Raw genomic sequence first — 64,707 nt, forward strand, 5'->3', positions numbered from 1 at the left:
CTTCTTGTTCTTGTTGTTTTTGTTGATCTTGTTGTTCTTGTTGTTCTTGTTGTTGTTCTTGTTGTTGTTGTTGTTCTTGCTGTTCTTGTTGTCGTTGTTGTTGTTGTTGTTGTTCTTGCTGTTCTTGTTGTAGTTGTTGTTCTTGTCCTTGTTGTTCTTGTTGTTCTTGTTGTTCTTGTTGTTCTTGTTGTTGTCGTTGTTGTTGTCCTTGTTGTTCTTGTTGTTCTTGTTGTTCTTGTTGTTCTGGTTGTTCTTGTTGCTCTTGTTGTTCCTGTTGTTCTTGTTGTTCTAGTTGTTCTTGTTGTTCTTGTTGTTCCGGTTGTTCTTGTTGTTCTCGTTGTTCTCGTTGTTCTCGTTGTTCTCGTTGTTCTCGTTGTTCTCGTTGTTCTCGTTGTTCTTGTTGTTCTCGTTGTTCTTGTTGTTCTTGTTGTTCTTGGTGTTCTTGGTGTTCTTGTTGTTCTTCTTGTTCTAGTTGTTGTTGTTGTTGTTCTTGTTGTTGTTCTTGTTGTTCTTCTTGTTGTTCTTCTTGTTCTTGTTGTTCTTCTTGTTGTTCTTGTTGTTCTTGTTGTTCTTGTTGTTCTTCTTGTTGTTCTTGTTGTTCTTGTTGTTCTTGTTGTACTTGTTGTTCATGTTGTTCTTGTTGTTCTTGTTGTTCTTGTTGTTCTTGTTGTTCTTGTTGTCCTTGTTGTTCTTGTTGTTCTTGTTGTTCTTGTTGTTCTTGTTGTTCTTGTTGTTCTTGTTGTTCTTGTTGTTCTTGTTGTTCTTGTTGCTCTTGCTGTTCTTGTTGTAGTAGTTGTTGTTGTAGTTCTTGTTGTTCTTGTTGTTCTTGTTGTTCTTGTTGTTCTTGTTGTCCTTGTTGTTCTTGTTGTTCTTGTTGTTCTTCTTGTTGTTCTTGTTGTTCTTGTTGTTCTTGTTGTTCTTGTTGTTCTTGTGGTTTTTGTTGATCTTGTTGTTCTTGTTGTTCTTGTTGTTCTTGTTGTTCTTGTTGTTCTTGTTGTTCTTGTTGTTCTTGTTGTTCTTGTTGTTCTTGTTGTTCTTGTTGTTCTTGTTGTTCTTGTTGTTCTTGTTGTTCTTGTTGTTCTTGTTGTTCTTGTTGTTCTTGTTGTTCTTGTTGTTCTTGTTGTTCTTGTTGTACTTCTTGTTCTTGTTGTTTTTGTTGATCTTGTTGTTCTTGTTGTTCTTGTTGTTGTTCTTGTTGTTGTTGTTGTTCTTGCTGTTCTTGTTGTCGTTGTTGTTGTTGTTGATGTTCTTGCTGTTCTTGTTGTAGTTGTTGTTCTTGTCCTTGTTGTTCTTGTTGTTCTTGTTGTTCTTGTTGTTCTTGTTGTTGTCGTTGTTGTTGTCCTTGTTGTTCTTGTTGTTCTTGTTGTTCTTGTTGTTCTGGTTGTTCTTGTTGCTCTTGTTGTTCCTGTTGTTCTTGTTGTTCTAGTTGTTCTTGTTGTTCTTGTTGTTCCGGTTGTTCTTGTTGTTCTCGTTGTTCTCGTTGTTCTCGTTGTTCTCGTTGTTCTCGTTGTTCTTGTTGTAATTGTTGTTCTTGTTGTTCTTGTTGTTGTTGTTGTTGTTCTTGCTGCTCTTGTTGTAGTTGTTGTTGTTGTCCTTGTTGTTGTTGTAGTTCTTGTTGTTCTTGTTGTTCTTGTTGTTCTTGTTGTTCTTGTTGTTCTTGTTGTTCTTGTTGCTCTTGTTGTTCTTGTTGTTCTTGTTGTTCTTGTTGTTCTAGTTGTCCTTGTTGTTCTTGTTGCTCTTGTTGATCTTGTTGTTTTTGTTGATCTTGTTGTTCTTGTTGTTCTTGTTGATCTTGTTGATCTTGTTGTTCTTGGTGTTCTTGTTGTTCTTCTTGTTCTTGGTGTTCTTGTTGTTCTTCTTGTTCTAGTTGTTGTTGTTGTTGTTCTTGTTGTTGTTCTTCTTGTTCTTCTTGTTGTTCTTCTTGTTCTTGTTGTTCTTCTTGTTGTTCTTGTTGTTCTTGTTGTTCTTGTTGTTCTTGTTGTTCTTGGGTTCTTGTTGTTCTTGTTGTTCTTGTTGTTCTTGTTGTTCTTGTTGTTCTTGTTGCTCTTGTTGTTCTTGTTGTTCTTGTTGTTCTTGTTGTTCTTGTTGTTCTTGTTGTTCTTGTTGTTCTTGTTGTTCTTGTTGTTCTTGTTGTTCTTGCTGTTCTTGTTGTAGTTGTTGTTGTTGTAGTTCTTGTTGTTCTTGTTGTTCTTGTTGTTCTTGTTGTTCTTGTTGTCCTTGTTGTTCTTGTTGTTCTTGTTGTTCTTGTGGTTTTTGTTGATCTTGTTGTTCTTGTTGTTCTTGTTGTTGTTGTTGTTCTTGCTGTTCTTGTTGTAGTTGTTGTTGTTGTCCTTGTTGTTGTTGTAGTTGTTGTTGTTGTCCTTGTTGTTGTTGTAGTTCTTGTTGTTCTTGCTGTTCTTGTTGTTCTTGTTGTTCTTGTTGTTCTTCTTGTTGTTCTTGTTGTTCTTGTTGTTCTTGTTGTACTTGTTGTTCATGTTGTTCTTGTTGTTCTTGTCGTTCTTGTCGTTCTTGTCGTTCTTGTGGTTCTTGTTGTTCTTGTTGTTCTTGTTGTTCTTGTTGTTCTTGTTGTTCTTGTTGTTCTTGTTGTTCTTGTTGTTCTTGTTGTTCTTGTTGTTCTTGTTGTTCTTGTTGTTCTTGTTGTTCTTGTTGTTCTTGTTGTTCTTGTTGATCTTGTTGTTCTTGTTGTTCTTGTTGTTCTTGTTGTTCTTGTTGATCTTGTTGTTCTTGTTGTTCTTGTTGTTGTTGTTGTTCTTGCTGTTCTTGTTGTAGTTGTTGTTGTTGTCCTTGTTGTTGTTGTAGTTCTTGTTGTTCTTGCTGTTCTTGTTGTTCTTGTTGTTCTGGTTGTTCTCGTTGTTCTCGTTGTTCTCGTTGTTCTCGTTGTTCTTGTTGTTCTTGTTGTTCTTGTTGTTCTTGGTGTTCTTGGTGTTCTTGTTGTTCTAGTTGTTGTTGTTGTTGTTCTTGTTGTTGTTCTTGTTGTTCTTCTTGTTGTTCTTCTTGTTCTTGTTGTTCTTCTTGTTGTTCTTGTTGTTCTTCTTGTTGTTCTTGTTGTTCTTGTTGTTCTTGTTGTACTTGTTGTTCATGTTGTTCTTGTTGTTCTTGTCGTTCTTGTTGTTCTTGTTGTTCTTGTTGTTCTTGTTGTTCTTGTCGTTCTTGTCGTTCTTGTTGTTCTTGTTGTTCTTGTTGTTCTTGTTGTTCTTGTTGTTCTTGTTGTTCTTGTTGTTCTTGTTGTTCTTGTTGTTCTTGTTGTTCTTGTTGTTCGTGCTGTTCTTGTTGTAGTTGTTGTTGTTGTAGTTCTTGTTGTTCTTGTTGTTCTTGTTGTTCTTGTTGTTCTTGTTGTCCTTGTTGTTCTTGTTGTTCTTGTTGTTCTTGTGGTTTTTGTTGATCTTGTTGTTCTTGTTGTTCTTGTAGTTGTTGTTGTTCTTGCTGTTCGTGTTGTAGTTGTTGTTGTTGTCCTTGTTGTTGTTGTAGTTCTTGTTGTTCTTGCTGTTCTTGTTGTTCTTGTTGTTCTGGTTGTTCTCGTTGTCCTCGTTGTTCTCGTTGTTCTCGTTGTTCTCGTTGTTCCCGTTGTTCTCGTTGTTCTCGTTGTTCTCGTTGTTCTCGTTGTTCTCGTTGTTCTCGTTGTTCTCGTTGTTCTCGTTGTTCTCGTTGTTCTCGTTGTTCTCGTTGTTCTTGTTGTAATTGTTGTTCTTGTTGTTCTTGTTGTTGTTGTTGTTGTTCTTGCTGTACTTGTTGTAGTTGTTGTTGTTGTCCTTGTTGTTGTTGTAGTTCTTGTTGTTCTTGTTGTTCTTGTTGTTCTTGTTGTTCTTGTTGTCCTTGTTGTTCTTGTTGCTCTTGTTGATCTTGTTGTTTTTGTTGATCTTGTTGTTCTTGTTGTTCTAGTTGTTGTTGTTGTTGTTCTTGTTGTTGTTCTTGTTGTTCTTCTTGTTGTTCTTCTTGTTCTTGTTGTTCTTCTTGTTGTTCTTGTTGTTCTTGTTGTTCTTGTTGTTCTTGTTGTTCTTGTTGTTCTTGTTGTTCTTGTTGTTCTTGTTGTTCTTGTTGTTCTTGTTGTTCTTGTTGTTCTTGTTGTTCTTGTTGTTCTTGTTGTTCTTGTTGTTCTTGTTGTTCTTGTTGTTCATGTTGTTCTTGTTGTTCTTGTTGTTCTTGTTGTTCTTGTTGTTCTTGTTGTTCTTGTTGCTCTTGTTGTTCTTGCTGTTCTTGTTGTAGTTGTTGTTGTTGTAGTTCTTGTTGTTCTTGTTGTTCTTGTTGTTCTTGTTGTTCTTGTTGTTCATGTTGTCCTTGTTGTTCTTGTTGATCTTGTTGTTCTTGTGGTTTTTGTTGATCTTGTTGTTCTTGTTGTTCTTGTTGTTGTTGTTGTTCTTGCTGTTCTTGTTGTAGTTGTTGTTGTTGTCCTTGTTGTTGTTGTAGTTCTTGTTGTTCTTGCTGTTCTTGTTGTTCTTGTTGTTCTGGTTGTTCTCGTTGTTCTCGTTGTTCTCGTTGTTCTCGTTGTTCTCGTTGTTCTTGTTATTCTTGTTGTTCTTGGTGTTCTTGGTGTTCTTGTTGTTCTTCTTGTTCTAGTTGTTGTTGTTGTTGTGCTTGTTGTTGTTCTTGTTGTTCTTCTTGTTGTTCTTCTTGCTCTTGTTGTTCTTCTTGTTGTTCTTGTTGTTCTTGTTGTTCTTCTTGTTGTTCTTGTTGTTCTTCTTGTTGTTCTTGTTGTTCTTGTTGTTCTTGTTGTACTTGTTGTTCATGTTGTTCTTGTTGTTCTTGTCGTGCTTGTTGTTCTTGTTGTTCTTGTTGTTCTTGTTGTTCTTGTTGTTCTTGTTGTTCTTGTTGTTCTTTTTGTTGTTGTTCTTGTTGTTCTTGTTGTTCTTGTTGTTCTTGTTGTTCTTGTTGTTCTTGTTGTTCTTGTTGTTCTTGTTGTTCTTGTTGTTCTTGTTGTTCTTGTTGTTCTTGTTGTTCTTGTTGTTCTTGTTGTTCTTGTTGTTCTTGTTGTTCTTCTTGTTCTTGTTGTTATTGTTGATCTTGTTGTTCTTGTTGTTCTTGTTGTTGTTCTTGTTGTTGTTGTTGTTCTTGCTGTTCTTGTTGTCGTTGTTGTTGTTGTTGTTGTTCTTGCTGTTCTTGTTGTAGTTGTTGTTCTTGTCCTTGTTGTTCTTGTTGTTCTTGTTGTTCTTGTTGTTCTTGTTGTTCTTGTTGTTCTTGCTGGTCATGTTGATCTTGTTGTTCTTGTTGTTGTTGTTGTTGTCGTTGTTGTTGTCCTTGTTGATCATGTTGTTCTTGTTGTTCTTGATGTTCTGGTTGTTCTTGTTGCTCTTGTTGTTTCTGTTGTTCTTGTTGTTCTAGTTGTTCTTGTTGTTCTTGTTGTTCCGGTTGTTCTTGTTGTTCTTGTTGTTCTTGTTGTTCTTGTTGTTCTTGTTGTTCTTGTTGTTCTTGTTGTTCTTGTTGTTCTTGTTGTTCTTGTTGTTCTTGTTGTTCTTATTGTTCTCGTTGTTCTCGTTGTTGTTCTTGTTGTTCTCGTTGTTCTCGTTGTTCTCGTTGTTCTCGTTGTTCTCGTTGTTCCCGTTGTTCTCGTTGTTCTCGTTGTTCTCGTTGTTCTCGTTGTTCTCGTTGTTCTCGTTGTTCTCGTTGTTCTCGTTGTTCTCGTTGTTCTCGTTGTTCTCGTTGTTCTTGTTGTAATTGTTGTTCTTGTTGTTCTTGTTGTTGTTGTTGTTGTTCTTGCTGCTCTTGTTGTAGTTGTTGTTGTTGTCCTTGTTGTTGTTGTAGTTCTTGTTGTTCTTGTTGTTCTTGTTGTTCTTGTTGTTCTTGTTGTTCTTGTTGTTCTTGTTGTTCTTGTTGTTCTTGTTGTTCTTGTTGTCCTTGTTGTTCTTGTTGCTCTTGTTGATCTTGTTGTTTTTGTTGATCTTGTTGTTCTTGTTGTTCTTGTTGATCTTGTTGATCTTGGTGTACTTGTTGCTCCTGTTGTTCTTGTTGTTCTTGGTGTTCTTGTTGTTCTTCTTGTTCTAGTTGTTGTTGTTGTTGTTCTTGTTGTTCTTCTTGTTGTTCTTCTTGTTCTTGTTGTTCTTCTTGTTGTTCTTGTTGTTCTTGTTGTTCTTGTTGTAGTTGTTGTTGTTGTAGTTCTTGTTGTTCTTGTTGTTCTTGTTGTTCTTGTTGTTCTTGTTGTCCTTGTTGTTCTTGTTGATCTTGTTGTTCTTGTGGTTTTTGTTGATCTTGTTGTTCTTGGTGTTCTTGTTGTTGTTGTTGTTCTTGCTGTCCTTGTTGTAGTTGTTGTTGTTGTCCTTGTTGTTGTTGTAGTTCTTGTTGTTCTTGCTGTTCTTGTTGTTCTTGTTGTTCTTGTTGTTCTGGTTGTTCTCGTTGTTCTCGTTGTTCTCGTTGTTCTCGTTGTTCTCGTTGTTCTCGCTGTTCTTGTTGTTCTTGTTGTTCTTGGTGTTCTTGGTGTTCTTGTTGTTCTTCTTGTTCTAGTTGTTGTTGTTGTTGTTCATGTTGTTGTTCTTGTTGTTCTTCTTGTTCTTGTTGTTCTTCTTGTTGTTCTTGTTGTTCATCTTGTTGTTCTTGTTGTTCTTGTTGTTCTTCTTGTTGTTCTTGTTGTTCTTGTTGTACTTGTTGTTCATGTTGTTCTTGTTGTTCTTGTCGTTCTTGTTGTTCTTGTTGTTCTTGTTGTTCTTGTTGTTCTTGTTGTTCTTGTTGTTCTTGTTGTTCTTGTTGTTCTTGTTGTTCTTGTTGTACTTTTTGTTGTTGTTCATGTTGTTCTTGTTGTTCTTGTTGTTCTTGTTGTTCTTGTTGTTCTTGTTGTTCTTGTTGTTCTTGTTGTTCTTGTTGTTCTTGTTGTTCTTGTTGTTCTTGTTGTTCTTGTTGTTCTTGTTGTTCTTGCTGTTCTTGTTGTAGTTGTTGTTGTTGTAGTTCTTGTTGTTCTTGTTGTTCTTGTTGTTCTTGTTGTTCTTGCTGTTCTTGTTGTAGTTGTTGTTGTTGTAGTTCTTGTTGTTCTTGTTGTTCTTGTTGTTCTTGTTGTTCTTGTTGTTCTTGTTAACCTTGTTGTTCTTGTTGTTCTTGTTGTTCTTGTGGTTTTTGTTGATCTTGTTGTTCTTGTTGTTCTTGTTGTTGTTGTTGTTCTTGCTGTTCGTGTTGTAGTTGTTGTTGTTGTCCTTGTTGTTGTTTGTAGTTCTTGTTGTTCTTGCTGTTCTTGTTGTTCTTGTTGTTCTGGTTGATCTCGTTGTCCTCGTTGTTCTCGTTGTTCTCGTTGTTCTCGTTGTTCCCGTTGTTCTCGTTGTTCTCGTTGTTCTCGTTGTTCTCGTTGTTCTCGTTGTTCTCGTTGTTCTCGTTGTTCTCGTTGTTCTTGTTGTAATTGTTGTTCTTGTTGTTCTTGTTGTTGTTGTTGTTCTTGCTGTACTTGTTGTAGTTGTTGTTGTTGTCCTTGTTGTTGTTGTAGTTCTTGTTGTTCTTGTTGTTCTTGTTGTTCTTGTTGTTCTTGTTGTTCTTGTTGTTCTTGTTGTTCTTGTTGTTCTTGTTGTTCTTGTTGTCCTTGTTGTTCTTGTTGCTCTTGTTGATCTTGTTGTTTTTGTTGATCTTGTTGTTCTTGTTGTTCTTGTTGATCTTGTTGATCTTGGTGTACTTGTTGTTCCTGTTGTTCTTGTTGTTCTTGGTGTTCTTGTTGTTCTTCTTGTTCTAGTTGTTGTTGTTGTTGTTCTTGTTGTTCTTCTTGTTGTTCTTCTTGTTCTTGTTGTTCTTCTTGTTGTTCTTGTTGTTCTTGTTGTTCTTGTTGTTCTTGTTGTTCTTGTTGTTCTTGTTGTTCTTGTTGTTCTTGTTGTTCTTGTTGTTCTTGTTGTTCTTGTTGTTCTTGTTGTTCTTGTTGTTCTTGTTGTTCTTGTTGTTCTTGTTGTTCTTGTTGCTCTTGTTGTTCTTGCTGTTCTTGTTGTAGTTGTTGTTGTTGTAGTTCTTGTTGTTCTTGTTGTTCTTGTTGTTCTTGTTGTCCTTGTTGTTCTTGTTGATCTTGTTGTTCTTGTGGTTTTTGTTGATCTTGTTGTTCTTGTTGTTCTTGTTGTTGTTGTTGTTCTTGCTGTTCTTGTTGTAGTTGTTGTTGTTGTCCTTGTTGTTGTTGTAGTTCTTGTTGTTCTTGCTGTTCTTGTTGTTCTTGTTGTTCTTGCTGTTCTTGTTGTTCTTGTTGTTCTGGTTGTTCTCGTTGTTCTCGTTGTTCTCGTTGTTCTCGTTGCTCTCGTTGTTCTCGTTGTTCTCGTTGTTCTTGTTGTTCTTGTTGTTCTTGGTGTTCTTGGTGTTCTTGTTGTTCTTCTTGTTCTAGTTGTTGTTGTTGTTGTTCATGTTGTTGTTCTTGTTGTTCTTCTTGTTGTTCTTCTTGCTCTTGTTGTTCTTCTTGTTGTTCTTGTTGTTCTTCTTGTTGTTCTTGTTGTTCTTGTTGTTCTTCTTGTTGTTCTTGTTGTTCTTGTTGTTCTTGTTGTACTTGTTGTTCATGTTGTTCTTGTTGTTCTTGTCGTTCTTGTTGTTCTTGTTGTTCTTGTTGTTCTTGTTGTTCTTGTTGTTCTTGTTGTTCTTGTTGTTCTTGTTGTTCTTGTTGTTCTTGTTGTTCTTTTTGTTGTTGTTCTTGTTGTTCTTGTTGTTCTTGTTGTTCTTGTTGTTCTTGTTGTTCTTGTTGTTCTTGTTGTTCTTGTTGTTCTTGTTGTTCTTGTTGCTCTTGTTGTTCTTGTTGTTCTTGTTGTTCTTGCTGTTCTTGTTGTAGTTGTTGTTGTTGTAGTTCTTGTTGTTCTTGTTGTTCTTGTTGTTCTTGCTGTTCTTGTTGTAGTTGTTGTTGTTGTAGTTCTTGTTGTTCTTGTTGTTCTTGTTGTTCTTGTTGTTCTTGTTATCCTTGTTGTTCTTGTGGTTTTTGTTGATCTTGTTGTTCTTGTTGTTCTTGTTGTTGTTGTTGTTGTTCTTGCTGTTCGTGTTGTAGTTGTTGTTGTTGTCCTTGTTGTTGTTTGTAGCTCTTGTTGTTCTTGCTGTTCTTGTTGTTCTTCTTGTTCTGGTTGTTCTCGTTGTCCTCGTTGTTCTCGTTGTTCTCGTTGTTCTCGTTGTTCCCGTTGTTCTCGTTGTTCTCGTTGTTCTCGTTGTTCTCGTTGTTCTCGTTGTTCTCGTTGTTCTCGTTGTTCTCGTTGTTCTTGTTGTAATTGTTGTTCTTGTTGTTCTTGTTGTTGTTGTTGTCCTTGCTGTACTTGTTGTAGTTGTTGTTGTTGTCCTTGTTGTTGTTGTAGTTCTTGTTGTTCTTGTTGTTCTTGTTGTTCTTGTTGTTCTTGTTGTTCTTGTTGTTCTTGTTGTTCTTGTTGTTCTTGTTGTCCTTGTTGTTCTTGTTGCTCTTGTTGATCTTGTTTTTGTTGATCTTGTTGTTCTTGTTGTTCTTGTTGATCTTGTTGATCTTGGTGTACTTGTTGTTCCTGTTGTTCTTGTTGTTCTTGGTGTTCTTGTTGTTCTTCTTGTTCTAGTTGTTGTTGTTGTTGTTCTTGTTGTTGTTCTTGTTGTTCTTCTTGTTGTTCTTCTTGTTCTTGTTGTTCTTCTTGTTGTTCTTGTTGTTCTTGTTGTTCTTGTTGTTCTTGTTGTTCTTGTTGTTCTTGTTGTTCTTGGTGTTCTTGTTGTTCTTCTTGTTCTAGTTGTTGTTGTTGTTGTTCTTGTTGTTGTTCTTGTTGTTCTTCTTGTTGTTCTTCTTGTTCTTGTTGTTCTTCTTGTTGTTCTTGTTGTTCTTGTTGTTCTTGTTGTTCTTCTTGTTGTTCTTGTTGTTCTTGTTGTTCTTGTTGTACTTGTTGTTCATGTTGTTCTTGTTGTTCTTGTCGTTCTTGTTGTTCTTGTTGTTCTTGTTGTTCTTGTTGTTCTTGTTGTTCTTGTTGTTCTTGTTGTTCTTGTTGTTCTTGTTGTTCTTGTTGTTCTTGTTGTTCTTGTTGTTCTTATTGTTGTTGTTCTTGTTGTTCTTGTTGTTCTTGTTGTTCTTGTTGTTCTTGTTGTTCTTGTTGTTCTTGTTGTTCTTGTTGTTCTTGTTGTTCTTGTTGTTCTTGTTGTTCTTGTTGTTTTTGTTGTTCTTGTTGTTCTTGTTGTTCTTGCTGTTCTTGTTGTAGTTGTTGTTGTTGTAGTTCTTGTTGTTCTTGTTGTTCTTGTTGTTCTTGTTGTTCTTGTTGTCCTTGTTGTTCTTGTTGTTCTTGTTGTTCTTGTGGTTTTTGTTGATCTTGTTGTTCTTGTTGTTCTTGTTGTTGTTGTTGTTCTTGCTGTTCTTGTTGTTCTCGTTGTTCTCGTTGTTCTCGTTGTTGTTGTCCTTGTTGTTCTTGTTGTTCTTGTTGTTCTTGTTGTTCTTGTTGTTCTGGTAGTTCTTGTTGCTCTTGTTGTTCTTGTTGTTCTTGTTGTTCTTGTTGTTCTTGTTGTTCTTGTTGTTCTTGTTGTTCTTGTTGTTCTTGTTGTTCTTGTTGTTCTTGTTGTTCTTGTTGTTCTTGTTGTTCTTGTTGTTCTCGTTATTCTCGTTGTTCTCGTTGTTCTTGTTGTTCTTGTTGTTCTTGGTGTTCTTGGTGTTCTTGTTGTTCTAGTTGTTGTTGTTGTTGTTCTTGTTGTTGTTCTTGTTGTTGTTCTTGCTGTTCTTGTTGTAGTTGTTGTTCTTGTCCTTGTTGTTGTTGTAGTTCTTGTTGTTCTTGTTGTTCTTGTTGTTCTTCTTGTTCTTGTTGTTCTTGTTGTTCTTGTTGTTTTTGTTGATCTTGTTGTTCTTGTTGTTCTTGTTGTTCTTGTTGTTCTTGTTGTTCTTGTTGTACTTGTTGTTCTTGTTGTTCTTGTTGTTCTTGTTGTTCTTGTTGTTCTTGTTGTTCTTGTTGTTCTTGTTGTTCTTGTTGTTCTTGTTGTTCTTGTTGTTTTTGTTGTTCTTGTTGTTCTTGTTGTTCTTGCTGTTCTTGTTGTAGTTGTTGTTGTTGTAGTTCTTGTGGTTCTTGTTGTTCTTGTTGTTCTTGTTGTTCTTGTTGTCCTTGTTGTTCTTGTTGTTCTTGTTGTTCTTGTGGTTTTTGTTGATCTTGTTGTTCTTGTTGTTCTTGTTGTTCTTGTTGTTGTTGTTGTTCTTGCTGTTCTTGTTGTTCTCGTTGTTCTCGTTGTTCTCGTTGTTGTTGTCCTTGTTGTTCTTGTTGTTCTTGTTGTTCTGGTAGTTCTTGTTGCTCTTGTTATTCTTGTTGTTCTTGTTGTTCTTGTTGTTCTTGTTGTTCTTGTTGTTCTTGTTGTCCTTGTTGTTCTTGTTGTTCTTGTTGTTCTTGTTGTTCTTGTTGTTCTTGTTGTTCTTGTTGTTCTTGTTGTTCTCGTTGTTCTCGTTGTTGTTCTTGTTGTTCTCGTTGTTCTCGTTGTTCTCGTTGTTCTCGTTGTTCTCGTTGTTCCCGTTGTTCTCGTTGTTCTCGTTGTTCTCGTTGTTCTCGTTGTTCTCGTTGTTCTCGTTGTTCTCGTTGTTCTTGTTGTAATTGTTGTTCTTGTTGTTCTTGTTGTTGTTGTTGTTGTTCTTGCTGCTCTTGTTGTAGTTGTTGTTGTTGTCCTTGTTGTTGTTGTAGTTCTTGTTGTTCTTGTTGTTCTTGTTGTTCTTGTTGTTCTTGTTGTTCTTGTTGTTCTTGTTGTTCTTGTTGTTCTTGTTGTTCTTGTTGTCCTTGTTGTTCTTGTTGCTCTTGTTGATCTTGTTGTTTTTGTTGATCTTGTTGTTCTTGTTGTTCTTGTTGATCTTGTTGATCTTGGTGTACTTGTTGCTCCCGTTGTTCTTGTTGTTCTTGGTGTTCTTGTTGTTCTTCTTGTTCTAGTTGTTGTTGTTGTTGTTCTTGTTGTTCTACTTGTTGTTCTTCTTGTTCTTGTTGTTCTTCTTGTTGTTCTTGTTGTTCTTGTTGTCCTTGTTGTTCTTGTTGTTCTTGTTGTTCTTGTGGTTATTGTTGATCTTGTTGTTCTTGTTGTTCTTGTTGTTGTTGTTGTTCTTGCTGTTCTTGTTGTAGTTGTTGTTGTTGTCCTTGTTGTTGTTGTAGTTGTTGTTGTTGTCCTTGTTGTTGTTGTAGTTCTTGTTGTTCTTGCTGTTCTTGTTGTTCTTGTTGTTCTGGTTGTTCTCGTTGTTCTCGTTGTTCTCGTTGATCTCGTTGTTCTCGTTGTTCTCGTTGTTCTCGTTGTTCTCGTTGTTCTTGTTGTCCTTGTTGTTCTTGGTGTTCTTGGTGTTCTTGTTGTTCTTCTTGTTCTAGTTGTTGTTGTTGTTGTTCTTGTTGTTCTTCTTGTTGTTCTTCTTGTTCTTGTTGTTCTTCTTGTTGTTCTTGTTGTTCTTCTTGTTGTTCATGTTGTTCTTCTTGTTGTTCTTGTTGTTCTTGTTGTTCTTGTTGTACTTGTTGTTCATGTTGTTCTTGTTGTTCTTGTCGTTCTTGTTGTTCTTGTTGTTGTTGTTGTTCTTGCTGATCTTGTTGTTCTTGTTGTTCTTGTTGTTCTTGTTGTTCTTGTTGTTCTTGTTGTTCTTGTTGTTCTTGTTGTTCTTGTTGTTCTTCTTGTTCTTGTTGTTATTGTTGTTATTGTTGATCTTGTTGTTCTTGTTGTTGTTCTTGCTGTTCTTGTTGTCGTTGTTGTTGTTGTTGTTGTTCTTGCTGTTCTTGTTGTAGTTGTTGTTCTTGTCCTTGTTGTTCTTGTTGTTCTTGTTGTTCTTGTTGTTCTTGTTGTTCTTGTTGTTCTTGCTGGTCATGTTGATCTTGTTGTTCTTGTTGTTGTTGTTGTTGTCGTTGTTGTTGTCCTTGTTGTTCATGTTGTTCTTGTTGTTCTTGATGTTCTGGTTGTGATTGTTGCTCTTGTTGTTCCTGTTGTTCTTGTTGTTCTAGTTGTTCTTGTTGTTCTTGTTGTTCCGGTTGTTCTTGTTGTTCTTGTTGTTCTTGTTGTTCTTGTTGTTCTTGTTGTTCTTGTTGTTCTTGTTGTTCTTGTTGTTCTCGTTGTTCTCGTTGTTGTTCTTGTTGTTCTCGTTGTTCTCGTTGTTCTCGTTGTTCTCGTTGTTCTCGTTGTTCCCGTTGTTCTCGTTGTTCTCGTTGTTCTCGTTGTTCTCGTTGTTCTCGTTGTTCTCGTTGTTCTCGTTGTTCTCGTTGTTCTCGTTGCTCTCGTTGTTCTCGTTGTTCTTGTTGTAATTGTTGTTCTTGTTGTTCTTGTTGTTGTTGTTGTTGTTCTTGCTGCTCTTGTTGTAGTTGTTGTTGTTGTCCTTGTTGTTGTTGTTGTTCTTGTTGTTCTTCTTGTTGTTCTTTTTGTTCTTGTTGTTCTTGTTGTTCTTGTTGTTCTTGTTGTTCTTGTTGTTCTTGTTGTTCTTGTTGTTCTTGTTGTCCTTGTTGTTCTTGTTGCTCTTGTTGATCTTGTTGTTTTTGTTGATCTTGTTGTTCTTGTTGTTCTTGTTGATCTTGTTGATCTTGGTGTACTTGTTGCTCCTGTCGTTCTTGTTGTTCTTGTTGTTCTTGCTGTTCTTGTTGTTCTTGTTGTTCTTGGTGTTCTTGGTGTTCTTGTTGTTCTTCTTGTTCTAGTTGTTGTTGTTGTTGTTCTTGTTGTTCTTCTTGTTGTTCTTCTTGTTCTTGTTGTTCTTCTTGTTGTTCTTGTTGTTCTTCTTGTTGTTCTTGTTGTTCTTGTTGTTCTTCTTGTTGTTCTTGTTGTTCTTGTTGTTCTTGTTGTACTTGTTGTTCATGTTGTTCTTGTTGTTCTTGTCGTTCTTGTTGTTCTTGTTGTTCTTGTTGTTCTCGTTGTTCTCGTTGTTCTCGTTGTTCTCGTTGTTCTCGTTGTTCTGGTTGTTCTTCTTGTTCTTGTTGTTCTTCTTGTTGTTCTTGTTGTTCTTGTTGTCCTTGTTGTTCTTGTTGTTCTTGTTGTTCTTGTGGTTATTGTTGATCTTGTTGTTCTTGTTGTTCTTGTTGTTGTTGTTGTTCTTGCTGTTCTTGTTGTAGTTGTTGTTGTTGTCCTTGTTGTTGTTGTAGTTGTTGTTGTTGTCCTTGTTGTTGTTGTAGTTCTTGTTGTTCTTGCTGTTCTTGTTGTTCTTGTTGTTCTGGTTGTTCTCGTTGTTCTCGTTGTTCTCGTTGATCTCGTTGTTCTCGTTGTTCTCGTTGTTCTCGTTGTTCTCGTTGTTCTTGTTGTTCTTGTTGTTCTTGGTGTTCTTGGTGTTCTTGTTGTTCTTCTTGTTCTAGTTGTTGTTGTTGTTGTTCTTGTTGTTCTTCTTGTTGTTCTTCTTGTTCTTGTTGTTCTTCTTGTTGTTCTTGTTGTTCTTCTTGTTGTTCATGTTGTTCTTCTTGTTGTTCTTGTTGTTCTTGTTGTTCTTGTTGTACTTGTTGTTCATGTTGTTCTTGTTGTTCTTGTCGTTCTTGTTGTTCTTGTTGTTGTTGTTGTTCTTGCTGTTCTTGTTGTTCTTGTTGTTCTTGTTGTTCTTGTTGTTCTTGTTGTTCTTGTTGTTCTTGTTGTTCTTGTTGTTCTTGTTGTTCTTCTTGTTCTTGTTGTTATTGTTGATCTTGTTGTTCTTGTTGTTCTTGTTGTTGTTCTTGTTGTTGTTGTTGTTCTTGCTGTTCTTGTTGTCGTTGTTGTTGTTGTTGTTGTTCTTGCTGTTCTTGTTGTAGTTGTTGTTCTTGTCCTTGTTGTTCTTGTTGTTCTTGTTGTTCTTGTTGTTCTTGTTGTTCTTGTTGTTCTTGCTGGTCATGTTGATCTTGTTGTTCTTGTTGTTGTTGTTGTTGTCGTTGTTGTTGTCCTTGTTGTTCATGTTGTTCTTGTTGTTCTTGATGTTCTGGTTGTTCTTGTTGCTCTTGTTGTTCCTGTTGTTCTTGTTGTTCTAGTTGTTCTTGTTGTTCTTGTTGTTCCGGTTGTTCTTGTTGTTCTTGTTGTTCTTGTTGTTCTTGTTGTTCTTGTTGTTCTTGTTGTTCTTGTTGTTCTTGTTGTTCTCGTTGTTCTCGTTGTTGTTCTTGTTGTTCTCGTTGTTCTCGTTGTTCTCGTTGTTCTCGTTGTTCTCGTTGTTCCCGTTGTTCTCGTTGTTCTCGTTGTTCTCGTTGTTCTCGTTGTTCTCGTTGTTCTCGTTGTTCTCGTTGTTCTCGTTGTTCTCGTTGTTCTCGTTGTTCTCGTTGTTCTTGTTGTAATTGTTGTTCTTGTTGTTCTTGTTGTTGTTGTTGTTGTTCTTGCTGCTCTTGTTGTAGTTGTTGTTGTCCTTGTTGTTGTTGTTGTTCTTGTTGTTCTTCTTGTTGTTCTTTTTGTTCTTGTTGTTCTTGTTGTTCTTGTTGTTCTTGTTGTTCTTGTTGTTCTTGTTGTTCTTGTTGTTCTTGTTGTTCTTGTTGTCCTTGTTGTTCTTGTTGCTCTTGTTGATCTTGTTGTTTTTGTTGATCTTGTTGTTCTTGTTGTTCTTGTTGATCTTGTTGATCTTGGTGTACTTGTTGCTCCTGTCGTTCTTGTTGTTCTTGTTGTTCTTGCTGTTCTTGTTGTTCTTGTTGTTCTTGGTGTTCTTGGTGTTCTTGTTGTTCTTCTTGTTCTAGTTGTTGTTGTTGTTGTTCTTGTTGTTCTTCTTGTTGTTCTTCTTGTTCTTGTTGTTCTTCTTGTTGTTCTTGTTGTTCTTCTTGTTGTTCTTGTTGTTCTTGTTGTTCTTCTTGTTGTTCTTGTTGTTCTTGTTGTTCTTGTTGTACTTGTTGTTCATGTTGTTCTTGTTGTTCTTGTCGTTCTTGTTGTTCTTGTTGTTCTTGTTGTTCTCGTTGTTCTCGTTGTTCTCGTTGTTCTCGTTGTTCTGGTTGTTCTTGTTGTTCTTGTTGTTCTTGTTGTTCTTGTTGTTCTTGTTGTTCTTGTTGTTCTTGTTGTTCTTGTTGTTCTTGTTGTTCTTGTTGTTCTCGTTGTTCTCGTTGCTCTCGTTGTTCTCGTTGTTCTCGTTGTTCTCGTTGTTCTCGTTGTTCTCGTTGTTCTCGTTGTTCTCGTTGTTCTGGTTGTTCTTGTTGTTCTTGTTGTTCTTGTTGTTGTTGTTGTTGTTGTTGTTCTCGTTGTTCTTGTTCTTGTTGTTCTTGTTGTTCTTCTTGTTGTTCTTGTTGTTCTTCTTGTTGTTCCTGTTGTTCTTGTCGTTCTTGTTGCTCTTGTTGCTCTTGTTGTTCTTGTTGTTCTTGTTGTGCTTGTTGTTCTTGTTGTTCTTGTTGCTCTTGTTGCTCTTGTTGCTCTTGTTGCTCTGGTTGTTGATGTTGCTCTGGTTGTTGATGTTCTTGTTGTTAATGTTGTTGTTGTTCTTGTTGTTCTTGTTGCTCTTGTTGCTCTTGTTGCTCTTGTTGTTCTTGTTGTTCTTCTTGTTGTTGTTCTTGCTGTTCTTGTTCTTGTTGTCCTTGTTGTTCTTTCTGTTCTTGTTCTTGTTCTTGTTCTTGTTGTTCTTGTTGCTCTTGTTGCTCTTGTTGCTCTTGTTGTTCTTGTTTTTCTTGCTGTTCATGTTGTCTTGTTGTCCTTGTTGTTCTAGTTGTTCTTGTTGTTCTTGTTGTTCTTGTTGTTCTTGTTGTTATTGTTGTTCTTGTTGTTCTTGTTGTTTTTGTTGATCTTGTTGTTCTTGTTGTTCTTGTTGTTCTTGTTGTTCTTGTCGTTCTTCTTGCTGTTCTGGTTGTTCTTGTTGTTCTTGTTATTCTTGTTGTTCTCTTTGATCTCGTTGTCCTCGTTGTTTCTCGTTGTTCTCGTTGTTCTCGTTGTTCTCGTTGTTCTCGTTGTTCTCGTTGTTCTCGTTGTTCTCGTTGTTCTCGTTGTTCTCGTTGTTCTCGTTGTTCTGGTTGTTCTTGTTGTTCTTGTTGTTCTTGTTGTTGTTGTTCTTCTTGTTCTTCTTGTTGTTCTTGTTGTTCTTGTTGTTCTTCTTGTTGTTCTTGTTGTTCTTCTTGTTGTTCTTGTTGTTCTTGTTGTTCTCGTTGTTCTTGTTGTTCTTGTTGTTCTTGTTCTTCTTGTTGTTCTTCTTGTTGTTCTTGTTGTTCTTCTTGTTGTTCTTGTGGTTCTTCTTGTTGTTCTTGTTGTTATTGTTGTTCTTGTTGTTCTTGTTGTTCTTGTTGTTCTTGTTGTTTTTGTTGATCTTGTTGTTCTTGTTGTTCTTGTTGTTCTTGTTGTTCTTGTTGTTCTTCTTGCTGTTCTGGTTGTTCTTGTTATTCTTGTTGTTCTCTTTGATCTCGTTGTCCTCGTTGTTTCTCGTTGTTCTCGTTGTTCTCGTTGTTCTCGTTGTTCTCGTTGTTCTCGTTGTTCTCGTTGTTCTCGTTGTTCTCGTTGTTCTCGTTGTTCTGGTTGTTCTTGTTGTTCATGTTGTTCTTGTTGTTCTTGTTGTTCTTGTTGTTCTTGTTGTTCTTGTTGTTCTTGTTGTTCTTGTTGTTCTTGTTGTTCTTGTTGTTCATGTTGTTCTTGTTGTTCTTCTTGTTGTTGTTCTAGTTGTTCTTGTTGTTGTTGTTCTGGTTGTTCTTGTTGTTCCGGTTGTTCTTGTTGTTCTTGTTCTTGTTGTTCTTGTTTTTCTTGCTGTTCATGTTGTCTTGTTGTCCTTGTTGTTCTAGTTGTTCTTGTTGTTCTTGTTGTTCTTGTTGTTCTTGTTGTTATTGTTGTTCTTGTTGTTCTAGTTGTTCTTGTTGTTCTTGTTGTTCTTGTTGTTCTTGTTGTTATTGTTGTTCTTGTTGTTCTTGTTGTTTTTGTTGATCTTGTTGTTCTTGTTGTTCTTGTTGTTCTTGTTGTTCTTGTCGTTCTTCTTGCTGTTCTGGTTGTTCTTGTTGTTCTTGTTATTCTTGTTGTTCTCTTTGATCTCGTTGTCCTCGTTGTTTCTCGTTGTTCTCGTTGTTCTCGTTGTTCTCGTTGTTCTCGTTGTTCTCGTTGTTCTCGTTGTTCTCGTTGTTCTTGTTGTTCTTGTTGTTCTTGTTGTTCTTGTTGTTCTTGTTGTTCTTGTTGTTCTTGTTGTTCTTGTTGTTCTTGTTGTTCTTGTTGTTCTTCTTGTTGTTGTTGTTCTGGTTGTTCTCGTTGTTCTCGTTGTTCTCGTTGTTCTTGTTGTTCTTGTTGTTCTTGTTGTTCTTGTTGTTCTTGTTGTTCTTGTTGTTCTTGTTGTTCTTGTTGTTCTTGTTGTTCTTGTTGTTCTTGTTGTTCTTGTTGTTCTTGTTGTTCTTGTTGTTCTAGTTGTTCTAGTTGTTCTTGTTGTTGTTGTTGTGGTTGTTCTTGTTGTTCTTGTTGTTCTTGTTGTTCTTGTTGTTGTTGTTGTTGTTCTTATTTTTGTTGTTGTTGTTGTTGTTATTGTTGTTGTTGTCCTTGTTGTTCTTGTTGTTCTTGTTGTTCTTGTTGTTCTTGTTGTTCTAGTTGTTCTTGTTGTTCTTCTTGTTCTTGTTCTAGTTGTTCTTGTTGTTGTTGTTCTGGTTTTTCTTGTCGTTCTCGTTGTTCTTGTTGTTCTAGTTGTTCTTGTTGTTCTTCTTGTTCTTGTTCTAGTTGTTCTTGTTGTTGTTGTTCTGGTTTTTCTTGTCGTTCTTGTTGTTCCGGTTGTTCTTGTTGTTCTTGTTGTTCTTGTTGTTCTTGTTGTTCTTGTTGTTCTTGTTGTTCTTGTTGTTCTTGTTGTTCTTGTTGTTCTTGTTGTTCTTGTTGTTCTTGTTGCTCTTGTTGTTCTTGTTGTTCTTGTTGTTCTTGTTGCTCTAGTTGTTCTTGTTGTTCTTGTTGTTCTTGTTGTTCTTGTTGTTCTTGTTGTTCTTGTTGTTCTTGTTGTTCTTGTTGTTCTTGTTGTTCTTGTTGTTCTAGTTGTTCTAGTTGTTCTTGTTGTTGTTGTTGTGGTTGTTCTTGTTGTTCTTGTTGTTCTTGTTGTTCTTGTTGTTGTTGTTGTTGTTCTTATTTTTGTTGTTGTTGTTGTTGTTATTGTTGTTGTTGTCCTTGTTGTTCTTGTTGTTCTTGTTGTTCTTGTTGTTCTTGTTGTTCTAGTTGTTCTTGTTGTTCTTCTTGTTCTTGTTCTAGTTGTTCTTGTTGTTGTTGTTCTGGTTTTTCTTGTCGTTCTTGTTGTTCTTGTTGTTCTAGTTGTTCTTGTTGTTCTTCTTGTTCTTGTTCTAGTTGTTCTTGTTGTTGTTGTTCTTGTTGTTCTTGTTGCTCTTGTTGTTCTTGTTGTTCTTGTTGTTCTTGTTGTTCTTGTTGTTCTTGTTGTTCTTGTTGTTCTTGTTGTTCTTGTTGTTCTTGTTGCTCTTGTTGTTCTTGTTGTTCTTGTTGTTCTTGTTGCTCTAGTTGTTCTTGTTGTTCTTACTGTTCATGTTGTTCTTGTTGTTATTGCTCTTGTTGTGCTTGTTGTTCTTGTAGATCTTGTTGTTCTTGTTGCTCTTGTTGCTCTTGTTGTTCTTGTTGTTCTTGTTGCTCTTGTTGTTCTTGTTGTTCTTGTTGCTATTGTTGCTTTTGTTGCTCTTGTTGCTCTTGTTGCTCTTGTTGCTGTTGTTGTTCTTGTTTTTCTGGTTGTTGATGTTCTTGTTGTTCATGTTGTTGTTGTTGTTGTTGTTGTCCTTGTCCTTGTTGTTCATGTTGTTGTTGTTGTTGTTGTTGTCCTTGTCCTTGTTGTTCTTGTTGTGCTTGTTGATCTTGTTGTTCTTGTTGTTCTTGTTGTTCTTGTTGCTCTTCTTGCTCTTGTTGCTCTTGTTGTTCTTGTTGTTCTTCTTGTTGTTGTTCTTGCTGTTCTTGTTCTTGTTGTCCTTGTTGTTCTTTCTGTTCTAGTTGTTCTTGTTCTTGTCCTTGTTGTTCTTGTTGCTCTTGTTGCTCTTGTTGCTCTTGTTGTTCTTGTTGTTCTTGTTGTTCTTGTTGTTCTTGTTGTTCTTGTTGTTGTTGTTCTTGCTGTTCTTGTTCTTGTTGTCCTTGTTGTTCTTTCTGTTCTTGTTGTTCTTGTTGTTGTTCTTGTTGTTCTTGTTGTTCTTGTTGTTCTTGTTGTTGTTCTTGTTGTTCTTGTTGTTCTTGTTGTTCTCGTTGTTCTTGTTGTCCTCGTTGTTCTCGTTGTTCTCGTTGTTCTCGTTGATCTCGTTGATCTCGTTGTTCTCGTTGTTCTCGTTGTTCTCGTTGTTCTCGTTGTTCTCGTTGTTCTCGTTGTTCTCGTTGTTCTCGTTGTTCTCGTTGCTCTCGTTGTTCTCGTTGTTCTCGTTGTTCTCGTTGTTCTCGTTGTTCTCGTTGTTCTGGTTGTTCTTGTTGTTGTTGTTGTTGTTGTTGTTGTTGTTGTTCTCGTTGTTCTTGTTGTTGTTGTTCCTGTTGTTCTTGTTGTTGTTGTTCATGTTGTTCTTGCTGTTCTTGTTCTTGTTGTTCTTGTTGTTCTTGTTGTTCTCGTTGTTCTTGTTGTTCTCGTTGTTCTTGTTGTTCTTGTTGATCTTGCTGATCTTGTTGTTCTTGTTGTTCTTGTTGATTCTTGGTGTTCTTGTTGTTCTTCTTGTTCTTCTTGTTCTAGTTGTTGTTGTTGTTGTTCTTGTTGTTGTTCTTCTTGTTCTTCTTGATGTTCTTGTTGTTCTTGTTGTTCTTCTTGTTGTTCTTGTTGTTCTTCTTGTTGTTCTTGTTGTTCTTCTTGTTCTTGTAGTTCTTGTTGTTCTTGTTGTTCTTGTTGTTCTTGTTGTTCTTGTTGTTCTTGTTGCTCTTGTTGCTCTAGTTGTTCTTGTTGTTTTTGTTGTTCTTGTTGTTGTTGTTGTTCTTGTTGTTGTTCTAGTTGTTCTTGTTGTTGTTGTTCTGGTTGTTCTTGTTGTTCTTGTTGTTCCGGTTGGTCTTGTTGTTCTTGTTGTTCTTGTTGCTCTTGTTGTTCTTGTTGTTCTTGTTGTTCTTGTTGTTCTTGTTCTTCTTGCTGCTCTTGTTGTTCTTGTTGTTTTTGTTGTTGTTGTTGTTGTTGTTGTTGTTCTTGTTATTGTTCTAGTTGTTCTTGTTGTTGTTGTTCTGGTTGTTCTTGTTGTTCTCGTTGTTCTTGTTGTTCTCGTTGTTCTCGTTGTTCTCGTTGTTCTCGTTGTCCTCGTTGTTCTCGTTGTTCTCGTTGTTCTCGTTGTTCTCGTTGTTCTCGTTGTTCTCGTTGTTCTCGTTGTTCTCGTTGTTCTCGTTGTTCTTGTTGTTCTTGTTGTTCTTGTTGTTCTTGTTGTTGTTGTTGTTCTGGTTGTTGTTGTTGTTGTTTTTCCTGTTGTTCTAGTCGTTCTTGTTGCTCTTGTTGCTCTTGTTGTTCTTGTTGTGCTTTTTCTTCTTGTTGTTCTTGTTGCTCTTGTTGCTCTTGTTGCTCTTGTTGCTCTTTTTGCTCTGGTTGTTGATGTTCTTGTTGTTAATGTTGTTGTTGTTCCTGTTGTTCTTGTTGCTCTTGTTGCTCTTGTTGTTCTTGTTGTTCTTGTTGTTCTTGTTGTTGTTGTTCTTGCTGTTCTTGTTCTTGTTGTCCTTGTTGTTCTTTCTGTTCTTGTTGTTCTTGTTGTTGTTCTTGTTGTTCTTGTTGTTCTTGTTGTTGTTCTTGTTGTTCTTGTTGTTCTTGTTGTTCTCGTTGTTCTTGTTGTTTCTCGTTGTTCTTGTTGTTCTCGTTGTCCTCGTTGTTTCTCGTTGTTCTCGTTGTTCTCGTTGTTCTCGTTGTTCTCGTTGTTCTCGTTGTTCTCGTTGTTCTCGTTGTTCTGGTTGTTCTTGTTGTTCTTGTTGTTCTTGTTGTTCTTGTTGTTCTTGTTGTTCTTGTTGTTCTTGTTGTTCTTGTTGTTCTTGTTGTTCTTGTTGTTCTTGTTGTTCTAGTTGTTCTTGTTGTTGTTGTTGTGGTTGTTCTTGTTGTTCTTGTTGTTCTTGTTGTTCTTGTTGTTGTTGTTGTTGTTCTTATTTTTGTTGTTGTTGTTTTTGTTATTGTTGTTGTTGTCCTTGTTGTTCTTGTTGTTCTTGTTGTTCTTGTTGTTCTTGTTGTTCTAGTTGTTCTTGTTGTTCTTCTTGTTCTTGTTCTAGTTGTTCTTGTTGTTGTTGTTCTGGTTTTTCTTGTCGTTCTTGTTGTTCTTGCTGTTCTAGTTGTTCTTGTTGTTCTTCTTGTTCTTGTTCTAGTTGTTCTTGTTGTTGTTGTTCTGGTTTTTCTTGTCGTTCTTGTTGTTCCGGTTGTTCTTGTTGTTCTTGTTGCTCTTGTTGTTGTTGTTGTTCATGTTGTTGTTGTTGTTGTTGTTGTCCTTGTCCTTGTTGTTCATGTTGTTGTTGTTGTTGTTGTCCTTGTCCTTGTTGTTCTTGTTGTGCTTGTTGATCTTGTTGTTCTTGTTGTTCTTGTTGTTCTTGTTGCTCTTGTTGCTCTTGTTGCTCTTGTTGTTCTTGTTGTTCTTCTTGTTGTTGTTCTTGCTGTTCTTGTTCTTGTTGTCCTTGTTGTTCTTTCTGTTCTAGTTGTTCTTGTTCTTGTCCTTGTTGTTCTTGTTGCTCTTGTTGCTCTTGTTGCTCTTGTTGTTCTTGTTGTTCTTGTTGTTGTTGTTCTTGCTGTTCTTGTTCTTGTTGTCCTTGTTGTTCTTTCTGTTCTTGTTGTTCTTGTTGTTGTTCTTGTTGTTCTTGTTGTTGTTCTTGTTGTTCTTGTTGTTCTTGTTGTTCTCGTTGTTCTTGTTGTCCTCGTTGTTCTCGTTGTTCTCGTTGTTCTTGTTGTTCTCGTTGATCTCGTTGATCTCGTTGTTCTCGTTGTTCTCGTTGTTCTCGTTGTTCTCGTTGTTCTCGTTGTTCTCGTTGTTCTCGTTGTTCTCGTTGTTCTCGTTGTTCTCGTTGTTCTCGTTGTTCTCGTTGTTCTCGTTGTTCTCGTTGTTCTCGTTGCTCTCGTTGTTCTCGTTGTTCTCGTTGTTCTCGTTGTTCTCGTTGTTCTCGTTGTTCTGGTTGTTCTTGTTGTTGTTGTTGTTGTTGTTGTTGTTCTCGTTGTTCTTGTTGTTGTTGTTCCTGTTGTTCTTGTTGTTGTTGTTCATGTTGTTCTTGCTGTTCTTGTTCTTGTTGTTCTTGTTGTTCTTGTTGTTCTCGTTGTTCTTGTTGTTCTCGTTGTTCTTGTTGTTCTTGTTGATCTTGCTGATCTTGTTGTTCTTGTTGTTCTTGTTGTTCTTGGTGTTCTTGTTGTTCTTCTTGTTCTTCTTGTCCTAGTTGTTGTTGTTGTTGTTCTTGTTGTTGTTCTTCTTGTTCTTCTTGATGTTCTTGTTGTTCTTGTTGTTCTTCTTGTTGTTCTTGTTGTTCTTCTTGTTGTTCTTGTTGTTCTTCTTGTTCTTGTAGTTCTTGTTGTTCTTGTTGTTCTTGTTGTTCTTGTTGTTCTTGTTGCTCTTGTTGCTCTTGTTGTTCTTGTTGTTGTTGTTCTGGTTGTTCTTGTTGTTCTTGTTGTTCCGGTTGGTCTTGTTGTTCTTGTTGTTCTTGTTGCTCTTGTTGTTCTTGTTGTTCTTGTTGTTCTTGTTGTTCTTGTTGTTCTTGTTCTTCTTGCTGCTCTTGTTGTTCTTGTTGTTTTTGTTGTTGTTGTTGTTGTTGTTGTTGTTCTTGTTATTGTTCTAGTTGTTCTTGTTGTTGTTGTTCTGGTTGTTCTTGTTGTTCTCGTTGTTCTTGTTGTTCTCGTTGTTCTCGTTGTTCTCGTTGTTCTCGTTGTTCTCGTTGTCCTCGTTGTTCTCGTTGTTCTCGTTGTTCTCGTTGTTCTCGTTGTTCTCGTTGTTCTCGTTGTTCTCGTTGTTCTCGTTGTTCTTGTTGTTCTTGTTGTTCTTGTTGTTCTTGTTGTTCTTGTTGTTGTTGTTGTTCTGGTTGTTGTTGTTGTTGTTTTTCCTGTTGTTCTTGTCGTTCTTGTTGCTCTTGTTGCTCTTGTTGCTCTGGTTGTTGATGTTCTTGTTGTTAATGTTGTTGTTGTTCTTGTTGTTCTTGTTGCTCTTGTTGCTCTTGTTGCTCTGGTTGTTGATGTTCTTGTTGTTAATGTTGTTGTTGTTCTTGTTGTTCTTGTTGCTCTTGTTGCTCTTGTTGCTCTTGTTGCTCTTGTTGCTCTTGTTGCTCTGGTTGTTGATGTTCTTGTTGTTAATGTTGTTGTTGTTCTTGTTGTTCTTGTTGCTCTTGTTGCTCTTGTTGCTCTTGTTGTTCTTGTTGTTCTTCTTGTTGTTGTTCTTGCTGTTCTTGTTCTTGTTGTCCTTGTTGTTCTTTCTGTTCTTGTTGTTCTTGTTCTTGTTCTTGTTGTTCTTGTTGCTCTTGTTGCTCTTGTTGTTCTTGTTGCTCTTGTTGTTCTTGTTCTTGTTGTTCTTGCTGTTCTTGTTGTTCTCGTTGTTCTTGTTGTTCTCGTTGTTCTTGTTGTTCTCGTGGTTCTCGTTGTTCTCGTTGATCTCGTTGATCTCGTTGTTCTCGTTGTTCTCGTTGTTCTCGTTGTTCTCGTTGTTCTCGTTGTTCTCGTTGCTCTCGTTGTTCTCGTTGTTCTCGTTGTTCTCGTTGTTCTCGTTATTCTTGTTGTTCTTGTTGTTCTTGTTGTTGTTGTTCTTCTTGTTCTTCTTGTTGTTCTTGTTGTTCTTGTTGTTCTTGTTGTTCTTCTTGTTGTTCTTGTTGTTCTTCTTGTTGTTCTTGTTGTTCTTGTTGTTCTTGTTGTTCTTGTTGTTCTTGTTGTTCTTGTTGTTCTTGTTGTTCTTGTTCTTCTTGTTGTTCTTGTTGTTCTTCTTGTTGTTCTTGTTGTTCTTGTTGTTCTTGTTGTTCTTCTTGTTGTTCTTGTTGTTCTTGTTGTTCTTGTTGTTCTTGTTGTTCTTGTTGTTCTTGTTGTTATTGTTGTTCTTGTTGTTCTTGTTGTTCTTGTTGTTTTTGTTGATCTTGTTGTTCTTGTTGTTCTTGTTGTTCTTGTTGTTCTTGTTGTTCTTGTTGTTCTTCTTGCTGTTCTGGTTGTTCTTGTTGTTCTTGTTGTTCTCGTTGTTCTCGTTGTTCTCGTTGTTCTTGTTGTTCTTGTTGTTCTTGTTGTTCTTGTTGTTCTTGTTGTTCTTGTTGTTCTTGTTGTTCTTGTTGTTCTTGTTGTTCTTGTTGTTCTTGTTGTTCTTGTTGTTCTTGTTGTTCTTGTTGTTTTTGTTGTTCTTGTTGTTCTTGTTGATCTTGTTGTTCTTGTTGTTCTTCTTGTTGTTGTTCTAGTTGTTCTTCTTGTTGTTGTTCTAGTTGTCCTTGTTGTTGTTGTTCTGGTTGTTCTTGTTGTTCATGTTGTTCTTGTTGTCCTTGTTGTTCTTGTTGTTCTTGTTGTTCTAGTTGTCCTTGTTGTTGTTGTTCTGGTTGTTCTTGTTGTTCTTGTTGTTGTTGTTGTTCTTATTTTTGTTGTTGTTGTTGTTGTTATTGTTGTTGTTGTCCTTGTTGTTCTTGTTGTTCTTGTTGTTCTTGTTGTTCTAGTTGGTCTTGTTGTTCTTGTTGTTCTTGTTGTTCTTGTTGTTCTTGTTGTTCTTGTTGCTCTTATTGCTTTTGTTGCTCTTGTTGCTCTTGTTGCTCTTGTTGCTCTTTTTGCTCTTGTTGGGCTTGTTGTTCTTGTTTTTCTTGTTTTTCTTGTTGTTCTTGTTGTTCTTGTTGTTCTTGTTGTTCTTGTTGTTCTTGTTGTTCTTGTTGTTGTTGTTCTTGCTGTTCTTGTTGTTTTTGTTGTTCTTGTTGTTCATGTTGTTCTTGTTGTTCTTGTTGTTCATGTTGTTCTTGTTGTTCTTGTTGTTGTTGTTCTAGTTGTCCTTGTTGTTGTTGTTCTGGTTGTTCTTGTTGTTCTTGTTGTTCCGGTTGTTCTTGTTGTTCTTGTTCTTGTTGTTCTTGTTGTTCTTGTTGTTCTTGTTGTTCATGTTGTCTTGTTGTCCTTGTTGTTCTAGTTGTTCTTGTTGTTCTTGTTGTTGTTGTTCTAGTTGTTCTTGTTGTTGTTGTTCTAGTTGTTCTTGTTGTTGTTGTTCTGGTTGTTCTTGTTCTTCTTGTTGTTCCGATTGTTCATGTTGTTGATATTGTTGTTGTTGTTGTTCTTATTTTTGTTGTTGTTGTTGTTGTTTTTCTTGCAGTTCTTGTTCTTGTTGTTCTTGTTGTTCTTGTTACTCTTGTTGTTCTTGTAGTTCTTGTTGTTCTTGTTGTTCTTGTTGTTCTTGTTGCTCTCGTTGTTCTTGTTGTTTTTGTTGTTCTTGTTGTTGTTGTTGTTCTTGTTGTTGTTCTAGTTGTTCTTGTTGTTGTTGTTCTGGTTGTTCTTGTTGTTCTTGTTGTTCCGGTTGGTCTTGTTGTTCTTGTTGTTCTTGTTGCTCTTGTTGTTCTTGTTGTCCTTGTTGTTCTTGTTGTTCTTGTTGTTGTTGTTGTTGTTGTTGTTGTTCTTGTTATTGTTCTAGTTGTTCTTGTTGTTGTTGTTCTGGTTGTACTTGTTGTTCTCGTTGTTCTCGTTGTTCTCGTTGTTCTCGTTGTTCTCGTTGTTCTCGTTGTTCTCGTTGTTCTCGTTGTTCTCGTTGCTCTCGTTGTTCTCGTTGTTCTCGTTGTTCTCGTTGTTCTCGTTGTTCTCGTTATTCTTGTTGTTCTTGTTGTTGTTGTTCTTCTTGTTCTTCTTGTTGTTCTTGTTGTTCTTGTTGTTCTTGTTGTTCTTCTTGTTGTTCTTGTTGTTCTTCTTGTTGTTCTTGTTGTTCTTGTTGTTCTTGTTGTTCTTGTTGTTCTTGTTGTTCTTGTTCTTCTTGTTCTTCTTGTTGTTCTTGTTGTTCTTCTTGTTGTTCTTGTTGTTCTTGTTGTTCTTATTGTTCTTGTTGTTCTTCTTGTTGTTCTTGTTGTTCTTGTTGTTCTTGTTGTTCTTGTTGTTATTGTTGTTCTTGTTGTTCTTGTTGTTCTTGTTGTTCTTGTTGTTTTTGTTGATCTTGTTGTTCTTGTTTTTCTTGTTGTTCTTGTTGTTCTTGTTGTTCTTGTTGTTCTTCTTGCTGTTCTGGTTGTTCTTGTTGTTCTTGTTGTTCTCGTTGTTCTCGTTGTTCTCGTTGTTCTTGTTGTTCTTGTTGTTCTTGTTGTTCTTGTTGTTCTTGTTGTTCTTGTTGTTCTTGTTGTTCTTGTTGTTTTTGTTGTTCTTGTTGTTCTTGTTGATCTTGTTGTTCTTGTTGTTCTTCTTGTTGTTGTTCCAGTTGTTCTTCTTGTTGTTGTTCTAGTTGTCCTTGTTGTTGTTGTTCTGGTTGTTCTTGTTGTTCATGTTGTTCTTGTTGTTCTTGTTGTTCTTGTTGTTCTTGTTGTTCTTGTTGTTCTTGTTGTTCATGTTGTTCTTGTTGTTCATGTTGTTCTTGTTGTTCTTGTTGTTCTTGTTGTTCTTGTTGTTCTTGTTGTTCTTGTTGTTCTTGTTGTTCATGTTGTTCTTGTTGTTCTTGTTGTTCTTATTTTTGTTGTCGTTGTTGTTGTTATTGTTGTTGTTGTCCTTGTTGTTCTTGTTGTTCTTGTTGTTCTTGTTGTTCTTGTTGTTCTTGTTGTTCTAGTTGTTCTTGTTGTTCTTGTTGTTCTTGTTGTTTTTGTTGCTCTTGTTGCTCTTATTGCTTTTGTTGCTCTTGTTGCTCTTGTTGCTCTTGTTGCTCTTTTTGCTCTTGTTGGGCTTGTTGTTCTTGTTTTTCTTGTTTTTCTTGTTGTTCTTGTTGTTCTTGTTGTTCTTGTTGTTCTTGTTGTTCTTGTTGTTCTTGTTGTTCTTGTTGTTGTTCTTGCTGTTCTTGTTGTTTTTGTTGTTCTTGTTGTTCATGTTGTTCTTGTTGTTCTTGTTGTTCATGTTGTTCTTGTTGTTCTTGTTGTTGTTGTTCTGGTTGTTCTTGTTGTTCTTGTTGTTCCGGTTGTTCTTGTTGTTCTTGTTCTTGTTGTTCTTGTTGTTCTTGTTGTTCTTGCTGTTCATGTTGTCTTGTTGTCCTTGTTGTTCTAGTTGTTCTTGTTGTTCTTGTTGTTGTTGTTCTAGTTGTTCTTGTTGTTGTTGTTCTAGTTGTTCTTGTTGTTGTTGTTCTGGTTGTTCTTGTTCTTCTTGTTGTTCCGATTGTTCATGTTGTTGTTCTTGTTGTTGTTGTTGTTCTTATTTTTGTTGTTGTTGTTGTTGTTTTTCTTGCAGTTCTTGTTCTTGTTGTTCTTGTTGTTCTTGTTACTCTTGTTGTTCTTGTAGTTCTTGTTGTTCTTGTTGTTCTTGTTGTTCTTGTTGCTCTCGTTGTTCTTGTTGTTTTTGTTGTTCTTGTTGTTGTTGTTGTTCTTGTTGTTGTTCTAGTTGTTCTTGTTGTTGTTGTTCTGGTTGTTCTTGTTGTTCTTGTTGTTCCGGTTGGTCTTGTTGTTCTTGTTGTTCTTGTTGCTCTTGTTGTTCTTGTTGTTCTTGTTGTTCTTGTTGTTCTTGTTCTTCTTGTTGCTCTTGTTGTTCTTGTTGTTGTTGTTGTTGTTGTTGTTGTTCTTGTTATTGTTCTAGTTGTTCTTGTTGTTGTTGTTCTGGTTGTTCTTGTTGTTCTCGTTGTTCTCGTTGTTCTCGTTGTTCTCGTTGTTCTCGTTGTTCTCGTTGCTCTCGTTGTTCTCGTTGTTCTCGTTGTTCTCGTTGTTCTCGTTGTTCTCGTTGTTCTCGTTGTTCTGGTTGTTCTTGTTGTTGTTGTTGTTGTTGTTGTTGTTCTCGTTGTTCTTGTTGTTGTTGTTCCTGTTGTTCTTGTTGTTGTTGTTCATGTTGTTCTTGCTGTTCTTGTTCTTGTTGTTCTTGTTGTTCTTGTTGTTCTCGTTGTTCTTGTTGTTCTCGTTGTTCTTGTTGTTCTTGTTGTTCTTGTTGATCTTGCTGATCTTGTTGTTCTTGTTGTTCTTGTTGTTCTTGGTGTTCTTGTTGTTCTTCTTGTTCTTCTTGTCCTAGTTGTTGTTGTTGTTGTTCTTGTTGTTGTTCTTCTTGTTCTTCTTGATGTTCTTGTTGTTCTTGTTGTTCTTGTTGTTCTTCTTGTTGTTCTTGTTGTTCTTCTTGTTGTTCTTGTTGTTCTTCTTGTTCTTGTAGTTCTTGTTGTTCTTGTTGTTCTTGTTGTTCTTGTTGTTCTTGTTGTTCTTGTTGCTCTTGTTGCTCTTGTTGTTCTTGTTGTTTTTGTTGTTCTTGTTGTTGTTGTTGTTCTTGTTGTTGTTCTAGTTGTTCTTGTTGTTGTTGTTCTGGTTGTTCTTGTTGTTCTTGTTGTTCCGGTTGGTCTTGTTGTTCTTGTTGTTCTTGTTGCTCTTGTTGTTCTTGTTGTTCTTGTTGTTCTTGTTGTTCTTGTTCTTCTTGCTGCTCTTGTTGTTCTTGTTGTTTTTGTTGTTGTTGTTGTTGTTGTTGTTGTTGTTGTTCTTGTTATTGTTCTAGTTGTTCTTGTTGTTGTTGTTCTGGTTGTTCTGGTTGTTCTCGTTGTTCTTGTTGTTCTCGTTGTTCTCGTTGTTCTCGTTGTTCTCGTTGCTCTCGTTGTCCTCGTTGTTCTCGTTGTTCTCGTTGTTCTCGTTGTTCTCGTTGTTCTCGTTGTTCTCGTTGTTCTCGTTGTTCTCGTTGTTCTCGTTGTTCTTGTTGTTCTTGTTGTTCTTGTTGTTCTTGTTGTTCTTTTTGTTGTTGTTGTTCTGGTTGTTGTTGTTGTTGTTTTTCCTGTTGTTCTTGTCGTTCTTGATGCTCTTGTTGCTCTTGTTGCTCTGGTTGTTGATGTTCTTGTTGTTAATGTTGTTGTTGTTCTTGTTGTTCTTGTTGCTCTTGTTGCTCTTGTTGCTCTTGTTGCTCTTGTTGCTCTTGTTGCTCTGGTTGTTGATGTTCTTGTTGTTAATGTTGTTGTTGTTCTTGTTGTTCTTGTTGCTCTTGTTGCTCTTGTTGCTCTTGTTGTTCTTGTTGTTCTTCTTGTTGTTGTTCTTGCTGTTCTTGTTCTTGTTGTCCTTGTTGTTCTTTCTGTTCTTGTTGTTCTTGTTCTTGTTCTTGTTGTTCTTGTTGCTCTTGTTGCTCTTGTTGTTCTTGTTGCTCTTGTTGTTCTTGTTCTTGTTGTTCTTGCTGTTCTTGTTGTTCTCGTTGTTCTTGTTGTTCTCGTTGTTCTTGTTGTTCTCGTGGTTCTCGTTGTTCTCGTTGATCTCGTTGATCTCGTTGTTCTCGTTGTTCTCGTTGTTCTCGTTGTTCTCGTTGTTCTCGTTGTTCTCGTTGCTCTCGTTGTTCTCGTTGTTCTCGTTGTTCTCGTTGTTCTCGTTATTCTTGTTGTTCTTGTTGTTCTTGTTGTTGTTGTTCTTCTTGTTCTTCTTGTTGTTCTTGTTGTTCTTGTTGTTCTTGTTGTTCTTCTTGTTGTTCTTGTTGTTCTTCTTGTTGTTCTTGTTGTTCTTGTTGTTCTTGTTGTTCTTCTTGTTCTTCTTGTTGTTCTTGTTGTTCTTCTTGTTGTTCTTGTTGTTCTTGTTGTTCTTGTTGTTCTTGTTGTTCTTGTTGTTATTGTTGTTCTTGTTGTTCTTGTTGTTCTTGTTGTGTTTTGTTGATCTTGTTGTTCTTGTTGTTCTTGTTGTTCTTGTTGTTCTTGTTGTTCTTGTTGTTCTTCTTGCTGTTCTGGTTGTTCTTGTTGTTCTTGTTGTTCTCGTTGTTCTCGTTGTTCTCGTTGTTCTTGTTGTTCTTGTTGTTCTTGTTGTTCTTGTTGTTCTTGTTGTTCTTGTTGTTCTTGTTGTTCTTGTTGTTCTTGTTGTTCTTGTTGTTTTTGTTGTTCTTGTTGTTCTTGTTGTTCTTGTTGATCTTGTTGTTCTTGTTGTTCTTCTTGTTGTTGTTCTAGTTGTTCTTCTTGTTGTTGTTCTAGTTGTCCTTGTTGTTGTTGTTCTGGTTGTTCTTGTTGTTCATGTTGTTCTTGTTGTTCTTGTTGTTCTTGTTGTTCTTGTTGTTCTTGTTGTTCTTGTTGTTCTTGTTGTTCTTGTTGTCCTTGTTGTTCTTGTTGTTCTTGTTGTTCTTGTTGTTCTAGTTGTCCTTGTTGTTCTTGTTGTTCTTGTTGTTCTTGTTGTTCTTGTTGCTCTTATTGCTTTTGTTGCTCTTGTTGCTCTTGTTGCTCTTGTTGCTCTTTTTGCTCTTGTTGGGCTTGTTGTTCTTGTTTTTCTTGTTTTTCTTGTTGTTCTTGTTGTTCTTGTTGTTCTTGTTGTTCTTGTTGTTCTTGTTGTTCTTGTTGTTCTTGTTGTTCTTGTTGTTCTTGTTGTTCTTGTTGTTGTTCTTGCTGTTCTTGTTGTTTTTGTTGTTCTTGTTGTTCATGTTGTTCTTGTTGTTCTTGTTGTTCATGTTGTTCTTGTTGTTCTTGTTGTTGTTGTTCTAGTTGTCCTTGTTGTTGTTGTTCTGGTTGTTCTTGTTGTTCTTGTTGTTCCGGTTGTTCTTGTTGTTCTTGTTCTTGTTGTTCTTGTTGTTGTTGTTGTTCTTGTTGTTGTTGTTGTTGTTGTTCCTGTTGTTATTGTCGTTCTTGTTGCTCTTGTTGCTCTTGTTGTTCTTGTTGTTCTTGTTGCGCTTGTTGTTCTTGTTGTTCTTGTTGCTCTTGTTGCTCTTGTTGCTCTTGTTGCTCTTGTTGCTCTTGTTGCTCTGGTTGTTGATGTTCTTGTTGTTAATGTTGTTGTTGTTCTTGTTGTTCTTGTTGCTCTTGTTGCTCTTGTTGTTCTTGTTGTTCTTCTTGTTGTTGTTCTTGCTGTTCTTGTTCTTGTTGTCCTTGTTGTTCTTTCTGTTCTTGTTGTTCTTGTTCTTGTTCTTGTTGTTCTTGTTGCTCTTGTTGCTCTTGTTGTTCTTGTTGTTCTTGTTGTTCTTGTTGTTCTTGTTGTTCTTCTTGTTGTTGTTCTTGCTGTTCTTGTTCTTGTTGTCCTTGTTGTTCTTGTTGTTCTTGTTGTTGTTCTTGTTGTTCTTGTTGTTCTTGTTGTTGTTCTTGTTGTTCTTGTTTTTCTTGTTGTTCTCGTTGTTCTTGTTGTTCTCGTTGTTCTCGTTGTTCTCGTTGTTCTCGTTGTTCTCGTTGTTCTTGTTGTTCTCGTTGTTCTTGTTGTTCCGGTTGTTCTTGTTGTTCTTGTTCTTGTTCTTGTTGTTCTTGTTTTTCTTGCTGTTCATGTTGTCTTGTTGTCCTTGTTGTTCTAGTTGTTCTTGTTGTTCTTGTTGTTCTTGTTGTTCTTGTTGTTCTTGTTGTTCTTCTTGTTGTTGTTCTTGCTGTTCTTGTTCTTGTTGTCCTTGTTGTTCTTGTTGTTCTTGTTGTTGTTCTTGTTGTTCTTGTTGTTCTTGTTGTTGTTCTTGTTGTTCTTGTTTTTCTTGTTGTTCTCGTTGTTCTTGTTGTTCTCGTTGTTCTCGTTGTTCTCGTTGTTCTCGTTGTTCTCGTTGTTCTTGTTGTTCTCGTTGTTCTTGTTGTTCCGGTTGTTCTTGTTGTTCTTGTTCTTGTTCTTGTTGTTCTTGTTTTTCTTGCTGTTCATGTTGTCTTGTTGTCCTTGTTGTTCTAGTTGTTCTTGTTGTTCTTGTTGTTCTTGTTGTTGTTGTTCTAGTTGTCCTTGTTGTTGTTGTTCTGGTTGTTCTTGTTGTTCCGGTTGTTCATGTTGTTGTTCTTGTTGTTGTTGTTGTTCTTATTTTTGTTGTTGTTGTTGTTGTTTTTCTTGCTGTTCTTGTTCTTGTTGTTCTTGTTGTTCTTGCTGGTAATGTTGTTCTTGTTGTTCTTGTTGTTGTTGTTGTCGTTGTCCTTGTTGTTCTTGTTGTTCTTGTTGTTCTTGTTGTTCTTGTTGTTGTTCTTGTTGTTCTTGTTGTTCTTGTTGTTGTTCTTGTTGTTCTTGTTGTTCTTGTTGTTCTCGATGTTCTCGTTGTCCTCGTTGTTCTCGTTGTTCTCGTTGTTCTCGTTGTTCTCGTTGGTCTCGTTGTTCTCGTTGTTCTCGTTGTTCTCGTTGTTCTCGTTGCTCTCGTTGTTCTTGTTGTTCTTGTTGTTCTTGTTGTTCTTGTTGTTCTTGTTGTTCTTGTTGTTCTTGTTGTTCTTGTTGTTCTTGTTGTTCTTGTTGTTCTTGTTGTTCTCGTTGTTCTTGTTGTTCATGTTGATCTTGCTGATCTTGTTGTTCTTGTTGTTCTTGTTGTTCTTGTTGTTCTTGGTGTTCTTGTTGTTCTTCTTGTTCTTCTGGTTCTAGTTGTTGTTGTTGTTGTTCTTGTTGTTGTTCTTCTTGTTCTTCTTGTTGTTCTTGTTGTTCTTGTTGTTCTTCTTGTTGTTCTTGTTGTTCTTCTTGTTGTTCTTGTTGTTCTTCTTGTTGTTCTTGTTGTTCTTGTTGTTCTTGTTGTTCTTGTTGTTCTTGTTCTTCTTGTTATTCTTGTTGCTCTTCTTGTTGTTCTTGTTGTTCTTGTTGTTCTTCTTGTTGTTCTTGTTGTTCTTGTTGTTCTTGTTGTCCTTGTTGTTCTTGTTGTTCTTGTTGTTCTTGTTGTTATTGTTGTTCTTGTTGTTCTTGTTGTTCTTGTTGTTCTTGTTGTTCTTGTTGTTTTTGTTGATCTTGTTGTTCTTGTTGTTCTTGTTGTTCTTGTTGTTCTTCTTGCTGTTCTGGTTGTTCTTGTTGTTCTTGTTATTCTTGTTGTTCTCTTTGATCTCGTTGTCCTCGTTGTTTCTCGTTGTTCTCGTTGTTCTCGTTGTTCTCGTTGTTCTCGTTGTTCTCGTTGTTCTCGTTGTTCTCGTTGTTCTCGTTGTTCTCGTTGTTCTCGTTGTTCTCGTTGTTCTTGTTGTTCTTGTTGTTCTTGTTGTTCTTGTTGTTCTTGTTGTTCTTGTTGTTCTTGTTGTTCTTATTGTTCTTGTTGTTCTTGTTGTTCTTGTTGTTCTTGTTGTTCTTCTTGTTGTTGTTCTAGTTGTTCTTGTTGTTGTTGTTCTGGTTGTTCTTGTTGTTCTTGTTGTTCCGGTTGTTCTTGTTGTTCTTGTTCTTGTTCTTGTTGTTTTTGTTTTTCTTGCTGTTCATGTTGTCTTGTTGTCCTTGTTGTTCTAGTTGTTCTTGTTGTTCTTGTTGTTCTTGTTGTTCTTGTTGTTCTTGTTGTTGTTGTTCTAGTTGTCCTTGTTGTTGTTGTTCTGGTTGTTCTTGTTGTTCCGGTTGTTCATGTTGTTGTTCTTGTTGTTGTTGTTGTTCTTATTTTTGTTGTTGTTGTTGTTGTTTTTCTTGCTGTTCTTGTTCTTGTTGTTCTTGTTGTTCTTGCTGGTCATGTTATTCTTGTTGCTCTTGTTGTTGTTGTTGTTGTTGTTGTCCTTGTTGTTCTTGTTGTTCTTGTTGTTCTTGTTGTTCTTGTTGTTCTTGTTGTTCATGTTGTTCTTGTTGTTCTTGTTGTTCTTGTTGTTCTTGTTGTTCTTGTTGTTCTTGTTGTTCTTGTTGTTCTTATTGTTCTTGTTGTTCTTGTTGTTCTTGTTGTTCTTGTTGTTCTTGTTGTTCTTGTTGTTCTTGTTGTTCTTGTTGTTCTTGTTGTTCTTGTTGTTCTTGTTGTTCTTGTTGTTTTTGTTGTTCTTGTTGTTGTTGTTGTTCTTGTTGTTCTGGTTGTTCTTGTTGTTCTTGTTGTTCCGGTTGTTCTTGTTGTTCCGGTTGTTATTGTTGTTCTTGTTGTTCTTGTTGCTCTTGTTGTTCTTGTTGTTCTTGTTGTTCTTGTTGTTGTTATTGTTGTTGTTGTCCTTATTGTTCTTGTTGTTCTTGTTGTTCTTGTTGTTCTTGTTGTTGTTGTTCTTGTTGTACTTGTTGTTCTTGTTGTTCTTGTTGTTCTTGTTGTTTTTGCTGTTCATGTTGTTCTTGTTGTTCTTCTTGTTGTTGTTCTAGTTGTCGTTGTTGTTGTTGTTATCCTTGTTGTTCTTGTTGTTGTTGTCCTTGGTGTTCTTGTTGTGCTTGTTGTTCTTGTTGATCTTGTTGTTCTTGTTGCTCTTGTTGCTCTTGTTGTTCTTGTTGCTCTTGTTGTGCTTGTTGTTGTTCTTGTTGTTCTTGTTTTTGTTGTTCTTGTTGCTGTTGTTCTTGTCGTTGTGGTTCTTGTTGTTCCTGTTGTTGTTGTTGTTCTTGTTGTTCTTGTTTTTGTTGTTCATGTGGTTCTTGTTGTTGTTGCTCTTGCTGTTCTTGATCTTGTTGTCCTTGTTGTTCTTTCTGTTCTTGTTGTTCTTGTTGTTGTTGTTGTTCTTGCTGTTCTTGTTGTAGTTGTTGTTCTTGTTGCTCTTGTTGTTCTTGTTGTTGTTCTTGTTGTTCTTGTTGTTCCTGTTGCTCTTGTTGCTCTTGTTGCTCTTGTTGCTCCTGTTGCTCTTGTTGGGCTTGTTGTTTCTGTTTTTCTAGTTGTTCTTGTTGTTCTTGTTGTTCTTCTTCTTGTTGTTGTTCTTGGTGTTCTTCTTCTTGTTGTTGTTCTTGTTGTTCTTGTTGTTCTTGTTGTTCTTGTTGTTCTTGTTGTGCTTGTTGTTCTTGTTGTTCTTGTTGTTCATGTTGTTCTTGTTGTTGTTCTAGTTGTTCTTGTTGTTGTTGTTCTGGTTGTTCTTGTTGTTCATGTTGTCGTTCTTGTTGTTGTTGTTGTTCTTATTTTTGTTGTTGTTGTTGTTGTTTTTCTTGCTGTTCTTGTTCTTGTTGTTCTTGTTGTTCTTTCTGGTAATGTTGTTCTTGTTGTTCTTGTTGTTGTTGTTGTCGTTGTCCTTGTTGTTCTTGTTGTTCTTGTTGTTCTTGTTGTTCTTGTTGTTCTTGTTGTTCTTGTTGCTCTTGTTGTTCTTGTTGATCTTGTTGTTCTTGTTGTTCTTGTTGATCTTGTTGTTCTTGTTGATCTTGTTGCTCTTGTTGTTCTTGTTGCTCTTGTTGCTCTTGTTGTTCTTGTTGTTCTTGTTGTTCTTGTTGTTCTTGTTGTTCTTGTTGTTGTTCTTGTTGTTCTTGTTGTTGTTCTTGTTGTTCTTGTTGTTGTTCTTGTTGTTCTCGTTGTTTTCGTTGTTCTCGTTGTTCTCGTTGTTCTCGTTGTTCTCGTTGATCTCGTTGTTCTCGTTGTTCTCGTTGTTCTCGTTGTTCTCGTTGTTCTCGTTGTTCTCGTTGTTCTCGTTGTTCTCGTTGTTCACGTTGTCCTCGTTGTTCTCGTTGTTCTCGTTGTCCTCGTTGGTCTCGTTGTTCTCGTTGTTCTCGTTGTTCTCGTTGGTCTCGTTGTTCTCGTTGTTCTCGTTGTTCTCGGTGTTCTCGTGGTTTTTGTTGTTCTTGTTGTTCTTGTTGTTCTTGTTGTTCTTGTTGTTCTTGTTGTTCTTGTTGTTCATGTTGATCTTGTTGTTCTTCTTGTTGTTGTTCTAGTTGTCCTTGTTGTTGTTGTTCTGGTTGTCCTTGTTGTCCTTGTTGTTCTTGTTGTTCCGGTTGTTCTTGTTGTTCTTGTTCTTGTTGTTCTTGTTGTTTTTGCTGTTCATGTTGTCTTGTTGTCCTTGTTGTTCTAGTTGTTCTTGTTGTTCTTGTTGTTCTTGTTGTTCTTGTTGTTCTTGTTGTTCTTGTTGTTGTTGTTCTAGTTGTTCTTGTTGTTGTTGTTCTGGTTGTTCTTGTTGTTCTTGTTGTTCTTGTTGTTGTTGTTGTTGTTGTTCTTATTTTTGTTGTTGTTGTTGTTGTTATTGTTGTTGTTATCCTTGTTGTTCTTGTTGTTCTTTTTGTTCTTGTTGTTCTTGTTGTTGTTGTTCTAGTTGTTCTTGTTGTTGTTGTTCTGGTTGTTCTTGTTGTTCTTGTTGTTCTTGTTGTTGTTGTTGTTGTTGTTGTTCTTATTTTTGTTGTTGTTGTTGTTGTTATTGTTGTTGTTATCCTTGTTGTTCTTGTTGTTCTTTTTGTTCTTGATGTTCTTGTTGTTCTTGTTGTTCTTGTTGTTCTTGTTGTTCTTGTTGTTCTTGTTGTTCTTGTTGCTCTTGTTGTTCTTGTTGTTCTTGTTGTTTTTGTTGTTCATGTTGTTCTTGTTGTTCTTCTTGTTGTTGTTCTAGTTGTCCTTGTTGTTGTTGTTGTCCTTGTTGCTCTTGTTGTTGTTGTCCTTGCTGTTCTTGTTGTGCTTGTTGTTCTTGTTGATCTTGTTGTTCTTGTTGCTCTTGTTGCTCTTGTTGTTCTCGTTGCTCTTGTTGTTCTTGTTGCTCTTGTTGTTCTTGTTGCTCTTGTTGTTCTTGTTGTTGTTCTTGTAGTTCTTGTTTTTGTTGTTCTTGTTGTTGTTGTTCTTGTCGTTGTGGTTCTTGTTGTTCCTGTTGTTGTTATTGTTCTTGTTGTTCTTGTTGTTGTTGTTCATGTGGTTCTTGTTGTTGTTGCTCTTGCTGTTCTTGTTCTTGTTGTCCTTGTTGTTCTTTCTGTTCTTGTTGTTTTTGTTGTTGTTGTTGTTGTTGTTGTCCTTGCCGTTCTTGTTGTTCTTGTTGTTCTTGTTGTTCTTGTTGTTCTTGTTGTTCTTGTTGGTCTTGTTGCTCTTGTTGATCTTGTTGTTCTTGTTGTTCTTGTTGTTGTTCTTGTTGTTCTTGTTGTTCTTGTTGTTGTTCTTGTTGTTCTTGTTGTTCTTTTTGTTCTTGATGTTCTTGTTGTTCTTGTTGTTCTTGTTGTTCTTGTTGTTCTTGTTGTTCTTGTTGTTCTTGTTGTTCTTGTTGTTCTTGTTGCTCTTGTTGTTCTTGTTGTTCCTGTTGTTTTTGTTGTTCATGTTGTTCTTGTTGTTCTCCTTGTTGTTGTTCTAGTTGTCCTTGTTGTTGTTGTTGTCCTTGTTGCTCTTGTTGTTGTTGTCCTTGCTGTTCTTGTTGTGCTTGTTGTTCTTGTTGATCTTGTTGTTCTTGTTCCTCTTGTTGCTCTTGTTGTTCTCGTTGCTCTTGTTGTTCTTGTTGCTCTTGTTGTTCTTGTTGCTCTTGTTGTTCTTGTTGCTCTTGTTGTTCTTGTTGTTGTTCTTGTAGTTCTTGTTTTTGTTGTTCTTGTTGTTGTTGTTCTTGTTGTTGTGGTTCTTGTTGTTCCTGTTGTTGTTCTTGTTGTTCTTGTTGTTGTTGTTCATGTGGTTCTTGTTGTTGTTGCTCTTGCTGTTCTTGTTCTTGTTGTCCTTGTTGTTTTTGTTGTTGTTGTTGTTGTTGTTGTTGTTGTTGTTGTCCTTGCCGTTCTTGTTGTTCTTGTTGTTCTTGTTGTTCTTGTTGTTCTTGTTGTTCTTGTTGGTCTTGTTGGTCTTGTTGATCTTGTTGTTCTTGTTGTTCTTGTTGTTGTTCTTGTTGTTCTTGTTGTTGTTCTTGTTGTTCTTGTTGTTCTCGTTGTTCTCGTTGTTCTCGTTGTTCTCGTTGATCTCGTTGTTCTCGTTGTTCTCGTTGTTCTCGTTGTTCTCGTTGTTCTCGTTGTTCTCGTTGTTCTCGTTGTTCTCGTTGTCCTAGTTGTTCTCGTTGTTCTCGTTGTTCTCGTTGGTCTCGCTGTTCTCGTTGTTCTCGTTGTTCTTGTTGTTCTTGTTGTTCTTGTTGTTCTTGTTGTTCTTGTTGTTCTTGTTGTTCTTGTTGTTCTTGTTGTTCTTGTTGTTCTCGTTGTTCTTGTTCTTCTCGTTGTTCTTGTTGTTCTTGTTGCTCTTACTGTTCATGTTGTTCTTGTTGTTGTTGTTGATGATGTTGTCCTTGTTGTTCTTGTTGTTCTTGTTCTTCTTGTTGCTCTTGTTGTTCTTGTTGTTCTTACTGTTCATGTTGTTCTTGTTGTCGTTGTTGATGATGTTGTCCTTGTTGTTCTTGTTGTTGTTGTGCTTGTTGTGCTTGTTGTTCTTGTTGATCTTGTTGATCTTGTTGTTCTTGTTGTTCTTGTTGTTCTTGTTGTTCTTGTTGTTCATGTTGATCTTGTTGTTCTTCTTGTTGTTGTTCTAGTTGTCCTTGTTGTTGTTGTTCTGGTTGTCCTTGTTGTCCTTGTTGTTCTTGTTGTTCCGGTTGTTCTTGTTGTTCTTGTTCTTGTTGTTCTTGTTGTTTTTGCTGTTCATGTTGTCTTGTTGTCCTTGTTGTTCTAGTTGTTCTTGTTGTTCTTGTTGTTCTTGTTGTTCTTGTTGTTCTTGTTGTTGTTGTTCTAGTTGTTCTTGTTGTTGTTGTTCTGGTTGTTCTTGTTGTTCTTGTTGTTCTTGTTGTTGTTGTTGTTGTTGTTCTTATTTTTGTTGTTGTTGTTGTTGTTGTTATTGTTGTTGTTATCCTTGTTGTTCTTGTTGTTCTTTTTGTTCTTGTTGTTCTTGTTGTTGTTGTTCTAGTTGTTCTTGTTGTTGTTGTTCTGGTTGCTCTTGTTGTTCTTGTTGTTCTTGTTGTTGTTGTTGTTGTTGTTCTTATTTTTGTTGTTGTTGTTGTTGTTATTGTTGTTGTTATCCTTGTTGTTCTTGTTGTTCTTTTTGTTCTTGATGTTCTTGTTGTTCTTGTTGTTCTTGTTGTTCTTGTTGTTCTTGTTGTTCTTGTTGTTCTTGTTGCTCTTGTTGTTCTTGTTGTTCTTGTTGTTTTTGTTGTTCATGTTGTTCTTGTTGTTCTTCTTGTTGTTGTTCTAGTTGTCCTTGTTGTTGTTGTTGTCCTTGTTGCTCTTGTTGTTGTTGTCCTTGCTGTCCTTGTTGTGCTTGTTGTTCTTGTTGATCTTGTTGTTCTTGCTGCTCTTGTTGCTCTTGTTGTTCTCGTTGCTCTTGTTGTTCTTGTTGCTCTTGTTGTTCTTGTTGCTCTTGTTGTTCTTGTTGTTGTTCTTGTAGTTCTTGTTTTTGTTGTTCTTGTTGTTGTTGTTCTTGTCGTTGTGGTTCTTGTTGTTCCTGTTGTTGTTATTGTTCTTGTTGTTCTTGTTGTTGTTGTTCATGTGGTTCTTGTTGTTGTTGCTCTTGCTGTTCTTGTTCTTGTTGTCCTTGTTGTTCTTTCTGTTCTTGTTGTTTTTGTTGTTGTTGTTGTTGTTGTTGTCCTTGCCGTTCTTGTTGTTCTTGTTGTTCTTGTTGTTCTTGTTGGTCTTGTTGCTCTTGTTGATCTTGTTGTTCTTGTTGTTCTTGTTGTTGTTCTTGTTGTTCTTGTTGTTCTTGTTGTTGTTCTTGTTGTTCTTGTTGTTCTTTTTGTTCTTGATGTTCTTGTTGTTCTTGTTGTTCTTGTTGTTCTTGTTGTTCTTGTTGTTCTTGTTGTTCTTGTTGTTCTTGTTGTTCTTGTTGCTCTTGTTGTTCTTGTTGTTCCTGTTGTTTTTGTTGTTCATGTTGTTCTTGTTGTTCTCCTTGTTGTTGTTCTAGTTGTCCTTGTTGTTGTTGTTGTCCTTGTTGCTCTTGTTGTTGTTGTCCTTGCTGTTCTTGTTGTGCTTGTTGTTCTTGTTGATCTTGTTGTTCTTGTTCCTCTTGTTGCTCTTGTTGTTCTCGTTGCTCTTGTTGTTCTTGTTGCTCTTGTTGTTCTTGTTGCTCTTGTTGTTCTTGTTGTTGTTCTTGTAGTTCTTGTTTTTGTTGTTCTTGTTGTTGTTGTTGTTCTCGTTGTTCTCGTTGTTCTCGTTGTTCTCGTTGATCTCGTTGTTCTTGTTGTTGTTGTTCATGTGGTTCTTGTTGTTGTTGCTGTTGCTGTTCTTGTTCTTGTTGTCCTTGTTGTTCTTTCTGTTCTTGTTGTTTTTGTTGTTGTTGTTGTTGTTGTTGTTGTTGTTGTTGTCCTTGCCGTTCTTGTTGTTCTTGTTGTTCTTGTTGTTCTTGTTGTTCTTGTTGTTCTTGTTGTTCTTGTTGGTCTTGTTGGTCTTGTTGATCTTGTTGTTCTTGTTGTTCTTGTTGTTCTTGTTGTTGTTCTTGTTGTTCTTGTTGTTGTTCTTGTTGTTCTTGTTGTTCTCGTTGTTCTCGTTGTTCTCGTTGTTCTCGTTGATCTCGTTGTTCTCGTTGTTCTCGTTGTTCTCGTTGTTCTCGTTGTTCTCGTTGTTCTCGTTGTTCTCGTTGTTCTCGTTGTCCTAGTTGTTCTCGTTGTTCTCGTTGTTCTCGTTGGTCTCGCTGTTCTCGTTGTTCTCGTTGTTCTTGTTGTTCTTGTTGTTCTTGTTGTTCTTGTTGTTCTTGTTGTTCTTGTTGTTCTTGTTGTTCTTGTTGTTCTCGTTGTTCTTGTTCTTCTCGTTGTTCTTGTTGTTCTTGTTGCTCTTACTGTTCATGTTGTTCTTGTTGTTGTTGTTGATGATGTTGTCCTTGTTGTTCTTGTTGTTCTTGTTCTTCTTGTTGCTCTTGTTGTTCTTGTTGTTCTTACTGTTCATGTTGTTCTTGTTGTCGTTGTTGATGATGTTGTCCTTGTTGTTCTTGTTGTTGTTGTCCTTGTTGTGCTTGTTGTGCTTGTTGTTCTTGTTGATCTTGTTGATCTTGTTGTTCTTGTTGCTCTTGTTGCTCTTGTTGTTCTCGTTGCTCTTGTTGTTCTTGTAGCTCTTGTTGTTCTTGTTGTTGTTCTTGTAGTTCTTGTTTTTGTTGTTCTTGTTGTTGTTGTTCTTGTCGTTGTGGTTCTTGTTGTTCCTGTTGTTGTTATTGTTCTTGTTGTTCTTGTTGTTGTTGTTCATGTGGTTCTTGTTGTTGTTGCTCTTGCTGTTCTTGTTCTTGTTGTCCTTGTTGTTCTTTCTGTTCTTGTTGTTTTTGTTGTTGTTGTTGTTGTTGTTGTCCTTGCCGTTCTTGTTGTTCTTGTTGTTCTTGTTGTTCTTGTTGTTCTTGTTGTTCTTGTTGGTCTTGTTGCTCTTGTTGATCTTGTTGTTCTTGTTGTTGTTCTTGTTGTTCTCGTTGTTTTCGTTGTTCTCGTTGTTCTCGTTGTTCTCGTTTTTCTCGTTGATCTCGTTGTTCTCGTTGTTCTCGTTGTTCTCGTTGTTCTCGTTGTTCTCGTTGTTCACGTTGTCCTCGTTGTTCTCGTTGTTCTCGTTGTCCTCGTTGGTCTCGTTGTTCTCGTTGTTCTCGTTGTTCACGTTGTTCTCGTTGGTCTCGTTGTTCTCGTTGTTCTCGTTGTTCTCGTTGTTCTCGTTGTTCTCGTTGTTTTTGTTGTTCTTGTTGTTCTTGTTGTTCTTGTTGTTCTTGTTGTTCTTGTTGTTCTTGTTGTTCTTGTTGTTCATGTTGATCTTGTTGTTCCTCTTGTTGTTGTTCTAGTTGTCCTTGTTGTTGTTGTTCTGGTTGTCCTTGTTGTCCTTGTTGTTCTTGTTGTTCCGGTTGTTCTTGTTGTTCTTGTTCTTGTTGTTCTTGTTGTTTTTGCTGTTCATGTTGTCTTGTTGTCCTTGTTGTTCTAGTTGTTCTTGTTGTTCTTGTTGTTCTTGTTGTTGTTGATCTAGTTGTTCTTGTTGTTGTTGTTCTGGATGTTCTTGTTGTTCTTGTTGTTCTTGTTGTTGTTGTTGTTCTTATTTTTGTTGTTGTTGTTGTTGTTATTGTTGTTGTTATCCTTGTTGTTCTTGTTGTTCTTTTTGTTCTTGATGTTCTTGTTGTTCTTGTTGTTCTTGTTGTTCTTGTTGTTCTTGTTGTTCTTGTTGTTCTTGTTGTTCTTGTTGCTCTTGTTGTTCTTGTTGTTCTTGTTGTTTTTGTTGTTCATGTTGTTCTTGTTGTTCTTCTTGTTGTTGTTCTAGTTGTCCTTGTTGTTGTTGTTGTCCTTGTTGCTCTTGTTGTTGTTGTCCTTGCTGTTCTTGTTGTGCTTGTTGTTCTTGTTGATCTTGTTGTTCTTGTTGCTCTTGTTGCTCTTGTTGTTCTCGTTGCTCTTGTTGTTCTTGTTGCTCTTGTTGTTCTTGTTGCTCTTGTTGTTCTTGTTGTTGTTCTTGTAGTTCTTGTTTTTGTTGTTCTTGTTGTTGTTGTTCTTGTCGTTGTGGTTCTTGTTGTTCCTGTTGTTGTTATTGTTCTTGTTGTTCTTGTTGTTGTTGTTCATGTGGTTCTTGTTGTTGTTGCTCTTGCTGTTCTTGTTCTTGTTGTCCTTGTTGTTCTTTCTGTTCTTGTTGTTTTTGTTGTTGTTGTTGTTGTCCTTGCCGTTCTTGTTGTTCTTGTTGGTCTTGTTGCTCTTGTTGATCTTGTTGTTCTTGTTGTTCTTGTTGTTGTTCTTGTTGTTCTTGTTGTTGTTCTTGTTGTTCTTGTTGTTCTCGTTGTTCTCGTTGTTCTCGTTGTTCTCGTTGATCTCGTTGTTCTCGTTGTTCTCGTTGTTCTCGTTGTTCTCGTTGTTCTCGTTGTTCTCGTTGTTCTCGTTGTTCTCGTTGTTCTCGTTGTCCTAGTTGTTCTCGTTGTTCTCGTTGTTCTCGTTGGTCTCGCTGTTCGCGTTGTTCTCGTTGTTCTTGTTGTTCTTGTTGTTCTTGTTGTTCTTGTTGTTCTTGTTGTTCATGTTGTTCTTGTTGTTCTTGTTGTTCTTGTTGTTCTTGTTGTTCTTGTTGTTCTTGTTGTTCTTGTTGTTCTTATTGTTCTTGTTGTTCTTGTTTTTCTTGTTGTTCTTGTTGTTCTTGTTGTTCTTGTTGTTCTTGTTGTTCTTGTTGTTCTTGTTGTTGTTGTTGTTCTTGTTGTTCTTGTTGTTGTTGTTCTGGTTGTTCTTGTTGTTCTTGTTGTTCCGGTTGTTATTGTTGTTCTTGTTGTTCTTTTTGCTCTTGTTGTTCTTGTTGTTCTTGTTGTTTTTGTTGTTCTTGTTGTTGTTGTTGTTGTTCTTGTTGTTGTTCTAGTTGTTCTTGTTGTTGTTGTTCTGGTTGTTCTTGTTGTTCTTGTTGTTCTTGTTGCTCTTGTTGCTCTTGTTGCTCTTGTTGCTGTTGTTGCTGTTGTTGTTCTTGTTGTTCTGGTTGTTGATGTTCTTGTTCTTCATGTTGTTGTTGTTCTTGTTGTTATTGTTGTTGTTGTTGTTGTTGCTCTTGCTGTTCTTGTTGTTCTTGTTGTTGTTATAGTTGTTGTTGTCCTTGTTGTTCTTGTAGTTCTTGTTGTTCTTGTTGTTCTTGTTGTCCTTGTTGTTCTTGTTGTTCTTGTTGTTCTTACTGTTCATGTTGCTCTTGTTGTTGTTGTTGATGATGTTGTGCTTGTTGTTCTTGTTGTTCTTGTTGATCTTGTTGATCTTGTTGTTCTTGTTGTTCTTGTTGTTGTTCTTGTTGTTCTTGTTGTTGTTCTTGTTCGTCTTGTTGTTCTTGTTGTTCTCGTTGTTCTCGTTGTTCTCGTTGTTCTTGTTGTTCTTGTTGTTGTTCTTGTTGTTGTTCTTGTTGTTCTTGTTGTTGTTCTTGTTGTTCTTGTTGTTCTTGTTGTTCTCGTTGTTCTCGTTGTTCTCGTTGTTCTCGTTGTTCTCGTTGTTGTCGTTGTTCTTGTTGTTCTTGTTGTTCTTGCTGTTCTTGTTGTTGTTGTTGTTGTTCCTGTTGTTCTTGTTGTTTTTATTGCTCTTGTTGCTCTTGTTGTTCTTGTTGTTCTTGTTGTGCTTGTTGTTCTTGTTGTTCTTGTTGCACTTGTTGCTCTTGTTGCTCTTGTTGCTCTGGTTGTTGATGTTCTTGTTGGTAACGTTGTTGTTGTTCTTGCTGTTCTTGTTGTTCTTGTTGTTCTTGTTGTTCTTGTTGTTCTTGTTATTCTTGTTGATCTTGTTGTTCTTGTTGCTCTCGTTGCTGTTGTAGTTCTTGTTGTTCTGGTTGTTGTTGTTCTTGTTGTTCTTCTTGTTCTTGTTCTAGTTGTTCTTGTTGTTGTTGTTCTGGTTTTTCTTGTCGTTCTTGTTGTTCCGGTTGTTCTTGCTGTTCTTGTTGTTCTTGTTGCTCTTGTTGTTCTTGTTGTTCATGTTGTTCTTGTTGTTGTTGTCCTTGTTGTTCTTGTTGTTCTTGTTGTTCTTGTTGTTCTTGTTGTTCTTGTTGTTCATGTTGTTCTTGTTGTTCTTGTTGTTCTTGTTGTTCTTGTTGTTCTTGTTGTTCTTGTTGTTCTTGTTGTTCTTGTTGTTCTTGTTGTTCTTGTTGTTCTTGTTGTTCTTATTGTTCTTGTTGTTCTTGTTGTTCTTGTTGTTCTTGTTGTTCTGGTTGTTGATGTTCTTGTTCTTCATGTTGTTGTTGTTCTTGTTGTTATTGTTGTTGTTGTTGTTGTTGCTCTTGCTGTTCTTGTTGTTCTTGTTGTTGTTATTGTTGTTGTTGTCCTTGTTGTTCTTGTTGTTCCTGTTGTTCTTGTTGTTCTTGTTGTTCTTGTTCTTCTTGTTCTTCTTGTTGTTCTTGTTGTTCTTGTTGTTCTTGTTCTTCTTGTTGCTCTTGTTGTTCTTGTTGTTCTTACTGTTCATGTTGTTCTTGTTGTTGTTGTTGATGATGTTGTCCTTGTTGTTCTTGTTGTTGTTGTCCTTGTTGTTCTTGTTGTGCTTGTTGTTCTTGTTGTTCTTGTTGTTCTTGTTGTTCTTACTGGTCATGTTGTTCTTGTTGTTGTTGTTGATGATGGTGTCCTTGTTGTTCTTGTTGTTGTTGTTGATGATGTTGTCCTTGTTGTTCTTGTTGTTGTTGTCCTTGTTGTTCATGTTGCGATTGTTGTTCTTGTTGTTACTGTTGATCTTGTTGCTCTTGTTGCTCTTGTTGCTCTTGTTGTTCTTGTTGCTCTTGTTGTTCTTGTTGTTCTCGTTGTTCTCGTTGTTCTCGTTGTTCTCGTTGTCCTCGTTGTTCTCGTTGTTCTCGTTGTTCTCGTTGTTCTCGTTGGTCTCGCTGTTCTCGTTGTTCTCGTTGTTCTCGTTGTTCTTGTTGTTCTTGTTGTTCTTGTTGTTCTTGTTGTTCTTGTTGTTGTTGTTGTTGTTCTTGTTGTTCTCGTTGTTCTTGTTCTTCTCGTTGTTCTTGTTGTTCTTGTTGCTCTTACTGTTCACGTTGTTCTTGTTGTTGTTGTTGATGATGTTGTCCTTGTTGTTCTTGTTGTTCTTGTTCTTCTTGTTGCTCTTGTTGTTCTTGTTGTTCTTACTGTTCATGTTGTTCTTGTTGTTGTTGTTGATGATGTTGTCCTTGTTGTTCTTGTTGTTGTTGTCCTTGTTGTTCTTGTTGTGCTTGTTGTTCTTGTTGTTCTTGTTGTTCTTGTTGTTCTTGTTGTTGTTGTTGTTGTTCTTGTTGTTCTTGTTGTTCTTGTTGATCTTGTTGTTCTTGTTGCTCTCGTTGCTGTTGTAGTTCTTGTTGTTCTGGTTGTTGTTGTTCTTGTTGTTCTTCTTGTTCTTGTTCTAGTTGTTCTTGTTGTTGTTGTTCTGGTTTTTCTTATCGTTCTTGTTGTTCCGGTTGTTCTTGTTGATCTTGTTGTTCTTGTTGTTCTTGTTGTTCTTGTTGTTCTTGTTGCTCTTGTTGTTCTTGTTGTTCTTGTTGTTCTTGTTCTCCATGTTGTTCTTGTTGTTCTTGTTGTTCTTACTGTTCATGTTGTTCTTGTTGTTCTTGTTGTTGTTGTTGTTGTCCTTGTTGTTCTTGTTGTAGTTGTCATTGTTGTTCTTGTTGTGCTTGTTGTTCTTGTAGATCTTGTTGTTCTTGTTGCTCTTGTTGCTCTTGTTGCTCTTGTTGTTCTTGTTGTTCTTGTTGCTCTTGTTGCTCTTGTTGCTCTTGTTGCTTTTGTTGCTCTTGTTGCTCTTGTTGCTGTTGTAGTTCTCGTTGTTCTTGTTGTTCTCGTTGTTCTCGTTGTTCTCGTTGTTCTCGTTGTTCTTGTTGTTCTTGATGTTCTTGCTGTTCTTGTTGTTGTTGTTGTTGTTCCTGTTGTTCTTGTTGTTTTTATTGCTCTTGTTGCTCTTGTTGTTCTTGTTGTTCTTGTTGTGCTTGTTGTTCTTGTTGTTCTTGTTGCACTTGTTGCTCTGGTTGTTGATGTTCTTGTTGTTAACGTTGTTGTTGTTCTTGCTGTTCTTGTTGTTCTTGTTGTTCTTGTTGTTCTTGTTGTTCTTGTTGATCTTGTTGTTCTTGTTGCTCTCGTTGCTGTTGTAGTTCTTGTTGTTCTGGTTGTTGTTGTTCTTGTTGTTCTTCTTGTTCTTGTTCTAGTTGTTCTTGTTGTTGTTGTTCTGGTTTTTCTTGTCGTTCTTGTTGTTCCGGTTGTTCTTGTTGTTCTTGTTGTTCTTGTTGCTCTTGTTGTTCTTGTTGTTCATGTTGTTCTTGTTGTTGTTGTCCTTGTTGTTCTTGTTGTTCTTGTTGTTCTTGTTGTTCTTGTTGTTCTTGTTGTTCATGTTGTTCTTGTTGTTCTTGTTGTTCTTGTTGTTCTTGTTGTTCTTGTTGTTCTTGTTGTTCTTATTGTTCTTGTTGTTCTTGTTGTTCTTGTTGTTCTTGTTGTTCTTGTTGTTCTTGTTGTTCTTGTTGTTCTTGTTGTTCTTGTTGTTCTTTGTTGTTGTTGTTGTTCTTGTTGTTCTTGTTGTTGTTGTTCTGGTTGTTCTTGTTGTTCTTGTTGTTCCGGTTGTTATTGTTGTTCTTGTTGTTCTTTTTGCTCTTGTTGTTCTTGTTGTTCTTGTTGTTTTTGTTGTTCTTGTTGTTGTTGTTGTTGTTCTTGTTGTTGTTCTAGTTGTTCTTGTTGTTGTTGTTCTGGTTGTTCTTGTTGTTCTTGTTGTTCTTGTTGCTCTTGTTGCTCTTGTTGCTGTTGTTGCTGTTGTTGTTCTTGTTGTTCTGGTTGTTGATGTTCTTGTTCTTCATGTTGTTGTTGTTCTTGTTGTTATTGCTGTTGTTGTTGTTGTTGCTCTTGCTGTTCTTGTTGTTCTTGTTGTTGTTATTGTTGTTGTTGTCCTTGTTGTTCTTGTTGTTCTTGTTGTTCTTGTTGTTCTTGTTGTTCTTGTTGTTCTTGTTGTTCTTGTTGTTCTTGTTGTTCTTACTGCTCATGTTGCTCTTGTTGTTGTTGTTGATGATGTTGTGCTTGTTGTTCTTGTTGTTCTTGTTGATCTTGTTGTTCTTGTTGCTCTTGTTGTTGTTCTTGTTCTTCTTGTTGTTCTTGTTGTTCTCGTTGTTCTCGTTGTTCTCTTTGTTCTTGTTGTTCTTGTTGTTGTTCTTGTTGTTGTTCTTGTTGTTCTTGTTGTTGTTCTTGTTGTTCTTGTTGTTCTTGTTGTTCTCGTTGTTCTCGTTGTTCTTGTTGTTGTTCTTGTTGTTCTCGTTGTTCTCGTTGTCCTCGTTGTTCTCGTTGTTCTCGTTGTTCTCGTTGTTCTCGTTGTTCTCGTTGTTCTCGTTGGTCTCGTTGTTCTCGTTGTTCTCGTTGTTCTCGTTGTTTTTGTTGTTCGTGTTGTTCTTGTTGTTCTTGTTGTTCTTGTTGTTCTTGTTGTTCTTGTTGTTCTTGTTGTTCTTGTTGTTCTTGTTGTTCTTGTTGTTCTTGTTGTTCTTGTTGTTCTTGTTGATCTTACTGTTCTTGTTGATCTTGTTGATCTTGTTGTCCTTGTTGATCTTGTTGATCTTGTTGTTCTTGTTGTTCTTGTTGATCTTGTTGATCTTGTTGTTCTTGTTGTTCTTGTTGCTCTTGTTGCTCTTGTTGTTCTTGTTGCTCTTGTTGTTCTTGTTGTTGTTCTTGTTGTTCTTGTTGTTGTTCTTGTTGTTGTTCTTGTTGTTCTCGATGTTTTCGTTGTTCTTGTTATTCTCGTTGTTTTCGTTGTTCTCGCTGTTCTCGTTGTTCTCGTTGTTCTCGTTGTTCTCGTTGTTCTCGTTGTTCTCGTTGTTCTCGTTGGTCTCGTTGTCCTCGTTGTTCTCGTTGTTCTCGTTGTTCTCGTTGTTCTCGTTGGTCTCGCTGTTCTCGTTGTTCTCGTTGTTCTCGTTGTTCTTGTTGTTCTTGTTGTTCTTGTTGTTGTTGTTGTTCTTGTTGTTCTCGTTGTTCTCGTTGTTCTTGTTGTTCTTGTTGCTCTTACTGTTCACGTTGTTCTTGTTGTTGTTGTTGATGATGTTGTCCTTGTTGTTCTTGTTGTTCTTGTTCTTCTTGTTGCTCTTGTTGTTCTTGTTGTTCTTACTGTTCATGTTGTTCTTGTTGTTGTTGATGATGTTGTCCTTGTTGTTCTTGTTCTTGTTGTCCTTGTTGTTCTTGTTGTGCTTGTTGTTCTTGTTGTCCTTGTTGTTCTTGTTGTTGTAGTCATTGTTGTTCTTGTTGTGCTTGTTGTTCTTGTAGATCTTGTTGCTCTTGTTGCTCTTGTTGCTCTTGTTGTTCTTGTTGTTCTTGTTGTTCTTGTTGCTCTTGTTGCTCTTGTTGCTCTTGTTGCTTTTGTTGCTCTTGTTGCTCTTGTTGCTGTTGTTGTTCTTGTTGATCTGGTTGTTGATGTTCTTGTTGTTCATGTTGTTGTTGTTGTTGTTGTCCTTGTCCTTGTTGTTCTTGTTGTTGTTGTCCTTGTTGTTCTTGTTGTGCTTGTTGATCTTGTTGTTCTTGTTGTTCTTGTTGCTCTTGTTGTTCTTGTTGTTCTTGTTGTTCTTGTTGTTGTTCTTGTTGTTCTTGTTGTTGTTCTTGTTGTTCTTGTTGTTCTCGTTGTTCTCGTTGTTCTCGTTGTTCTCGTTGTTCTCGTTGATCTCGTTGTTGTCGTTGTTCTCGTTGTTCTCGCTGTTCTCGTTGTTCTCGTTGTTCTCGTTGTTCTCGTTGTTCTCGTTGTTCTCGTTATCCTCGTTGTTCTCGTTGTTCTCGCTGTTCTCGTTGTTCTCGTTGTTCTCGTTGTTCTTGTTGTTGTTGTTGTTCTTGTTGTTCTTGCTGTTCTTGTTGTTGTTGTTGTTCTTGTTGTTCTCGTTGTTCTTGTTCTTCTCGTTGTTCTTGTTGTTCTTGTTGCTCTTACTGTTCATGTTGTTCTTGTTGTTGTTGTTGATGATGTTGTCCTTGTTGTTCTTGTAGTTCTTGTTCTTCTTGTTGCTCTTGTTGTTCTTGTTGTTCTTACTGTTCATGTTGTTCTTGTTGTTGTTGTTGATGATGTTGTCCTTGTTGTTCTTGTTGTTGTTGTCCTTGTTGTTCCTGTTGTTCTTGTTGTTCTTGTTGCTCCTGTTGCTCTTGTTGCTCTTGTTGTTCTTGTTGTGCTTGTTGTTCTTGTTGTTCTTGTTGCACTTGTTGCTCTTGTTGCTCTTGTTGCTCTGGTTGTTGATGTTCTTGTTGTTAATGTTGTTGTTGTTCTTGCTGTTCTTGTTGTTGTTGTTCTTGTTGTTCTTGTTGTTCTTGTTGTTCTTGTTGTTCTTGTTGTTCTTGTTGTTCTTGTTGTTCTTGTTGTTCTTGTTGTTCTTGTTGCTCTCGTTGATGTTGTAGTTCTTGTTGTTCTGGTTGTTGTTGTTCTTGTTGTTCTTCTTGTTCTTGTTCTAGTTGTTCTTGTTGTTGTTGTTCTGGTTTTTCTTCTCGTTCTTGTTGTTCCGGTTGTTCTTGTTGTTCTTGTTGTTCTCGTTGTTTTCGTTGTTCTCGTTGTTCTCGTTGTTCTCGTTTTTCTCGTTGATCTCGTTGTTCTCGTTGTTCTCGTTGTTCTCGTTGTTCTCGTTGTTCTCGTTGTTCTCGTTGTTCACGTTGTCCTCGTTGTTCTCGTTGTTCTCGTTGTCCTCGTTGGTCTCGTTGTTCTCGTTGTTCTCGTTGTTCACGTTGTTCTCGTTGGTCTCGTTGTTCTCGTTGTTCTCGTTGTTCTCGTTGTTCTCGTTGTTCTCGTTGTTTTTGTTGTTCTTGTTGTTCTTGTTGTTCTTGTTGTTCTTGTTGTTCTTGTTGTTCTTGTTGTTCTTGTTGTTCATGTTGATCTTGTGGTTCCTCTTGTTGTTGTTCTAGTTGTCCTTGTTGTTGTTGTTCTGGTTGTCCTTGTTGTCCTTGTTGTTCTTGTTGTTCCGGTTGTTCTTGTTGTTCTTGTTCTTGTTGTTCTTGTTGTTTTTGCTGTTCATGTTGTCTTGTTGTCCTTGTTGTTCTAGTTGTTCTTGTTGTTCTTGTTGTTCTTGTTGTTGTTGTTCTAGTTGTTCTTGTTGTTGTTGTTCTGGATGTTCTTGTTGTTCTTGTTGTTCTTGTTGTTGTTGTTGTTCTTATTTTTGTTGTTGTTGTTGTTGTTATTGTTGTTGTTATCCTTGTTGTTCTTGTTGTTCTTTTTGTTCTTGATGTTCTTGTTGTTCTTGTTGTTCTTGTTGTTCTTGTTGTTCTTGTTGTTCTTGTTGTTCTTGTTGCTCTTGTTGTTCTTGTTGTTCTTGTTGTTTTTGTTGTTCATGTTGTTCTTGTTGTTCTTCTTGTTGTTGTTCTAGTTGTCCTTGTTGTTGTTGTTGTCCTTGTTGCTCTTGTTGTTGTTGTCCTTGCTGTTCTTGTTGTGCTTGTTGTTCTTGTTGATCTTGTTGTTCTTGTTGCTCTTGTTGCTCTTGTTGTTCTCGTTGCTCTTGTTGTTCTTGTTGCTCTTGTTGTTCTTGTTGCTCTTGTTGTTCTTGTTGTTGTTCTTGTAGTTCTTGTTTTTGTTGTTCTTGTTGTTGTTGTTCTTGTCGTTGTGGTTCTTGTTGTTCCTGTTGTTGTTATTGTTCTTGTTGTTCTTGTTGTTGTTGTTCATGTGGTTCTTGTTGTTGTTGCTCTTGCTGTTCTTGTTCTTGTTGTCCTTGTTGTTCTTTCTGTTCTTGTTGTTTTTGTTGTTGTTGTTGTTGTTGTTGTTGTTGTTGTTGTCCTTGCCGTTCTTGTTGTTCTTGTTGGTCTCGTTGCTCTTGTTGATCTTGTTGCTCTTGTTGTTCTTGTTGTTGTTCTTGTTGTTCTTGTTGTTGTTCTTGTTGTTCTTGTTGTTCTCGTTGTTCTCGTTGTTCTCGTTGTTCTCGTTGATCTCGTTGTTCTCGTTGTTCTCGTTGTTCTCGTTGTTCTCGTTGTTCTCGTTGTTCTCGTTGTTCTCGTTGTTCTCGTTGTTCTCGTTGTTCTCGTTGTTCTCGTTGTCCTAGTTGTTCTCGTTGTTCTCGTTGTTCTCGTTGGTCTCGCTGTTCGCGTTATTCTCGTTGTTCTTGTTGTTCTTGTTGCTCTTGTTGCTCTTGTTGCTTTTGTTGCTCTTGTTGCTCTTGTTGCTGTTGTTGTTCTTGTTGATCTGGTTGTTGATGTTCTTGTTGTTCATGTTGTTGTTGTTCTTGTTGTTGTTGTTGTTGTTGTCCTTGTCCTTGTTGTTCTTGTTGTTGTTGTCCTTGTTGTTCTTGTTGTGCTTGTTGATCTTGTTGTTCTTGTTGTTCTTGTTGTTCTTGTTGCTCTTGTTGCTCTTGTTGCTCTTGTTGTTCTTGTTGTTCTTGTTGTTCTTGTTGTTGTTCTTGTTGTTCTTGTTGTTGTTCTTGTTGTTCTTGTTGTTCTCGTTGTTCTCGTTGTTCTCGTTGTTCTCGTTGTTCTCGTTGATCTCGTTGTTCTCGTTGTTCTCGTTGTTCTCGCTGTTCTCGTTGTTCTCGTTGTTCTCGTTGTTCTCGTTGTCCTCGTTGTTCTCGTTGTTCTCGCTGTTCTCGTTGTTCTCGTTGTTCTCGTTGTTCTCGTTGTTCTTGTTGTTCTTGTTGTTCTTGTTGTTCTTGCTGTTCTTGTTGTTGTTGTTGTTCTTGTTGTTCTCGTTGTTCTTGTTCTTCTCGTTGTTCTTGTTGTTCTTGTTGCTCTTACTGTTCATGTTGTTCTTGTTGTTGTTGTTGATGATGTTGTCCTTGTTGTTCTTGTTGTTCTTGTTCTTCTTGTTGCTCTTGTTGTTCTTGTTGTTCTTACTGTTCATGTTGTTCTTGTTGTTGTTGTTGATGATGTTGTCCTTGTTGTTCTTGTTGTTGTTGTCCTTGTTGTTCCTGTTGTTCCTGTTGTTCTTGTTGTTCTTGTTGCTCCTGTAGCTCTTGTTGCTCTTGTTGTTCTTGTTGTGCTTGTTGTTCTTGTTGTTCTTGTTGCACTTGTTGCTCTTGTTGCTCTTGTTGCTCTGGTTGTTGATGTTCTTGTTGTTAATGTTGTTGTTGTTCTTGCTGTTCTTGTTGTTGTTGTTCTTGTTGTTCTTGTTGTTCTTGTTGCTCTTGTTGTTCTTGTTGATCTTGTTGTTCTTGTTGCTCTCGTTGATGTTGTAGTTCTTGTTGTTCTGGTTGTTGTTGTTCTTGTTGTTCTTCTTGTTCTTGTTCTAGTTGTTCTTGTTGTTGTTGTTCTGGTTTTTCTTCTCGTTCTTGTTGTTCCGGTTGTTCTTGTTGTTCTTGTTGTTCTTGTTGTTCTTGTTGTTCTTGTTGTTCTTGTTGTTCTTGTTGCTCTTGTTGCTCTTGTTGTTCTTGTTGTTCTTGTTGTTCTTGTTCTCCATGTTGTTCTTGTTGTTCTTGTTGTTCTTAATGTTCATGTTGTTCTTGTTGTTCTTGTTGTTGTTGTTGTTGTCCTTGTTGTTCTTGTTGTTGTTGTCATTGTTGTTCTTGTTGTGCTTGTTGTTCTTGTAGATCTTGTTGTTCTTGTTGCTCTTGTTGCTCTTGTTGCTCTTGTTGTTCTTGTTGTTCTTGTTGCTCTTGTAGCTCTTGTTGCTCTTGTTGCTTTTGTTGCTCTTGTTGCTCTTGTTGCTGTTGTTGTTCTTGTTGTTCTGGTTGTTGATGTTCTTGTTGTTCATGTTGTTGTTGTTCTTGTTGTTGTTGTTGTTGTTGTCCTTGTCCTTGTTGTTCTTGTTGTTGTTGTCCTTGTTGTTCTCGTTGTGCTTGTTGATCTTGTTGTTCTTGTTCTTCTTGTTGTTCTTGTTGTTCTCGTTGTTCTTGTTCTTCTTGTTGTTCTTGTTGTTCTTGTTGTTCTTACTGTTCATGTTGTTCTTGTTGTTGTTGTTGATGATGTTCTTCTTGTTGTTCTTGTTGTTCTTGTTGCTCTTACTGTTCATGTTGTTCTTGTTGTTGTTGTTGATGATGTTGCTCTTGCTGTTCTTGTTCTTGTTGTCCTTGTTGTTCTTTCTGTTCTTGTTGTTTTTGTTGTTGTTGTTGTTGTTGTTGTTGTTGTTGTCCTTGCCGTTCTTGTTGTTCTTGTTGTTCTTTTTGTTCTTGTTGTTCTTGTTGTTCTTGTTGGTCTTGTTGCTCTTGTTGATCTTGTTGTTCTTGTTGTTCTTGTTGTTGTTCTTGTTGTTCTTGTTGTTGTTCTTGTTGTTCTCGTTGTTTTCGTTGTTCTCGTTGTTCTCGTTGTTCTCGTTTTTCTCGTTGATCTCGTTGTTCTCGTTGTTCTCGTTGTTCTCGTTGTTCTCGTTGTTCTCGTTGTTCACGTTGTCCTCGTTGTTCTCGTTGTTCTCGTTGTCCTCGTTGGTCTCGTTGTTCTCGTTGTTCTCGTTGTTCACGTTGTTCTCGTTGGTCTCGTTGTTCTCGTTGTTCTCGTTGTTCTCGTTGTTCTCGTTGTTCTCGTTGTTTTTGTTGTTCTTGTTGTTCTTGTTGTTCTTGTTGTTCTTGTTGTTCTTGTTGTTCTTGTTGTTCTTGTTGTTCATGTTGATCTTGTTGTTCCTCTTGTTGTTGTTCTAGTTGTCCTTGTTGTTGTTGTTCTGGTTGTCCTTGTTGTCCTTGTTGTTCTTGTTGTTCCGGTTGTTCTTGTTGTTCTTGTTCTTGTTGTTCTTGTTGTTTTTGCTGTTCATGTTGTCTTGTTGTCCTTGTTGTTCTAGTTGTTCTTGTTGTTCTTGTTGTTCTTGTTGTTCTTGTTATTGTTGTTCTAGTTGTTCTTGTTGTTGTTGTTCTGGATGTTCTTGTTGTTCTTGTTGTTCTTGTTGTTGTTGTTGTTCTTATTTTTGTTGTTGTTGTTGTTGTTATTGTTGTTGTTATCCTTGTTGTTCTTGTTGTTCTTTTTGTTCTTGATGTTCTTGTTGTTCTTGTTGTTCTTGTTGTTCTTGTTGTTCTTGTTGTTCTTGTTGTTCTTGTTGTTCTTGTTGCTCTTGTTGTTCTTGTTGTTCTTGTTGTTTTTGTTGTTCATGTTGTTCTTGTTGTTCTTCTTGTTGTTGTTCTAGTTGTCCTTGTTGTTGTTGTTGTCCTTGTTGCTCTTGTTGTTGTTGTCCTTGCTGTTCTTGTTGTGCTTGTTGTTCTTGTTGATCTTGTTGTTCTTGTTGCTCTTGTTGCTCTTGTTGTTCTCGTTGCTCTTGTTGTTCTTGGTGCTCTTGTTGTTCTTGTTGCTCTTGTTGTTCTTGTTGTTGTTCTTGTAGTTCTTGTTTTTGTTGTTCTTGTTGTTGTTGTTCTTGTCGTTGTGGTTCTTGTTGTTCCTGTTGTTGTTATTGTTCTTGTTGTTCTTGTTGTTGTTGTTCATGTGGTTCTTGTTGTTGTTGCTCTTGCTGTCCTTGTTCTTGTTGTCCTTGTTGTTCTTTCTGTTCTTGTTGTTTTTGTTGTTGTTGTTGCTGTTGTTGTTGTTGTTGTTGTTGTCCTTGCCGTTCTTGTTGTTCTTGTTGGTCTTGTTGCTCTTGTTGATCTTGTTGCTCTTGTTGTTCTTGTTGTTGTTCTTGTTGTTCTTGTTGTTGTTCTTGTTGTTCTTGTTGTTCTCGTTGTTCTCGTTGTTCTCGTTGTTCTCGTTGATCTCGTTGTTCTCGTTGTTCTCGTTGTTCTCGTTGTTCTCGTTGTTCTCGTTGTTCTCCTTGTTCTCGTTGTTCTCGTTGTTCTCGTTGTTCTCGTTGTTCTCGTTGTCCTAGTTGTTCTCGTTGTCCTAGTTGTTCTCGTTGTTCTCGTTGTTCTCGTTGGTCTCGCTGTTCGCGTTGTTCTCGTTGTTCTTGTTGTTCTTGTTGTTCTTGTTGTTCTTGTTGTTCTTGTTGTTCATGTTGTTCTTGTTGTTCTTGTTGTTCTTGTTGTTCTTGTTGTTCTTGTTGTTCTTGTTGTTCTTGTTGTTCTTGTTGTTCTTGTTGTTCTTATTGTTCTTGTTGTTCTTGTTGTTCTTGTTGTTCTTGTTGTTCTTGTTGTTCTTGTTGTTCTTGTTGTTGTTGTTGTTCTTGTTGTTCTTGTTGTTGTTGTTCTGGTTGTTCTTGTTGTTCTTGTTGTTCCGGTTGTTATTGTTGTTCTTGTTGTTCTTTTTGCTCTTGTTGCTCTTGTTGTTCTTGTTGTTTTTGTTGTTCTTGTTGTTGTTGTTGTTGTTCTTGTTGTTGTTCTAGTTGTTCTTGTTGTTGTTGTTCTGGTTGTTCTTGTTGTTCTTGTTGTTCTTGTTGCTCTTGTTGCTCTTGTTGCTCTTGTTGCTGTTGTTGCTGTTGTTGTTCTTGTTGTTCTGGTTGTTGATGTTCTTGTTCTTCATGTTGTTGTTGTTCTTGTTGTTATTGTTGTTGTTGTTGTTGTTGCTCTTGCTGTTCTTGTTGTTCTTGTTGTTGTTATAGTTGTTGTTGTCCTTGTTGTTCTTGTTGTTCTTGTTGTTCTTGTTGTTCTTGTTGTTCTTGTTGTTCTTGTTGTTCTTGTTGTTCTTGTTGTTCTTACTGTTCATGTTGCTCTTGTTGTTGTTGTTGATGATGTTGTGCTTGTTGTTCTTGTTGTTCTTGTTGATCTTGTTGATCTTGTTGTTCTTGTTGTTCTTGTTGTTGTTCTTGTTGTTCTTGTTGTTGTTCTTGTTCTTCTTGTTGTTCTTGTTGTTCTCGTTGTTCTCGTTGTTCTCGTTGTTCTCGTTGTTCTTGTTGTTCTTGTTGTTGTTCTTGTTGTTGTTCTTGTTGTTCTTGTTGTTGTTCTTGTTGTTCTTGTTGTTCTTGTTGTTCTCGTTGTTCTCGTTGTTCTCGTTGTTCTCGTTGTTCTCGTTGTTCTTGTTGTTCTTGTTGTTCTTGCTGTTCTTGTTGTTGTTGTTGTTGTTCCTGTTGTTCTTGTTGTTTTTATTGCTCTTGTTGCTCTTGTTGTTCTTGTTGTTCTTGTTGTGCTTGTTGTTCTTGTTGTTCTTGTTGCACTTGTTGCTCTTGTTGCTCTTGTTGCTCTGGTTGTTGATGTTCTTGTTGTTAACGTTGTTGTTGTTCTTGCTGTTCTTGTTGTTCTTGTTGTTCTTTTTGCTCTTGTTGTTCTTGTTGTTCTTGTTGTTTTTGTTGTTCTTGTTGTTGTTGTTGTTGTTCTTGTTGTTGTTCTAGTTGTTCTTGTTGTTGTTGTTCTGGTTGTTCTTGTTGTTCTTGTTGTTCTTGTTGCTCTTGTTGCTCTTGTTGCTCTTGTTGCTGTTGCTGCTGTTGCTGTTCTTGTTGTTCTGGTTGTTGATGTTCTTGTTCTTCATGTTGTTGTTGTTCTTGTTGTTATTGTTGTTGTTGTTGTTGTTGCTCTTGCTGTTCTTGTTGTTCTTGTTGTTGTTATAGTTGTTGTTGTCCTTGTTGTTCTTGTTGTTCTTGTTGTTCTTGTTGTTCTTGTTGTTCTTGTTGTTCTTGTTGTTCTTGTTGTTCTTACTGTTCATGTTGCTCTTGTTGTTGTTGTTGATGATGTTGTGCTTGTTGTTCTTGTTGTTCCTGTTGATCTTGTTGATCTTGTTGTTCTTGTTGTTCTTTTTGTTGTTCTTGTTGTTCTTGTTGTTGTTCTTGTTCTTCTTGTTGTTCTTGTTGTTCTCGTTGTTCTCGTTGTTCTTGTTGTTGTTCTTGTTGTTGTTCTTGTTGTTCTTGTTGTTGTTCTTGTTGTTCTTGTTGTTCTCGTTGTTCTCGTTGTTCTCGTTGTTCTCATTGTTCTCGTTGTTCTCGTTGTCCTCGTTGTTCTCGTTGTTCTCGTTGTTCTCGTTGTTCTCGTTGTTCTCGTTGTTCTCGTTGTTCTCGTTGTTCTCGTTGGTCTCGTTGTTCTCGTTGTTCTCGTTGTTCTCGTTGTTCTCGTTGTTCTCGTTGTTTTTGTTGTTCTTGTTGTTCTTGTTGTTCTTGTTGTTCTTGTTGTTCTTGTTGTTCTTGTTGTTCTTGTTGTTCTTGTTGTTCTTGTTGTTCTTGTTGTTCTTGTTGTTCTTGTTGTTCTTGTTGATCTTACTGTTCTTGTTGATCTTGTTGATCTTGTTGTCCTTGTTGATCTTGTTGATCTTGTTGTTCTTGTTGTTCTTGTTGATCTTGTTGATCTTGTTGTTCTTGTTGTTCTTGTTGCTCTTGTTGCTCTTGTTGTTCTTGTTGCTCTTGTTGTTCTTGTTGTTGTTCTTGTTGTTCTTGTTGTTGTTCTTGTTGTTGTTCTTGTTGTTCTCGTTGTTTTCGTTGTTCTTGTTGTTCTCGTTGTTTTCGTTGTTCTCGCTGTTCTCGTTGCTCTCGTTGTTCTCGTTGATCTCGTTGTTCTCGTTGTTCTCGTTGTTCTCGTTGTTCTCGTTGTTCTCGTTGTTCTCGTTGTTCTCGTTGGTCTCGTTGTTCTCGTTGTTCTCGTTGTTCTCGTTGTTCTCGTTGTTCTCGTTGTTTTTGTTGTTCTTGTTGTTCTTGTTGTTCTTGTTGTTCTTATTGTTGTTGTTGTTCTTGTTGTTGTTGTTCTAGTTGTTCTTGTTGTTGTTGTTCTGGTTGTTCTTGTTGTTCTTGTTGTTCTTGTTGTTGTTGTTGTTCTTATTTTTGTTGTTGTTGTTGTTGTTATTGTTGTTGTTGTCCTTGTTGTTCTTGTTGTTCTTTTTGTTCTTGATGTTCTTGTTGCTCTTGTTGTTCTTGTTGTTCTTGTTGCTCTTGTTGTTCTTGTTGTTCTTGTTGCTCTTGTTGCTCTTGTTCTTCTCGTTGCTCTTGTTGTTCTTGTTGCTCTTGTTGTTCTTGTTGTTCTTGTTGTTCTTGTTGTTGTTCTTGTAGTTCTTGTTTTTGTTGTTCTTGTTGTTGTTGTTCTTGTCGTTGTGGATCTTGTTGTTCCTGTTGTGGTTGTTGTTCTTGTTGTTCTTGTTGTTGTTGTTGTTGCTCTTGCTGTTCTTGTTGTTTTTGTTGTTGTTATTGTTGTTGTTGTCCTTGTTGTTCTTGTTGTTCTTGTTGTTCTTGTTGTTCTCGTTGTTTTTGTTGTTCTTGTTGTTGTTGCTCTTGTCGTTGTGGTTCTTGTTGTTCCTGTTGTTGTTGTTGTTCTTGTTGTTCTTGTTGTTGTTGTTCATGTGGTTCTTGTTCTTGTTGCCCTTGTTGTTCTTTCTGTTCTTGTTGTTTTTGTTGTTGTTGTTGTTGTTGTTGTTGTTGTCCTTGCCGTTCTTGTTGTTCTTGTTGTTCTTGTTGTTCTTGTTGTTCTTGTTGTTCTTGTTGGTCTTGTTGCTCTTGTTGATCTTGTTGTTCTTGTTGTTCTTGTTGTTATTGTTGCTCTTGTTGCTCTTGTTGCTCTTGTTGCTGTTGTTGTTCTTGTTGTTCTGGTTGTTGATGTTCTTGTTGTTCTTGTTGTTCTTGATGTTCTTGTTGTTCTTGTTGTTCTTGTTGTTCTTGTTGTTCTTGTTCTTCTTGTTGTTCTTGTTGTTCTTGTTGTTCTTGTTCTTCTTGTTGTTCTTGTTGTTCTTTTTGTTCTTACTGTTCATGTTGTTCTTGTTGTTGTTGTTGATGATGTTCTTCTTGTTGTTCTTGTTGTTCTTGTTGTTCTTACTGTTCATGTTGTTCTTCTTGTTGTTGTTGATGATGTTGTCCTTGTTGTTCTTGTTGTTGTTGTCCTTGTTGTTCTTGTTGTGCTTGTTGTTCTTGTTGTTCTTGTTGTTCTTGTTGTTCTTGTTGTTCTTGTTGTTCTTGTTGTTCTTGTTGTTCTTGTTGTTCTTGTTGTTCTTGTTGTTCTTGTTGTTCTTGTTGTTCTTTTTGTTCTTGTTGTTCTTGTTGTTCTTGTTGATCTTGTTGATCTTGTTGTTGTTGTCCTTGTTGTTCTTGTTGCGCTTGTTGTTCTTGTTGTTCCTGTTGATCTTGTTGCTCTTGTTGCTCTTGTTGCTCTTGTTGTTCTTGTTGCTCTTGTTGTTCTTGTTGTTCTCGTTGTTCTCGTTGTTCTCGTTGTTCTCGTTGTCCTCGTTGTTCTCGTTGTTCTCGTTGTTCTCGTTGTTCTCGTTGTTCTTGTTGTTCTTGTTGTTCTTGTTGTTGTTGTTGTTCTTGTTGTTCTCGTTGTTCTCGTTGTTCTTGTTGTTCTTGTTGCTCTTACTGTTCACGTTGTTCTTGTTGTTGTTGTTGATGATGTTGTCCTTGTTGTTCTTGTTGTTCTTGTTCTTCTTGTTGCTCTTGTTGTTCTTGTTGTTCTTACTGTTCATGTTGTTCTTGTTGTTGTTGATGATGTTGTCCTTGTTGTTCTTGTTCTTGTTGTCCTTGTTGTTCTTGTTCTTGTTGTCCTTGTTGTTCTTGTTGTGCTTGTTGTTCTTGTTGTTCTTGTTGTTCTTGTTGTTGTTGTTGTTGTTGTTGTTCTTGTTGTTCTTGTTGATCTTGTTGTTCTTGTTGCTCTCGTTGCTGTTGTAGTTCTTGTTGTTCTGGTTGTTGTTGTTCTTGTTGTTCTTCTTGTTCTTGTACTAGTTGTTCTTGTTGTTGTTGTTCTGGTTTTTCTTATCGTTCTTGTTGTTCCGGTTGTTCTTGTTGTTCTTGTTGTTCTTGTTGTTCTTGTTGTTCTTGTTGCTCTTGTTGCTCTTGTTGTTCTTGTTGTTCTTGTTGTTCTTCTTCTCCATGTTGTTCTTGTTGTTCTTGTTGTTCTTACTGTTCATGTTGTTCTTGTTGTTCTTGTTGTTGTTGTTGTTGTTGTCCTTGTTGTTCTTGTTGTAGTAGTCATTGTTGTTCTTGTTGTGCTTGTTGTTCTTGTAGATCTTGTTGTTCTTGTTGCTCTTGTTGCTCTTGTTGCTCTTGTTGTTCTTGTTGTTCTTGTTGCTCTTGTTGCTCTTGTTGCTCTTGTTGCTTTTGTTGCTCTTGTTGCTCTTGTTGCTGTTGTTGTTCTTGTTGTTCTGGTTGTTGATGTTCTTGTTGTTCTTGTTGTTCTTGTTGTTCTTCTTGTTGTTGTTGTTGTTGTTGTTGTTGTCCTTGTCCTTGTTGTTCTTGTTGTTGTTGTCCTTGTTGTTCTTGTTGTTCTTCTTCTCCATGTTGTTCTTGTTGTTATTGTTGCTCTTGTTGCTCTTGTTGCTCTTGTTGCTGTTGTTGTTCTTGTTGTTCTGGTTGTTGATGTTCTTGTTGTTCTTGTTGTTCTTGATGTTCTTGTTGTTCTTGTTGTTCTTGTTGTTCTTGTTGTTCTTGTTCTTCTTGTTCTTCTTGTTGTTCTTGTTGTTCTTGTTGTTCTTGTTCTTCTTGTTGTTCTTGTTGTTCTTGTTGTTCTTACTGTTCATGTTGTTCTTGTTGTTGTTGTTGATGATGTTCTTCTTGTTGTTCTTGTTGTTCTTGTTGTTCTTACTGTTCATGTTGTTCTTCTTGTTGTTGTTGATGATGTTGTCCTTGTTGTTCTTGTTGTTGTTGTCCTTGTTGTTCTTGTTGCGCTTGTTGTTCTTGTTGTTCTTGTTGTTCTTGTTGTTCTTGTTGTTCTTGTTGTTCTTGTTGTTCTTGTTGTTCTTGTTGTTCTTGTTGTTCTTGTTGTTCTTGTTGTTCTTGTTGTTCTTTTTGTTCTTGTTGTTCTTGTTGTTCTTGTTGATCTTGTTGATCTTGTTGTTGTTGTCCTCGTTGTTCTTGTTGCGCTTGTTGTTCTTGTTGTTCCTGTTGATCTTGTTGCTCTTGTTGCTCTTGTTGCTCTTGTTGTTCTTGTTGCTCTTGTTGTTCTTGTTGTTCTCGTTGTTCTCGTTGTTCTCGTTGTTCTCGTTGTCCTCGTTGTTCTCGTTGTTCTCGTTGTTCTCGTTGTTCTCGTTGGTCTCGCTGTTCTCGTTGTTCTCGTTGTTCTTGTTGTTCTTGTTGTTCTTGTTGTTCTTGTTGTTCTTGTTGTTCTCGTTGTTCTCGTTGTTCTTGTTGTTCTTGTTGCTCTTACTGTTCACGTTGTTCTTGTTGTTGTTGTTGATGATGTTGTCCTTGTTGTTCTTGTTCTTCTTGTTGCACTTGTTGTTCTTGTTGTTCTTACTGTTCATGTTGTTCTTGTTGTTGTTGATGATGTTGTCCTTGTTGTTCTTGTTCTTGTTGTCCTTGTTGTTCTTGTTGTGCTTGTTGTTCTTGTTGTTCTTGTTGTTCTTGTTGTTGTTGTTGTTGTTGTTCTTGTTGCTCTTGTTGCTCTTGTTGCTTTTGTTGCTCTTGTTGCTCTTGTTGCTGTTGTTGTTCTTGTTGTTCTGGTTGTTGATGTTCTTGTTGTTCTTGTTGTTCTTGTTGTTCTTGTTGTTGTTGTTGATGATGTTGTCCTTGTTGTTCTTGTTGTTCTTGTTCTTCTTGTTGCTCTTGTTGTTCTTGTTGTTCTTACTGTTCATGTTGTTCTTGTTGTTGTTGTTGATGATGTTGTCCTTGTTGTTCTTGTTGTTGTTGTCCTTGTTGTTCCTGTTGTTCTTGTTGTTCTTGTTGCTGTTGTTGTTCTTGTTGTTCTGGTTGTTGATGTTCTTGTTGTTCTTGTTGTTCTTGTTGTTCTTGTTGTTGTTGTTGATGATGTTGTCCTTGTTGTTCTTGTTGTTCTTGTTCTTCTTGTTGCTCTTGTTGTTCTTGTTGTTCTTACTGTTCATGTTGTTCTTGTTGTTGTTGTTGATGATGTTGTCCTTGTTGTTCTTGTTGTTGTTGTCCTTGTTGTTCCTGTTGTTCTTGTTGTTCTTGTTGCTCCTGTTGCTCTTGTTGCTCTTGTTGTTCTTGTTGTTCTTGTTGCTCTTGTAGCTCTTGTTGCTCTTGTTGCTTTTGTTGCTCTTGTTGCTCTTGTTGCTGTTGTTGTTCTTGTTGTTCTGGTTGTTGATGTTCTTGTTGTTCTTGTTGTTCTTGTTGTTCTTGTTGTTGTTGTTGTTGTTGTTGTTGTTGTTGTCCTTGTCCTTGTTGTTCTTGTTGTTGTTGCCCTTGTTGTTCTTGTTGTTCTTCTTCTCCATGTTGTTCTTGTTGTTATTGTTGCTCTTGTTGCTCTTGTTGCTCTTGTTGCTGTTGTTGTTCTTGTTGTTCTGGTTGTTGATGTTCTTGTTGTTCTTGTTGTTCTTGATGTTCTTGTTGTTCTTGTTGTTCTTGTTGTTCTTGTTGTTCTTGTTGTTCATGTTGATCTTGTTGTTCCTCTTGTTGTTGTTCTAGTTGTCCTTGTTGTTGTTGTTCTGGTTGTCCTTGTTGTCCTTGTTGTTCTTGTTGTTCCGGTTGTTCTTGTTGTTCTTGTTCTTGTTGTTCTTGTTGTTTTTGCTGTTCATGTTGTCTTGTTGTCCTTGTTGTTCTAGTTGTTCTTGTTGTTCTTGTTGTTCTTGTTATTGTTGTTCTAGTTGTTCTTGTTGTTGTTGTTCTGGATGTTCTTGTTGTTCTTGTTGTTCTTGTTGTTGTTGTTGTTCTTATTTTTGTTGTTGTTGTTGTTGTTATTGTTGTTGTTATCCTTGTTGTTCTTGTTGTTCTTTTTGTTCTTGATGTTCTTGTTGTTCTTGTTGTTCTTGTTGTTCTTGTTGTTCTTGTTGTTCTTGTTGTTCTTGTTGTTCTTGTTGCTCTTGTTGTTCTTGTTGTTCTTGTTGTTTTTGTTGTTCATGTTGTTCTTGTTGTTCTTCTTGTTGTTGTTCTAGTTGTCCTTGTTGTTGTTGTTGTCCTTGTTGCTCTTGTTGTTGTTGTCCTTGCTGTTCTTGTTGTGCTTGTTGTTCTTGTTGATCTTGTTGTTCTTGTTGCTCTTGTTGCTCTTGTTGTTCTCGTTGCTCTTGTTGTTCTTGTTGCTCTTGTTGTTCTTGTTGCTCTTGTTGTTCTTGTTGTTGTTCTTGTAGTTCTTGTTTTTGTTGTTCTTGTTGTTGTTGTTCTTGTCGTTGTGGTTCTTGTTGTTCCTGTTGTTGTTATTGTTCTTGTTGTTCTTGTTGTTGTTGTTCATGTGGTTCTTGTTGTTGTTGCTCTTGCTGTTCTTGTTCTTGTTGTCCTTGTTGTTCTTTCTGTTCTTGTTGTTTTTGTTGTTGTTGTTGCTGTTGTTGTTGTTGTTGTTGTTGTCCTTGCCGTTCTTGTTGTTCTTGTTGGTCTTGTTGCTCTTGTTGATCTTGTTGCTCTTGTTGTTCTTGTTGTTGTTCTTGTTGTTCTTGTTGTTGTTCTTGTTGTTCTTGTTGTTCTCGTTGTTCTCGTTGTTCTCGTTGTTCTCGTTGATCTCGTTGTTCTCGTTGTTCTCGTTGTTCTCGTTGTTCTCGTTGTTCTCGTTGTTCTCGTTGTTCTCGTTGTTCTCGTTGTTCTCGTTGTTCTCGTTGTTCTCGTTGTCCTAGTTGTTCTCGTTGTTCTCGTTGTTCTCGTTGGTCTCGCTGTTCGCGTTGTTCTCGTTGTTCTTGTTGTTCTTGTTGTTCTTGTTGTTCTTGTTGTTCTTGTTGTTCTTGTTGTTCATGTTGTTCTTGTTGTTCTTGTTGTTCTTGTTGTTCTTGTTGTTCTTGTTGTTCTTGTTGTTCTTGTTGTTCTTGTTGTTCTTGTTGTTCTTATTGTTCTTGTTGTTCTTGTTGTTCTTGTTGTTCTTGTTGTTCTTGTTGTTCTTGTTGTTCTTGTTGTTCTTGTTGTTGTTGTTGTTCTTGTTGTTCTTGTTGTTGTTGTTCTGGTTGTTCTTGTTGTTCTTGTTGTTCCGGTTGTTATTGTTGTTCTTGTTGTTCTTTTTGCTCTTGTTGTTCTTGTTGTTCTTGTTGTTTTTGTTGTTCTTGTTGTTGTTGTTGTTGTTCTTGTTGTTGTTCTAGTTGTTCTTGTTGTTGTTGTTCTGGTTGTTCTTGTTGTTCTTGTTGTTCTTGTTGCTCTTGTTGCTCTTGTTGCTCTTGTTGCTGTTGTTGCTGTTGTTGTTCTTGTTGTTCTGGTTGTTGATGTTCTTGTTCTTCATGTTGTTGTTGTTCTTGTTGTTATTGTTGTTGTTGTTGTTGTTGCTCTTGCTGTTCTTGTTGTTCTTGTTGTTGTTATAGTTGTTGTTGTCCTTGTTGTTCTTGTTGTTCTTGTTGTTCTTGTTGTTCTTGTTGTTCTTGTTGTTCTTGTTGTTCTTGTTGTTCTTGTTGTTCTTACTGTTCATGTTGCTCTTGTTGTTGTTGTTGATGATGTTGTGCTTGTTGTTCTTGTTGTTCTTGTTGATCTTGTTGATCTTGTTGTTCTTGTTGTTCTTGTTGTTGTTCTTGTTGTTCTTGTTGTTGTTCTTGTTCTTCTTGTTGTTCTTGTTGTTCTCGTTGTTCTCGTTGTTCTCGTTGTTCTCGTTGTTCTTGTTGTTCTTGTTGTTGTTCTTGTTGTTGTTCTTGTTGTTCTTGTTGTTGTTCTTGTTGTTCTTGTTGTTCTTGTTGTTCTCGTTGTTCTCGTTGTTCTCGTTGTTCTCGTTGTTCTCGTTGTTCTTGTTGTTCTTGTTGTTCTTGCTGTTCTTGTTGTTGTTGTTGTTGTTCCTGTTGTTCTTGTTGTTTTTATTGCTCTTGTTGCTCTTGTTGTTCTTGTTGTTCTTGTTGTGCTTGTTGTTCTTGTTGTTCTTGTTGCACTTGTTGCTCTTGTTGCTCTTGTTGCTCTGGTTGTTGATGTTCTTGTTGTTAACGTTGTTGTTGTTCTTGCTGTTCTTGTTGTT

This window comes from Megalopta genalis, chromosome 8, assembly GCF_051020955.1.
Source record: "Megalopta genalis isolate 19385.01 chromosome 8, iyMegGena1_principal, whole genome shotgun sequence".
Classification (NCBI taxonomy): Eukaryota; Metazoa; Arthropoda; class Insecta; order Hymenoptera; family Halictidae; genus Megalopta; species Megalopta genalis.